Raw genomic sequence first — 72,089 nt, 5'->3', positions numbered from 1 at the left:
GGGATCAAATTGTTGCTCGCCACCCGACACTGGAAGCATAAGTTGCTGAGGCCGTTGAGTTGGAGGCTCGGTTGCAGTAGAGCGAGCAAGAGGTGGTGACCCTCAGCAAAGAGGCCGCCCTCTTAAGGGTACAATTTCAATAGTCCAAGGCAAAATGGACCGAGGTCCAAAATGTCGTTCTTGGTGTTGCCGATCGTGTGGCTGCCTCTACTGAAAGACTGAATAATTTGGAGGCAGCCTTGAACTCCAAAGTTGAAGAGGTTGTTGCTGCTGAGGAGAAGCATGCCCATATGGAAGAGAAGTATAGGAAGGTCATGGAGCATAATAAAGTTTATAACTCCACTATCTGTGACCTTGACGTCAGCCTTCAAGCCGCTAGTCTGAGCGGAATAACCTTTCAACCGAGGTTGACCAGCTTAAAGAAGAGCTTCAGTGTCGAGCGACTTCCCTCATTGTTGAAAAAATATATTCTATGTACATCATGAGGAGAAAAACCTTGAAAGAGGCCAAATCAGGCTTCATTGACTTTGCTGCTGAGACTGCCAATGCCAGTGAACTGAAGTCAACTGCCCGAAGGGGTCTCCCGGTCCAACCTGATGCGACTGACTCTTCTGGTTCCGGCTCCGAGTTCTCGATAACTAAGAAGGAACTTGAAGGAGATGATGATGAAGGTCAAGATCTTGAGCCGGCGGTAGATCCACCTACTTCTCCCAGGGACGTAGATGTTTCTCTTCCCTAAGTTCTGGGGATGCACTAGCTTAGCTTTTGCTTTCTTTCCTTTTTGTTTTCCACTTCATACTTTTGTACTTGTGTTGCTTGTCATGTTTGTTATATAAAAGTACTTTCTTGTTTAAGTATTGTGCAAATTTTTCTCTTTGCATCGCGTTTTGCAAAGTTTCAGGTGTGTTTTTCCCCGATAGTATTTGGATCGTGGGCATGAATTATTTTGGAACCAACCTTTACTGTAAAGGTTTCATAAGAGATGGCCCTCTTATATTTACGGTGCTCTTGAAGAGCATGTCTCTTGTTCATTCCAGCACTAACAATTGAAGTACTTGATTAAATTTCAAATGATAAAATTAATTCATCGTTCGAAAAAAACAAGATAAAAATAAAAGGACATTACTTTATTCCTTTCATTTTCAAAAGTACATAAGCATTCGTTGTACCAAAAACGAAATTGCCACGAATTTATAAAACTTGTTTCTACGGGGTTGGCCGCGCAGTCCCCGGTCCCGATGATACATCTTTGTTCCTGGATTTTGTAGTCCAAGTGTATGTGGCAGTCATGTCACGGTATTGTCACGATCCGAATTTTCCACCCTCGGGAGTCGTGATAGCGCCTACTAGTGAAAGCTAGGCAAGCCGACAATTTGAATCATTTACCTTTTTTCCATTTTATCCTTTAACAATTAATAACCAACATTAGATAAACATCTAAATTTAATAAGCGGAAGACTAAAATGTAATATTTTAATAAAGATGCCAATATCAATATCATGTTGCGGGGGACAACAATTAGTAACAGAAACCAACAGTTAAATGTAAAGAACACCATAACTCAGTTATCAATAGAAATCAGGAAAACCAAAAACAAGTGCACGACATTACCCTTCATGTTTTTACTCTCGTCCTCACCATAAAATTAATAAAATCGGCACGGCATCACCCTTCGTGCTTTTAACACAAATAATCATGGCACAGAATGATCCTTCGCGCATTAACACTCATATAAAGGCATGGAATGGTACATCGTACGGCCCGGCATCACCCTTCATACATTAACACTCTCTCACAAATATCATGCACAGCATCACCCTTCGTGCTTTAACACTCTCTCACCAAAACAATATACGGCATCACCCTTCGTGCTTTAACACTCTTTCTCACCCAAACAACAATCACAAGCAATAAGGTCAAGAAAATCAACAAATTTACGATAAAATCTCGGCAAGGGAACAATAGTGCAACAATCATATCCCGGCAAGGGAAACAATATCAAAACAACAACATCACGTCAAGGGAGATAACATTGAAACAACAACATCTCGGCAAGGGAGACAATATTACAATCCTCTTTTCTTTTTCACATTAACTTCACAACTCATTCACAATTTGAGCCAATACTCTATAAGGTTCAATTACCAATTATACTTCCTCCAATCATTTTACAACTTGAGCCAATGCTCTTCAATGTTCAAATACCAATATTTCTTCCACAAGCCTTGCTCAACAATAGAAATCATCACATAAGATATGAACAATACAAACGGAGTCACATTAATCATAGTATAAGACTCACGGGCATGCTTGATACCAACGTATAGATACTCGTCACCATGCCTATACGTCGTACTCAATAACCAACACATAGCAAATAGGACACAACTCCTAATCCCTCAAGCTAAGGTTAGATCAAACACTTACCTCGATGCCATGAACACAATTCAAGCCTCAACTATCGCTTTACCTCTTGATTCCACCACCAATTTGCTTGTATCTAGCCACAAGTTACTTAACTATATCAATAAATGCTAAATGAATCAATTCTAATGCATGAAAATAGGTTTTCTAAGGTTTTTCCCAAAAAGTCAAAATTCGACCCCGGGCCCACATGGTCAAAACCGGAGGTTCGAACCAAAACCCGATTACCTATTCACCCACGAACCCAAATATATAATTTGTTTTAAAATCGGACCTCAAATCGAGGTCTAAATTCCCAAAATTTGAAAAACCTAAGTTCTACCCAAAACACCCAATTTCCCCATGAAAATCCCTGATTTTGAGTTGAAATCATATGAAAAGATGTTAAAGATTAATGAAAATGAGTTAGAAATGACTTACAATCAATTTGTAAGAGTACTTGTCTTTGAAAAATCGCCCAAAGGTGTTTAGGTTTTGAAAAGGGTTGAAAATGCGTCTGTTATGATTTAGCAGGTTGCATATGTTGCAACTGCGAACCCTTAAGGAACCTTTTATCTTTACATTTGCGGTCATATGTTCGCAATTGCGAACTCGCATTTGCGAAGGGGGTGTCGCATTTGCGACGGCTGGGGATATCTGGGGGTAATCGCATTTGCGAAGAATTTCTCGCAATTGCGAGGAAGGCTGGCCAGGGAATACTTCGCAATTGCGAAGTGACCCTCGCAATTCCCACGCCTAATAGGCTCGCAATTGTGACAACTGACCTCGCAATTGCGAGATCAGGGCCTGCAACACATACCAGCTGAAAACATGCAACTTCCTAAGTTCAATTCCACTCCGTGGCCTATCCAAAACTCACTTGAGCCCTCGGGGCTTCAAACCAATCATGCACACTAACCTAAAAACAACATACGGACTTGCTCGTGCAATCAAATCATCAAAATAACATCAACAACTATGAATTAAACCCCAAATTCATGAAATCATTCAAGAACACCAAAATTTCCAATTTCTCAACTTTAAGTCCGTTTTATACCAAACCAATACCGATCTTTACCAAATCTTACAGATTCAACCTAATTAATATTTCAAACTTGTATCGGGCTCCGAAACCAAAATATCGGCCCAATACCATCAATTTCAAACATATTTCACTTCTAAAACTCATATATATTCCAGAAAATAATTTTCTTTAAAAATTTATTTCTCGGGATTCGATTCTGGGCATATGCCCAAGTCCCATATTTTCCTACGGACCCTCCGGGACCGTCAAATCACGGGTCCGGGTCTGTTTACCCAAAATGTTGACCGAAGTCAATTAAAATCCATTTTAAAAGCAAAATTTACCATTTTTCACAGATTTTCACATAATGGCTTTCTGAATACGCGCCCGGACTGCGCATGCAAATCAAGGTAAGGAAAAAAAAGGTTTTAAGGCCTCAGAACACAGAATGTATTTATAAAACAAGTGATGACCTTTTGGGTCATCACATTCTCCACCTCTAAAACAACCATTCGTCCTCGAACGGACATAAGAAGGAAGTACTTGAGTCGGAGAAGAGATGGGGATAAGGGCTCCGCATATCAGACTCGGACTCCCAGGTCGATGCCTCAACAGGCTGACCTCTCCACTAAACACGAACAGAAGGGAAACTCTTCAATCTCAACTAACGAACCTGCCTGTCTAGAATAGCTACCAGCTCCTCCTCACAGGACAAGTCCTTGTCCAACTAGACAGTGCTGAAATTTAACACGTGGGATGGATCGCCATGTTACTTCCAGAGCATGGGCACATGAAACACTAGATGTACGGCCGATAAGCTTGGCGGCAATGCAAGTCTGTAAGCCACCTCTCCCACTCGATCAAGAATCTCAAACGAGCCAATGAACCTAGGGCTAAGCTTTCCCCTCTTCCCAAATCTCATCACGCCATTCATAGGCGACACCCGAAGCAACACCCGCTCACTAACCATGAATGCCAAATCACAAACCTTACGGTCAACATAACTCTTTTACCTGGACTGAGCTCTACGAAGCCTATCCTGAATGATCCTGACCTTGTCCAAGGCATCCTATACTAGATCCATACCCAACAACCGAGCCTCTCCCAGCTCAAACCATCCAATCGGCGACCGACACAGCCTACCATATAAAGCCTCATAAGGAGCCATCTGGATGCTCGACTGGTAGTTGTTGTTGTAGGAAAACTCTGCTAAAGGCAAAAACTAATCCCACGAGCCCCCAAAGTCAATGACACAAGCTCAGAGCATATCCTCCAAAATCTAAATAGTACGCTCGGACTGACTGCCTGTCTGAGGATGAAATACTGTGCTCAACTCAACCCGTATGCCTAATTCAGGCTGAACTGCTCTCTAGAAATGTAAGGTAAACTGCGTACCTCGGTCCAAAATAATAGACATGAGCACACCATGGAGACGAACAATCTCCCGGATATAGATCTCAGCTAACCTCTCAGAAGAATAGGAGACTGCCCCAGGAAAGAAATGTGCTGACTTGGTCAGCCTATCAACAATAACCCACACTATATCAAACTTCCTCTGAGTCCGTGGGAGTCCAACAATGAAGTCCATAGTGATACGCTCCCACTTCCACTCAGGAATCTCAATCTTCTGGAACAAACCACCAGGTCTCTGATGCTTGTACTTTACCTGATGACAATTCAAACACCGAGCCACATATGCAACAATATCCTTCTTCATCCTCCTCCACCAATAATGCTGCAAAAAATCCTGATACATCTTAGTGGTGCCCGGATGAATAGAGTATCGGGAACTATGGGCCTCTACTAAAATCAACTTCCGGAGCCCATCCACATTAGGCACACAAACTCGACCTTGCAGCCTTAAAACTCCATCATCTCCTAATGTAACCTGCTTGGCACCACCGTGCTGCACAGTGTCCCTAAGGACACACAAATGAGGATCATCATACTGCCGATCTCGGATACGCTCCAATAAAGAAGAACGAGCGATTGTGCAAGCTAACACACGGCTGGGCTCAGAAACATCCAACCTTACGAACTGATTGGCCAAAGCCTGAACATCCAAAGCAAGAGGTCTTTCACTGACCGAAATATACGCAAGACTGCCCATACTGGGTGACTTCTTACTCAAAGCATCGGCCACCACATTGGCCTTTTCCGGATGACATAAGATGGTGATATCATAGTCTTTCAACAGCTCCAACCACCTTCTCTGCCTCAAATTTAGCTCCTTATGCTTGAACAAGTACTGTAGACTCTTGTGATCCGTGAACACCTTACATGACACGCCATATAGATAATGCATCCAAATCTTCAATGCATGAACAATGGCTACTAACTCCAAATCATGAACTGGATAATTCTTCTCATGAATCTTCAACTGTCGTGAAAGCATAAGCAATGACCTTGCCATCCTGCATCAACACCGCACCAAGTCCAATACGATATACATCACAATAAACTATATATGGCCCTGAATTTGTGGGCAAAACCAACACTGGCGTCGTAGTCAAAACAGTCTTGAGCTTCCGAAAACTCACCTCACACTCGTCCGACCACCTAAACTGGGCACCCTTCTGGGTCAACCTGGTCATCGGGGCTGCAATAGATGAAAACCCCTCCACAAACCGACGATAATAGCCTGCAAACCCAAGAAACTCCGGATCTCTGCAGCTGATGCGGGTCTAGGCTAGTCCTTGACTGCCTCTATCTTTTTTGGATCTATATGAATACCCTTTGCTGAAACAATATGACCCAAGAAAGCAACTGAACTCAACCAGAACTCACACTTCAAAAACTTAGCATACAACTGACTATTTCTCAAAGTCTGAAGAACTACTCTCAGATGTTGCTCATGCTCCTCCCGGCTGTGGGAATAGATCAAAATATCATCAATGAAAACTATCACGAACGAATCCAAGTAAGGCTTGAACACTCGGTTTATCAAATCCATAAAAGCTACTGGGGCATTTGTCAACCCGAATGACATCACCAAGAACTCATAATGCCAGTAAGGAGTGCGGAAAGCTGTCGTAGGGACATCGGATGCCCTAATCCTCAACTGATGGTAGCCAGATCTCAAGTCAATCTTTGAAAATACCTTGGCACCCTGAAGATGATCAAACAATTCATCAATCCTTGGCAATGGATACTTATTCTTGATTGTAACCTTGTTCAACTGCCGGTAATCTATACACATCCTCACCGATCCGTCCTTCTTCTTAACAAACAACACTGACGCACCTCAAGGTGATACACTAGGCCTAATGAAGCCCTTATCAAGCAAGTCTTGCAAGTGCTCCTTCAACTCTTTCAACTCAGGAGGGGCCATACGATACGGCAGGATAGAAATGGGTTGGGTGCTCGAGGCCAAATCAATGAAGAAGTTAATATCCCTGTTGGGTGGAATCCCTGGCAGGTCTGAAGGAAATACCTAAGGAAACTCACAAACAATAGGCACATAATCCATAGAAGGAACCTCAGTGCTAGAATCATGAACATATGCCAAATAGGCCAAACACCCCTTCTCGACCATACACCGAGCCTTCATATATGAGATAACACTACAGGTAGAATGAACAGGAGTCCCTGTCCACTCTAAAAGAGGCAACCCCGGTAAGGCTAAGGTCACAGTCATGGCATGACAGTCCAAGATAGTGTGGTAAGGTGATAACTAGTCCATCCCCAATATGACATCAAAATCAACCATGTCCAGAAGTAACAAATCTACTCGAGTCTCAAGACCCCCTATCACAACTATACATAAATGATGGACACGATCTACCACAATAGAATCACTTATCGGTGTAGACACATATACAGGAGCAATCAGAGAATCACTAGGCATGACCAGATACGGTGCAAAATAAGATGACACATAGGAGTACGTAGATCCTGGATCAAATAGAACTCAAGCATCTCTACTACAAACCAGAATAGCACCTGTGATAACTACATTAGAAGCCTCAACCTCAGGCCTGGCTGGAAGAGCATAACATTGGGGCTGGGCCCCACCACTCTGAACTACATCTCTGGGACGACCTGTTGCAGGCTGGCTTCCACCTCTAGCAGCCTGACCTCCAACTCTAGTACCTCTACCTCCACCTCTAGCACCTCTACCTCCACCTCTAGCTGGCTGAGCAGGCTGTGGAACACTCGGTGACTGAACCATAGCACGGGAACCCTGATGCTAAGAGATGCTCGATGCTCAAGGGCAAAATCTAGCAATATGCCCCATATCACCACAAGTATAATAAGCCCTCAACTGTTGAGACTGCTGACCTTGACGACCTGACTGACCACCCCAAAAACTCTGGAGCGGTGGTGCACTGATAGGAGCTGACGGTGCACTGTAGGACTGCTGATCAGAATACTGCATATGAGAGACACATCCACCTGAAGCACCGTGAGAAACCTGAAGTGCTGACTGAAAAGGCCTAGGAGGATGGCCTCTACCATACGAATCCTTGCCTCCAGACGAGGCACTACTGAATCTGCCTGAATGATAAGGCCTCTTGTCATACCCCTAACCACCCCTCTGTGATAGAACCATCTCAACCCTCCTGGCCACATTGGTCGCATTCTAAAAGGAAATCTCGCTCCCCGTCTCCTTATCCATCTAAAGTCAAATAGGTTGAATGAGTCCCTTAATGAACCTCCTCACTCTCTCTCTCTCTCTCAGTGGGAAGTATAAGAAGAGCATGACGGGCCAAATCAATAAACATAGTCTCGTACTGAGTAACAGTCATAGAACCCTGCTGGAAATGCTCAAACTGCCTCCAATAGATCTCTCTCTAAGTGATAGGAAGAAACTTCTCTAGAAATAGCTGAGAAAACTGATCCCAAGTCAAAGCTGGTGACCCAACTGGTCTAGCCAAACAATAATATTTCCACCAAGTCTTGGCGGATCCAGACAAGCGAAAAGTAGAAAAGTCGACCCCCATGTTCCTAAGAACCTCATAACAACTGTCCAAATAATATTGGGGATCCTCAGAAGATGCACCGCTAAAAGTGGTAGTGAAGAGTTTGGTAAACCTGTCCAATCTCCACAAGGCATCAGCAGACATAGCTGCTCCATCACCGGTTTGAGCTACCACACCCGGCTGAACTGCTCCAATTGGCTCAGCTGCTGGAGTCTAAAACTAGGGAGCTATCTGCTCCGGAGTGCAGGTAGTAGGAGTTTGGGATCCTCCTCTAGCCTGAGAGACGGCTGGTGATATAGGAAGCAAGCCTGCCCGGGTGACACTCTCCATAAGGCCCACTAGACGGACCAGGGCATCCTGGAGTACTAGTGTAGCAATGAACCCTTTTGGGACCTGAGTTAGGCCCACCGAAACTGCCTGGGCCGGAACCTCATCATCAAACTCAACCTGAGGCTCCGCCACTGGTGCTGCTGCTCTGGGCTGAGCTTTGCCCCTACCTCGAACACTAGCACGGCCTCGGCCTCGCCCGCGTGTTCTCGTCATCTACGAAAGAACAGAGTAGAAATTTAATTAGCACTGAAAATCCAAATCGCACGATAGGAAAGAATAGATGTGAAATTTTTACTAACTTTGTAGCATCTGGGGGATAAATACAGACGTCTCTGTACCGATCTCTCAGACTCTGCTAAGCTTGTCCGTGAATTGTGAGACACATGTAACCTAGAGCTCGGATACCAACTAGTCACGATCCGAATTTTCCACCCTCGGGAGTCGTGATGGCACATACTAGTGAAAGCTAGGCAAGCCGACTATTTGAATTATTTACCTTTTTCCATTTTAATCCTTTAACAATTAATAACCAACATTAGATAAACAGCGGAATTTAATAAGCGGAAGACTGAAATGTAATATTTTAATAAAGATGTCAATACCAATTCATACATAAACTACCCAGAATTGGTGTCACAATTTCACAAATGGTCTAAGAATACTACAAATAAAGGTCCGAAAGATAAATACAATATTATCTCGGGAATACATAAATGAAATAGGATGAAAGGATAGAAGGAGATGCCAAGGACTGTGGATGCCTGCAGGACTACCTCGGATCTCCGAATGGACTGAAGGCAGCAACCCAAAGCTAAGGTCCGTAAGCTCCAATACTGGGATTTGCACACAGTGCAGAGTGTAGTATCAGCACAACCGACCTCATGTGCTAGTAAGTGCCTAGCCTAACCTCGGCGAAGTAGTGACGAGGCTAGGACCAGACTACCAAATAAACCTATGAAGTTAAATCATATACAGCGAAAAATAAAAGCAAAATTTGACAACTAAAGACAGGAAAGGGAAATCATGCTGCGGGGGACAACAATTAGCAACAGAAACCAATAGTTAAATGTAAAGAACACCGTAACTCAGTTATCAATAGAAATCAGAAAAACCAAAAACAAGTACACGTCATCACCCTTCGTGCTTTTACTCTCGTCCTCACCATAAAATTAATAAAATTGGCACGGCATCACCCTTCGTGCTTTTAACTCACATAATCATGGCACGGAATGATCCTTCGCGCATTAATACTCATATATAGGCACAAAATGGTACATCGTACAGCACGACATCACCCTTCATGCATTAACATTCTCTCACAAATATCATGCATGACATCACCCTTCGTGCTTTAACACTCTCTTACCAAAACAATACACGGCATCACCCTTCGTGCTTTAACACTCTTCCTCACCCAAACAACAATCACAAGTAATAAGGGCAAGGAAATCAACAAATTCACAATAAAATCCCGGCAAGGGAACAATAGTGCAACAATCATATCCCGGCAAGGGAAAAAATATCAAAACAATAACATCCCGGCAAGGGAGATAACATTAAAACAACAACATCCCGGCAAGGGAGACAATATTATAATCATCTTTTCTTTTTCACATTTACTTCACAACCCAATTCATAATTTGAGCCAATGCTCTATAAGGTTCAATTACCAATTATACTTCCTCCAATCATTTTACAACTTGAGCCAACACTCTTCAATGTTTAAATACCAGTATTTCTTCCACATGCCTTGCTCAACAATAGAAATCATCACATAAGACATGAACAATACAAACAGAGTCACATTAATCATAGTATAAGACTCACGGGCATGCTTGACACCAACGTATAGATACTCGTCACCATGCCTATACGTCGTACTCAACAACCAACACATAGCAAATAGGACACAACTCTTAATCCCTCAAGCTAAGGTTAGACCAAACACTTACCTCGATGTCATGAACACAATTCAAGCCTCAACTATCGCTTTACCTCTTGATTCCACCACCAATTCACTTATATCTAGCCACAAGTTACTTAACTATATCAATAAATGCTAAATAAATCAATTCTAATGCATGAAAATAGGTTTTCTAAGGTTTTTCCCAAAAAGTCAAAAATCGACCCCGGGCCCACATGGTCAAAACCTGAGGTTCGAACCAAAACCCGATTATTCATTCACCCACGAACCCAAATATATAATTTGTTTTGGAATCGGACCTCAAATCAAGGTCCAAATCCCCAAAATTTAAAAAACCTAAGTTTTACCCAAAACACTCAATTTCTCCCATGAAAATCATTGATTTTGAGTTGAAATCATCTAAAAAGATGTTAAAGATTAATAAAAACGAGTTAGAAATGACTTACAATCGATTTGGAAGAGTACTTGTCTTTGAAAAATCGCCCAAAGGTGTTTAGGTTTTGAAAAGGGTTGAAAAATGATTGAAAATGCGTCTAAGTTATGATATAGCAGGTTGCAGATGTGGCAATTGCGACCAGGGTTCGCAATAAGGAACCTTCTATCTTCGCATTTGTGGTCATATATTCACAATTGCGAACTCGTATTTGCGAAGGGGTGTCGCATTTGCGACGGCTGGGGACATCTGGGGGTAATCGCATTTGCGAAGAATTTCTCGCAATTGTGAGGAAAGCTGGCCAGGGCATACCTCCCAATTGCAAAGTGACCCTCGCAATTCCCAAGCCTAATAGGCTCATAATTGCGACACCTGACCTCGCGATTGCGAGATCAGGGCCGGCAACACATACCAGCTGAAAATCTGCAACTTCCTAAGTTCAATTCCACTCTGTGGCATATCCAAAACTCACCCGAGCCCTCGGGGCTCCAAACCAATCATGCACACTAACCTAAAAACATCATACAGACTTGCTCGTGCAATCAAATCATCAAAATAACATCAACAACTATGAATTAAACCCCAAATTCATGAAATCATTCAAGAACACCAAAATTTCCAATTTTCTCTACTTTAAGTCCGTTTTATACCAAACCAATACCGATCTTTACCAAATCTTACAGATTCAACCTCATTATTATTTCAAACTTGTACCAAGCTCCGAAACCAAAATACGGCCCCGCTACCATCAATTTCAAATATATTTCATTTCCAAAAACTCATATATATTCCAGAAAATAATTTTCTTTAAAAATTCATTTATCAGGATTTGATTTAGGGCATACGCCCAAGTCCCATATTTTCCAACGGACCCTCCAGGATCGTCAAATTACGGGTCTGGGTCTGTTTACCCAAAATATTGACCGAAGTCAACTTAAATTCATTTTAAAAGCAAAATTCACCATTTTTCACATAATGGCTTTCGGAATACACGCCCGGACTGCGCATGCAAATTAAGGTGAGGTAAAAAGGAGGTTTTAAGGCCTAGGAACATAGAATGTGTTTCTAAAACAAGTGATGACCTTTTGGGTCATCACATGTATTCTCATATCATTCCCCACCAGTGTTCGAATGCGAACAATGCGAATTTGAACACTGGAAGTCTTGTTCCTTTGACGATCCCACTAGTGAATGGTTAGATAATCTTTGGCCCGATAGCAAGCTTCATTTATCGTTAGGAACTTTTCTTTAGAACCAAAGACTTTCTAACCACCCCCAGTGGCTTGCACTCGTGAGTGGTCGGATAACCTTTGGCTCGATAGAAAACTTTACTTCCCAATAGGAACTTTGCTACCGAGAAGATTATCTAACTATCTCATACTAGTTCATTGCTTCCATGTCTTGTCATTTGAAGGTCTTACTTCTACTGACGGTGCTTTCTCCGTAGTATGATTTTTGTTGTTGCATAGTTAAAAACCTTGCTAGAAAAACTCAATTGGAACAAAAACTGGACTAAGGGAAAAAGAGTACAGCACATACTTTCAGTATAGACGGTGCTCATCAGCAATAGTGTCTTTTGAGGTGTTCTACATTCCAGTTGTTTGGAAATTTTACTCCATCTTGATTTTCCAATTCGTATGATCTTTTCCTGATGACAACTAAAACCCGGTAGGGGCCTTCCCACATTAGACCCAGCTTTTCTATGTTGAGCTCTCGGGTATTTTGAGTCACTTTCGTTAAAACCAAGTCTCCCACTTTGAAATAACATAAATTGGTTCTTCGATTGTAATATCTTTCCATTCTTTGTTTTTGGGCAGCCATCCTTATATGCGCCAAGTCCTTGCATTGTCGAGCAGCTCCAATCTGACCAATAATGGTTTGTTATTTGCTTCTTCATCCGCCTGGAAAAATCTCATTGTAGGTTCTCCTATTTCCACCAGGATAGGGGTGATAGAAAGGTGTCTCCCCCGTGTTTGATTTAGTCATTGTTCGGTATGCCCACAACACTTCCGGTAGCTCTTCGGGCCATTTACTTTGGCTGCTTCCAACCTTTTTTGAGATTTTGAATAATCACTTTGTTTGTAGATTCCGCTTGGCCGTTTGCGCTCGGGTGGTATGGAGATGATATGATTCTTTTGATTTTCAAGTCTTCTAGGAATTTTGTGACCTTTGCGCCTATAAATTATGGCCCATTGTCGCATGTTATCTCTTTTGGTATTCCGAACCTGTAAATTATGTTCTCCACAGGAAATTGACTACTTCGCGCTCCCCGATTTTCTGGTACAGACCTGCTTCAATCCACTTAGAAAAGTAGTCAGTTAAAATCAAAAGAAATCTTACCTTACCGGGAGCCAATGGCAGGGGACCGACTATGTCCATCCCCCATTTCATAAATATCCAGGGCAACATAACTGAGTGCAATAGCTCTGCCGGTTGATGCACCAATGACGCGTGGCGTTGACACTTATCGCATTTCTAAACATAAGTCTTAGTGCCTTGTTCCATCCGAGGCCAGTAGTATCGTGCCCTAATTAACTTTAATAACAATGAATTCGTGGCCCGAGTGATTTGCATAGATTCCTTCGTGAACTTCTCTCATGATGTAATTAGCTTGGGAGGCTCTTAAACATCGGGCCAACGGGTCGTGGAAAGATTTTCTATACAATTGACCTCCCTTGAAGCAGTATCGGGCTGCTTTAGTGCGCAGCTCTCGGAATGCCTTGGGATATTGGGTAGTTTTCCGTGCTCGAGATAATCAATGATCTCATTCCTCCAGTCCCAGACCAAATTAGCCGCGTTTACTTCATAATAGTCGTCCATAACCAATACCGAATGCATAAGTTGTACGACCGTACCAGAGTCTAATCCCTTCATTTCTGTGGACGAGCCCAGATTGCCCAGTGTGTCTGCTTTTGCATTTTCCTTCCTAGGATATAAGTTATCGACCATTCCCTGAACCGTGCAAGTAGAGCTTGGACATTCACTACATACTATTTCGTGCATTCCTCTTTATTGTCGAAGATTCTGTAGACCTGGGAATCACATTTGATTTCTATGACCTCGGAGTCCAATCCCCGGGACAACTCGAGTCCTGCAATCAAGGCCTCATACTCCGCTTCGTTGTTAGTCAAGGAAATAGTTTTTATGGCCTGCCTCAGGATTCTCCTGAAGGCATGATTAATACTACACCGAGCCTGGACCCTTTTATGTTGGAAGCTCTGCCCGTGACCCATCATCTCTTCTTTAGTGGCCAAGTCAGCAGTCTAGGTCTGAAATCGGCCAAAGTTTGCGATTGATCGTAGTCCTAGGTTTATACTCTAAGTCAAATTCACTCATTTCAACTGCCCACTTGGCCAGTCGACCTGATAGTTCAGGTTTGTGAAGGATATTCCGTAGGGTAAAGGTTATCATCACGGCTATCGGATGACATTGGAAATAAGGCCTAAGCTTTTGAGCAACGACTACGAGAGTAGGGCTAGTTTTTCGAGGTGTGGGTAGTGAGTTCCCGTTCTCGTTAAAATTTTACTAATGTAATAAATAGCAGATTGTGTACCTTCATCTTCATGGACTAAAACGGCACTTACCGCTACCTCTGAGACCGCTAAGTAAATTACCAAGTGTTCACCTTCCTACGATTTTGATAGTAATGAAGGGCTCGATAAATACCTTTTCAAATCTTTCAGAGCCTTTTGGCATTCCAAAGTCCATACAAAGTTGTTCTTCTTCTTCAGAATTGAGAAAAAGCGATGACACTTTTCTGAAGATCAGGAAATGAATCTGCTTAAAGCAGTCAGTCTTCCTATTAACCTCTGAACCTCTTTCACATTTGACAACTGGTCAGCAATGTCTTCAATGACTTTAATTTTATCAGCAATGACTTTGATCCCCCTTTGTGACACCAAGAACCTTAAGAACTTGCCGTAGCCGACTCTGAATGCATATGTTTTAGGGTTAAGCTTCATGTTGTGCTTTCTTAGGATGTCAAAGGTTTCTTGGAGGTATTTTAGATGATCACCTACGTTCAAAGACTTAACCAACATATCATCTATGTAAACTTCCATTGTTTCCCTATTCGTTTTTCAAACATTTTGTTCATCAACTCATGCCCCGCCGTCGCATCAATCATTTGATCAACATTTGGCAATGGGAATAAGTCTTTTTGGCACGCCTTATTCATATCCTTATAATCTACGCACATGTGAAATTTATTATTCTTTTATGGAACTACTACTATATTAGCTAGCTAGTCAGGATATTTACCTCCCCGATATCAAGCAATCGAGTTACCTCTTCTGTGACAAATTTGTTCCTGACCTCGAAATAGGGCATTTCTTCTACCTTACCGGAGGGATGTTAGGATTCATGCTTAACTTATGCATGGCCACCTCTAGCGGGATACCTGTCATAAGCGCGTGCGACCACGCAAAACAATCAACGTTAAATTTAAGAAATTCTATGAATCTAACCTAAGCTCGAGGTTTAGTCCTGTCCCCAAATGGAACTTCCTCTCCAAGAATTTCTCAAACAATGCGACTTGCTCGAGTTCTTCCGCTGTGGATTTGGTTATGTATGTTTCTTGTGGTACATCTAAATATATTGGTACCTGATACGATTTCGATGACTCCTCCCCCTGTTGACTTCGTTCGGCTCGGGAGCAGGCGTCGGTTCCTGTAATTGCTATGCCGCATGCTCCTTCCCTTTGCTACTAGAAACTAAGATCGTGTTTATCTCCCTTGTTGCCGGTTGGTCTCCTCTTGTTTGTTTAATTCCCTCCCGGAGTTGGGAATTTTAGAAGTTGGTGATATGTTGGCAGAACAACTTTCATCTTATATAGCCATGGTCTTCCCAAAACAATATTGTAGCCCATATCGCCATCTACTACTTCAAAAAGGGTCGTCTTTATTACCCCTTCGACATTTGTGGGCAGCGGAATTTCCCCTCAGGTTGTCACGCTTGCTAAATTGAACCCGCTGAGGAGCTTTGTGGATGGAACAATGCTTTCTGACAGCATGGCTTGTTCTAGCACTCTCCATTGGATAATATTGGTTGAACTCTCTAGGTCCACCAAAACACGTTTAATTTTAAACTCTAAAACATGAAGAGAAATTGCCAGGGCATCATTATGCGGTAGTAGGAGTCCATCTGCGTCTTCCTCCATGAAGGTGATGTCGTCATCGACGACTTCTCGGAGTCTCTTACTATGGGTCACATATACCTTTGTTTTTTTTGCTGCCGAAAAGGTTACACCATTAATCTCGTTCCCCCATAAAATCATGTTGATTGTTAGATGATGGGGATCTTCTCCTTCTTTTAAGGGTTCCGCGTTATCCTAATTACGTCCGTAGTTGTTCTTAGTCCGGTCGCTTAAGAATTCTCTAAGATGGCTATTTTTCAGCAATGTCACCACCTCCTCGTGCAGATGTCGGTAATCCCCAGTCCGATGGCCGTTGGTCCCATGGTACTCGCACTATAGATTAGGATCCCTCTGACTGGGTTAGATCTCATCAGCCTTGGAATTGTGCTTCCTTAATATTTCTCATAGCCAATACTAGTTCCACTACACTAACGTTGAAATTGTATTCGGACAGCCTAGGGTAGGTAGAGTCCCAGGGGCCCAATACCTCTTTGTCTTGCAACGATCTATTATTCGCTATCTGCCAGCCGAAAACCTCTGTCGTGTCCTTTGGCCGCAGGGCAAAAATCGACCTCTGGAAGACCGTCGGTCTGCGTCAAAATCATCCTTCTACTTTTACTTATTCTTCTTTCGATCCTGACCCTTGGTTTATGTCGAGAAACCGAGTTGGTCATCCTTAATTCTTATCTTCGACTCGTAGTGGTTGTGAACATCTACCCATGCTGTCGCCTGGAACTTGAGCAAACTTTCTTTCAATTTTTAGGAAGCGTCAGAACTCCTTATATTCAGCCCTTTAGTAAATGCCTCCGCTACCCATTCGTTCAGCACGACCGGTAGCAGCATCATCTCCTTCCAAAACCTGGTCACAAATTCCTGCAACAATTCAGACTCTACTTGTGCAATTCTGAATATGTCAGCCTTTCGAGCATGTACCTTCCTGGCCCCGGCATGGGCCTTGATAAAAGAATCCACGAGCATCTCGAAGGAATCTATTGAGTGCTTAGGTAAAAGTGAGTACTATGTCAGGGCCCCTTTCGTGAGGGTCTCCCCGAACTTCTTCAACAAGACTGATTCAATCTCGCATGGCGCTAAGTCGTTTCCTTTCTCTGCCATTGTATAGATGGTGATGTGCTCCTAAGGATCCAAAGTCCCATAATATTTTGGCATGTCCATCATTTTGAACCGCTTCGGGATCAACTCCGGTGCCATGATTGGTTTGAACGGCAACTGGTGTATTTCTTTGAGTCCAGTCCTTTCAACATTGATGGTGCACCCGGGATTTGGTCCATTCGGGCAATTATTTCCCTCATGGACCGCATGAGTTCAGTTTGAAGGGACCATTCTCATTATTGTTACCGAATCCGTCGTCGTTCCCCCCAGCCCTGTCGAAGCCGACCTCACCCCTCGAAGTGTTGTTATCAACCCTTTGTGCTGTTTGGTTTGGGGGAGCATAGGGAGGAACTGGACCTCTTCCATTCGCCTTGTTGGAAGCACCCAACAACGCTTGCTTCAACTCCGTCATGAATTGATATTGTCATGAGAGATGGCCCATAATAGCTCTTTGTTGCTCCGTTAAGATTCTCATTATTTCCACAACGCGCTCGTCTTCAACATCATTAGGAGTTGCCTCTTGAACGTGTTATGGATACTGTCTGCCATGAATCAGCGTGGCTACGCCCTCCTTGTTTCAAGTATCGCTGATCGAATCTTCGTGTTGAGGCTAATTTTCTTGGGCCTCAACATTGTGTAATGTTGACATCGTCATCTGCCATTTTTTATGATTTTCGCTAAGAAACAAATAATTTAAACATGTTAGTAATAGATGCAAGGATCAATCCAATTACGCAATTGTCTAAGCCCCATGGTGGGCACCAAACTGTTTACCCGTAAAATAGTACAGTTGAATTTATATGTGGTTTATAGACAAGCTAATCGATTTGATCCCAAAATGATAAATAAATTAAACAAAAATACAAGACTTAGCGTAGAAATCGAGATAAGATAGCAGATAGCTTGGTTCCGGGAGCAGAGCTTCTGTAGGCAATAATAATACTAATAAACAAGAAATAAAGTGTTATTGAGCTTAGAATAATGTATAACATAAGTTTGTAAAATTCGTGCTCTTACAATGGTTGATGAATCCCTATTTATATTGGCACCTAAAGAACAAGGTCCTAGGATCAAGCCCCTCTTAAATGATAATTATAGGGGCCATTGAAGAATGTGTAACGGCATGTTATGAATGCCATAATCCTCTATAGCGGGCTGTGTAATTAAAATTACAAAATATTCTTCATTGAATGCTATCGGGTGGCAGACATTCGTTTGTCTTCATTAGGAATCTTCCCTTCGGGGGCTCTCCTGTGCTAACCGAAGCTGCTGCCTCTGATCTTGGTTTTCACATGTCTCACTTTCTATCTATCTCCAATTCCACGTGTCGCTTCTATTATACAAATATTTAATATGAACCGATTTTACCCTATACAGTACTATAGCTAATGACAAAGAAGATTTAGGTACTTTCTTTCTTCTATGCAAATCTATCTCCCATTACTTAATTCTTTTGGTGTTACGTTTATTATCATTTGAAAAAATATACTCCACTCTTTTATGCTAGAAAACTGGTATGAGTGTACGCATATTGCATACTTTGTAGAGTATAATAATAAAATGTTCGATGCTTTCTAAACTCCCCCATTTGATCGTGCAGAGACCATAAGTGCCAATGAGGCAGCTGGATGTTAACATGAATAAAATAGTCATAATACAAAAAAATAAAAAGGCGAAATGGCTTCCTAGCCACTTAAACTTGTCGGTTTTTTTAAAGCCGATACATAAACTTATAACTTTCCTATTTGAACACTCGAACTCGTTTTTTCCATAACTAATAAAACACATTTGACCATTGACCATGCTCATGTAGCGTTAGTTGGTCCTAATCAGCAGCCCGCGTGAGGAATACGACGCACAGGAGCGTGAAAACCCCATTCCCAACGCCCAACAGTACAAAATACCCCCTTCCTCCATTTTTAAAAATCTAAAGCTCCATTTCCAATTTTTTTTTTCATTTTTTAGACCGTGAAAATGGTGGAAAGTTGTATATTTTGTCATTGTAGAGTTGAAGCTAAGTTTTGAACTTCCCCATATCTTCCCCTTCCAAGTTCGTTGATTGAAATCCTTCAAAATCTTTCCTCACTAAGAAAGAAGTTGTTTTTTCTGTCCTTTAGCATAAGAGTAGAAGGAAGCCTAGAGGCAAGGGTCCAACTCTTCCTGAAATTGTGCTTAGTCTCGCTACCTCTTTAGTTGCCGGATGTTCAAGGTGATGGTAACAACCCTGTGGAGGAACTCAGCAATCTGCTCGAAGTCCTTCTCAACCAATCCCCTTGATGTCATTGCAGGAGTACCTGTAAATGAGAACTTCAGTTAGTTAAAAATGTCTAATGAAGGACCTTAACATTATGCATAGAAGAAGAGATTCTGGGGGATTTCAAGTTTCAATAAGGAGGGCCTTCAGATTCTCTCTGAAATTCCAAGTAAGGTTGGCTTCTGCTTTTGTATAGAAATATATTCATTGAACTAAAACATTTAGAAAATTACGAAACTGAACCACGACAAACCTCCAAACAGCAACCTCAGCTTTTGATTGAGGAAGAAAATTGATCAGGTGGAGTGTTGTGTGGTGAAGGGAAGAAAAATGAGCAGAGATAGGCGTAGCACAGATAAACGTTCTTCTGTTGCTAGGGGTGTTGGAATTAGCTTGAAATGGTTGATGAAGAAGAACGCTAAAGCAATCAAAGAGAATGAGTTGCTGCTTGACTTTTCGCGCCCGTACGTGTAAGACATCCATTGGTCATTTGCTGACTGGATGGACACGTATGTGTATGTGTAATACACGCGCACATGGTCAATGGTCAGATGTGTTTATTAGTTATGGAAAAAACGAGTTCGAGTGTTTAAATGAAAAAATTATAAGTTTATGTATCGGCTTTAAAAAACCCGACAAGTTTAAGTGGTTAGGAAGCCATTTCGCCAAATAAAAAAAAGGAATATATGAAAATTAGTCGTTAGTATGTGAAAAATTTATAGAAACTGGTGGAAGATTATGAGTCACGACATTAATGCATACATGGTGAAATAAAAAAAGAGAAATGAAAGAAAGAACGAGGACAAAAACAAAAACTAACTGTTAGAAAATGAATGTTAATTTTGTACTTTTTTAGGAATGCTTCAATAATATTTATTTTATAACTTCCCATATATGTTGATAAAATATTTATTTTATAAATTTACTAGTGTTACTAATATTTTTAGTTGGCGCAATAAGTTCACTAGTTACTTCATAAACATCGTAACTAGCAAAGTGAACCAAAGGACAGCTTGTGGTTTTGGTCCTTGTGGCCAGCCGATAAAATTTAAAAAGGTTTATTAGGGTTTTATTATTTGGTTTCAGCCTCCCCTCACAATCTCCCCGTTCCTCCTCTTCAGTCTCAGGTTCTCCGACGACGAGCGCCATACTACGAGTTGCAGTGGTTCAATCTACGATAGTCGTCTGTGAGAGAATCACCGGCAGGTCCAAAGGTTAAATAATTTCTTCTTCTTCTTCAATAAGTCAAATGTGCAATTGATATTAAATTATTGTTTGTTTTTATAGATGTTAGAGATTGCAAGTAGGTGACAGCGAGGTTTCAAATGAAACCACAGGTAACATATCCACAAATGGAACTGATTTAAAGAAATGGAATTATTAGATCTGTTGAGTGGGTAAATTTTTAAAAGTTTACTGATTCTAAAGGGACAGTAAATTCAAAATGTAAGTATTATGATAAGCTGTAACTTCTCACTCAAGAGATAATGATACGTTAAAGTGTGTGAACTTTCCCCATAAGGTGAAACTAGTTTAAGCAAAAATAGGCTTTCAACCAATTCCAGGTGGTCAATAGGATGAGGGAGCATTTATCTCTTGGAAATTTGATCAACAACTATGTAGGAGGGCTTTAGATTTAGGATGATAATTGTTGACTAGTTTTGTTAAAAAGGAAGATTTTAGAAACATCGTGAAAGTCTTTTTTTTTTTTTTTTTGGTAATGAGGTTCCACTTTCTTTATTGTTGTAGATTCTCTTCTTTAGTGTAAATATGAGATTTTCCATCATTATTAAACTTATGCACCTCGTTTAGGAAAAAAAACTTGGGGCTCAATATTATTGGATTGAATAGTTTACCCAGCTCCTTGCTGTTCGAAGAAACCCTCCATTTCAATTGGTATTTTTTCATGAAAAGCTGAAATCCAGTATTCCACCAAGACTTCGAATAACGATTTCGAAGTCAAGTTGATTCTATTTGTCCTTTTCTCATAGAAAGTTGATCAAACAATTCCCAATCATAATCCTTGTGGATCGGATCATCCAAAAAGAAACTCGAGATATTTGAGATTTTTCTCTTTGAATAAAATCTCAATTCCTTGCTTGCTTTAAATTAGTGGAAAAATGTTTACTGATGTAATGTTGTCTAGGTTTTTTCTTGTTTGGCCTACAATAATTTTCTACTCTACTGATGTAGCTTTCGTCATATAATCTCATGTTTCAGCTGATTGATAAAATTCATCCCATGGAAGCTAAATTCTTTCGGTTTCTCAAGATTGTTGGAGTGGGTTTCAAGGCTAGAGCAGAATCCGAGGGTCGTCTCTTGTACCTCAAGCTCGGCTACAGTCATGAGGTTGAACTGAGTGTGCCCCCTGCAGTTCGCGTGTTCTGTTTCAAACCCAATGTGATTTGCTGCACTGGGATTGACAAGTATAGGGTACATCAGTTTGCTGCTTCTGTAAGGAGCTGTAAGCCCCCTGAAGTTTACAAAGGCAAAGGTATAATGTACATTGATGAAGTGATAAAAAAGAAGCAGGGAAAGAAATCAAAGTGAGAAACCTTGGTTCATTGTTTGTTTCTTGGGTTTTCTTCTCTTTTCTAATGCTAGAAAATGTCTGTTGGAGAGCATCCTTATTGTAATTTTGTCTCTGGCTGCAATAATCCTTTAAAAAAATTAAGTAGTTGAATATCTTCTACCATAGTTGCAGAATTTGCTAAATAGTAGTAATGAACAAAGATCAAATTGTTCACCTGAGGAACATCATTAACAAGGTCCAGGGATATGAAATTTTCGATTTCTCAAGTTACAGTTATTCCCAGAAGTCCCCAAAAGCATCTTGTTGATTGATCGACTCTATCAAATTCCAATGTACCATTTTTGGTCTGTTGTAGAAGCCAATTGGTAAACAATTTAAAAATAGTAATTTAAATAACGTGTGATAGTTTATAAAATATAAATAAATTACATGAGTATAAGTTTTTACAAAGTTCATGTGTTTTTAATTGTTCCCAGACTGGACTTTTGCAAATGTATTGGCCTGACTGGCTAGCGAAAAAAAATCGACTGATTACACGAAGGGAAGAAGTTGTACTTTAGCAATTGCAATTTCGTCATCAATCATCTTAATTATTAAGCATTCCCTTCCAATTTCATCAAAGCACCATGTCTTTCGCCTTGCAATGCCCTATCACAACCATTCTGAAACGCTAAAAATTCCTTTAATAGTTAAAAAATCACATAAGAACGAGAAGTAAAGAATGTATAAAAGTAAGAGGAATAAAGGTGGAGATGGTTGGTTAAGGCTTTAGGTTTATATCTATTTTTTCATTCCTTTTCAAATAATGTTTTTCATTGCTTATAAGTGATATGCCGACATCCAATTAGTTTGAAGTGGACTCTTGCAAGTCAAACTGGTTAAATTAACAAGAAAATACTTCATATAATACTGAGAGGAAAAAACACATGTAACTTAATTAACAATTAGAACGTTACATAGAAATTAGAAAGTGTAGTGTTAAATTTTGATTTTTATGTCGGTTCTGCTTGTTCTTGTAAACATGTGTACACCTATTGTGAGTGTGAGCACTTACAAATTGTAATCATGCTATATTACTTATTGATATGAGATCATTTTCAAAGTATTTAAAAAAATATTGAGTGGACCTATATTTTTTTAAGGCATTGGTGTGAATTCTTAATTCTTTATATATATATATATACTCGGTAAAAAACAAAGTTTTTAATCATTGCTTATTTATTAGACTCGCCAAGCATTTTAGTAGTAGTCACCCCCCCCCCCCCCGCCCCACCCCCCAAAAAAAAAAACCCAAAATCAATTCTCACAAAAACCGTAAAACCAATTATTTGAAGATACAACACAATACTCAATGTTTATTATTATTCTTTTAAAATGTAAAACCAAAAGTAATCATTTCAAGATAAAAACATAAAATACGTTAAATTACAGGAATACCCTTCTGTTCAACCCATGGCTAGAACAGCCTCGTGTCTCAAACTGGAAGAACCCCATTGGTCCAAATTTCCTAGTATGAAAACGATCAAATCAGGCCCTCTCTGTAGACACACCATCAATTCCGCTCCTCTCACATACAATACAATTACTTTAATAGAACCCCAATTTCTTAATGGGGTTCTTCTCTAATCAAGATTTGAATCTTTGATTATCTTATAGGCCTCAGTAGCTTTTTGTGATTTAATTTGGGCTCTCAAACCAATCTTTCATTGGATTGAGTAATGTGGATGAATTGATAAAAAGAGCTGATAATGGGAAGTTTTTTTCGTGGTTTTGTGTTGCCATCTCTGCTCTTATCAGGTAAAGATTTAAACTTTATCTCCTTTACTAATTTTTTATTCCAGATTCTTGGTAAAAGTACCTAAGTGCTGTGTTATCTTGAAATGACACTCAAATATAGTTGGATGATTTTGACTAAACATTGATTCATATTTCACAATCTTGAAATTATCTCAACGTACTAATTACTCTATAGCTCTAATAATTAGTTGGAAGATGTTGACTTTGGTGAAGACTGTGATCTGTCACCTAGAAATCTTGAACAGTATTTGAAGTAACGGCCACGTTAGGCTTGCGCAATTCAAGTTTACCACGGTCTGTGTATTTGCGGTTTGGAAGTTTAGATTACACGAGCAGCATTAGAGCATATTGTGTAGCACTTTCGGACAGCATGTAATGTTCGAGAACTTACAGAATATTCAGGTCATGTATCTTAGAAAAGAAGTTGCTAAGGGGTTTACGAATGCAGCTGTTCAGGGGTAGGAGAAGAACGGGGGTTTACTGTATGTAGCCTTCCCGTTGCATTTAAGAGGCTATATCCATGTCTCACGCCCGTTATCTATGGGTAAACAAAGGAGCAACACTACCATTTCCCCACGGCTTGCCTCCTTAGAAGTGAAATCACGAAAGAGTTAGCGAATCTTTAGAATGTAAAGACATGAATTGTTCAAAAAGCTACGAATTGAATTTATCGAACGTTTGCTTAGTAGTAATAAATAGGATTAGTACTGACCTTAAGACCTGGTCAATCAGTCACCGTAGAGTGTTAGTATTCTCCTAAAGCCTGCATCTTTTTTTTGATGGGTAAATAATATATTATATAAATATTTGCACTAAGCCAGTGCAACAGGCGTACTTACAGGTTGTGCAAATCAGCAATTGCGTCTAAAATATCATCTACATCTGGTACAGAAACTAGTTTGCACCTAAAAGAGATCAACAAAATGCATTTAAGTTTAAGGCACTGTATATTTCTTCTTTTGCCTTAAAAAATTCTACTATTTCTTTCAAGCCAGACAGACCACTAGATAACTTGAGGAACAATGTTCCAGGTCTTTTGAGCTTTCTTGCATAGACCCTCCTTGGTCCAGCACTTCAGCATTTTTGAATTGGAGTTAGGCATGGTCCAAGACATACCAAATATTGAAAAGAACATGTTTCATAATTGGCTTGTAACCCTGCAATGCAAAAAAAGGTGGGTAACTTCTTAAGGCCTAAAGCCCTGCATCTTAAGGCCTCAAATTCTTAAATTTTGGGCATATTGATCAGACTAGATGTATCGCAAGCATATCTTCTGTACAAAGTAAACAGTTTCTGTAGTTCTACTACTCCAAAACTTGGCGTGCATTTAAGGCCTCAAATTCTGAAATATTTGGAACCTTGTCTTGCAACTTCAATAAGAAAATTGAGGCTACTATAACAAATTCATGCATTTTGTAGAGTGAGCTATGTGATAAAATATTTAGGCGTGGTACTTTTTCAGCCACTAGGTAGTTTTATGAATCACGAGTAATATAACCGGAATAAAATTACAGTAATTCCGTCATCCGGAACATTTATATACGCTAAGTATTTTAAATCATGTAAAAATTAACCGATGTTTTTAATCAACTCAATTCTTTAGATCCTATAAGTAGAACATTTCTGCAGTCTTAAAAGGCTAGGTGATCTCTTCCCATCTACCTAATCTTTGTGGGTAGATGTACCCAGTAACTGTGCGGGTGAGAGGTAGCAGTTACGCGGAGAATAGTCAAGGTGCACGTAAGCTGACCTCGACGCCACTGTCATAGAAAAATGAACCTTTGTGCAATGTACAAACACACCAATTGTTTCAATTCATACATTATTTTATGTTTTCAACCAACATGGAATAAGTATCTATTGGTACTTGATCTTCAATTGAGTTGTAGGCTTCCATTGTGGTATGGTACAAGTATAGTGATTGCCGATCCCCTTGTCAGGGTCCCTAGATCAGGTTTTGTGAATTGTGGTGGCCTGGAAATATCTGGAATAAATAGAGGGATTGCAAATTCAGGCCCTTAAAGGCCTGGAATTGGGGCATAATTATTGTAGTCGTATGATTCATAAAGCTGGCTCCAAGTAGTTTGGAGTTGAGGCATAGTTATTTTTATATCTCATTCTATGCTTGGCATTTTTCTTTTCTATTTTTTCCTTTGGCCTAAAAGTAATGTCAAATTAATCCATGATTGAAGTTAGTAGAAAGAGGAAACTCTGGATAGCAGCAAGGCATAATATATCATGATTTAGTAAAACTTGTGAATACAAGGAGTAATTGCCCAACTGAATTTTCGCCACCAAGGATCAAGACAAGAAGGAAGAGAGATTGGCAAGGGTAGTTAAATATTGATGACTGTGGTCAATTATGATGAAGGGTTTGAAAAGAGCTACCTAAATGTAATTGAAACATAGTATTGGGTCTGTGTCACTTTCAGAGTTCTTTCCTGTTTTTGCTATTGAATGAGTAAACTATTTTTGTCGGGCAAAAATGGGCGAAGCCCATATGCAACAGGTATACAGTAGTAAAGGTTTTTGGTTCTTGATTATTTTAGTATTTGAGAACTGCTGGTCCTCCATGTTGTAATTATCTACTATTACCCTCTAATGAAATTTTATTTTTCTATAAAAGTTATCTCATTTTTGTTTTCAATTTCATATTAATAAGTCTGACATAATATAGAGTAAAGTCACCGATTAGAAAACCGTCAGTCTTCGTAGTTTTGGTTTAACATATGTCCCTTTTGTGGGCATTCTTCTGTAACTTAACTGACAAAGGTTCTTCTGTGACTGAACCTATCTTATCTCTGCCGTCTCTATGCAGCCGGTTTACTCAATTGGAGTTTGATTTCTCTTGTCAATTTGGTATCTTCTCTTCTTCTGCGATTTACTGCACCAAAAAGAGGTAAAGTTGCTTTTGCAAGATTTGCTTTTCCTAATTTTAGCCTTGATTAAGGATGCATTTCAAAGATGAAATTTCCTTCTCTTCATGCTATCTCTATTTTTTTGATAATTGGTCAGTGTTTTTTGGCAAAATCTGGATGAGTCATTATGTTCACTTTCTGCACAAGCACCTGATCCTTCTGAAGGATGGCCAAATTGGATAATGGTGCAGAAGTATATGACATCTAAACCAATTATCTGAATGTGCATTTGTTATTAAATACATCGAAACAGCATTAACAATATGAATCTCTCTCTCTCTCTCTCCCCCCTCCCTCTCTGTGCCCCCCCCCTCTCCCCCTTTTTACACATATTTTATTACTCATAAATGTTTTTGATTTATGTAGGATTCCGTTTCAAAGGGAGAGTTCTGTTGTGGTTTGTTTTTCTATTTTCAGTTCTTACTATTCTGCTGGAAGTGGTTTTTCTTATTGTATCGGCTATTTTGGGTGCGGAACGGGCATTAGCTGATGCCTGGTGGATGAAACTTATTGGATTGATGAAGTGAGATTTCATTCCTTCTTCTTGCTACCTTTTCTTTCCCCTAGTGTTAGTAACTCACTCTTCCTTTTCTGATATTCACACAACATTCTGGATAAGGACGTATGAAGAACATTGTCGTATATGCTTTTGCAGAGTGAAGTCATGGAGGTCGCCCTCAGTAATTTATCTCTTGGTTCTGCAACTATTATCTGCTGGCGTTACTTTATTTGAAATCTATGGTAACAGATTTCGCTTGGCTCAGCTGCAGGATTCCCAATGGGAACATCTCTTATCAGTTCTGGAACAAATTGGTAAGTTCAAGTCAAATATAACTCCACCTAATTGAATGCTAATCATCTTCTCACGAGTTAAGCATATTAAATAGGAAACTTTTCTGCAAAGTTGCTCGGACACGGGTGCAGGTGTCCGACACGGGTGCGGATCTAGAGGTCGGATCCTTCGAGATGTAAATTCTAAGATTCGGGGATACAGATCCTAGTATGGATACAAGTGTAGGGATCTAGCTAAAATTAATTCAAAAAAAATAAAAATAAAAATATCTCTAAATTTGTAAGAAATTTAGTGGAATACTTACGTATAGCTTGTAAAGTGTGAATTTCTTTTTTATTCTCAAGTTGTAAATAAGTAAAGAATTGATGTAGTAGATAAGGTATGTTATTTTCTTCAAATTTATCATAGTTTTGGTTCTGATTTTGGGAATCAAATTATATCTTGTATCAATTTTTCCGTCCGATGTGGTCAAAGTACCCAAAAGTGTTTGACCAAATCCGGTACGGATCCCATACCCACACCCATACTAGTGTCGTGTCGACATGGGTGCGACATCTAAACTGAAGTGTCGGAGCAACTTAGCTTTTCTGCATATAGTTATTAACTTGAAAAGTTGAATATGTATCATTTAATATGAAGAGCTGGGTGATCTGGATTTGTGCTTGTTTAAGCTTTTATAAAAGTTAAAAAAGAAGTTTAGACTAGGGATGTTCAAACATCAAAATATATTAACTAAGCTTTTGTTATCTTCTCTTTGTGCTGGATCCTGGATGTTGTATATTTGTCCTGCTGGTACCAAAGCTCAGAGTTCTTTGTGTCGATGTGTAGTCCTGAAACCAGTCGAACCAAATCTGTGTCCTGAATAATGCCTCTATTTGTTTTGAGATTCGCTAAAGATTACCATATATTTTGCAAATAAGAGGTGTGATGTTGATATTTCCTTATTGACCACTCCCTTTACTCCAAAGCCACAAAGGTAACCTACTTGAGTAGCTTGGAAGATAGCGAGTTCCCTTGTTTAATTTTTGTGTTGCTATCAAAAATACAAATAGAGAATTATTTACCATATTGAAATATCTAACTGTGGATACATAGTGATAGATCTACTCCATTTGTTTTACTAAGATATATTATTTCATTAATCTGGGAAATTCCCGTGCACAAGCCGTATACCAAGAAGTACAGAACCTACACAATTTAATATGGTTCTCTCCCAATTTCATCCAATCTTCCAAACAGACAGGAACTTCATGGGTGCACCATAAACTAAGTATAAGAGGCTATTTCTCAGATACACAAATCATTTTCAGACCCCTCACAAGCTCTCTGACTTCTCGCTAGAAGAATGTGACAGTCCAACTGGTTCAAGAGGTCAAAGGAAGGGGAAGTTCCCAGGGACTTAAGTTTTAGAATGAATATTCTGGAGTGGGAGGTGGCGGAATTCCAAAGTTTGGTTTGATTGCTCTATGAACAAAGTTCTTTGCATGACAACTGGGATTCTTGGAGGTAGGGGTGGGGAGTACTGTTCTGTTTTGAAAAGTCTTATTATAATAAGCTCTAGATTAGGGACGAATCAACCTTTCCAAGCCACATCTATGATTGGATCCCCAGAGGCCAGAGCGCAAAGAAAGTTGTGTTTCTCCACTTGGGTTAGCAAGACGCAATTCTGACAGCTAAAAATTTGAGGAAGAGGAGGATTACACATGTCAATTGGTGTTTCATGTGTAAGAGTTTGGGCGAAGACGTGGATCACCTCTCTTTACATTGTCAGGTAGTAAAAAGAGGTACGTTTAAAATTCTACTTGTTTTATTAAGTTAAAAATATTGACCAAAACACACCAAATTGTTAATCCTACTATGAGGGAGAACAACATCATCTTCTTTGCAGTGAGATTCAAGTCATATACATTGAGAGATGCTCATCAAATGCTGAAGAATGGTACGAGTGGACAAAACGAGGAAGGAATCTAATTAGAAGAACAACATTCAGCAGGAGGACAATGGTGTGGTTGTGCGAAAACTTAAAGGAAGCATCAAAGATGAAAGGAAACTATGTGAAAAGATGGAAAATCAAGAATCATTTCTCAAAAATATTCTTCGCCAGGAACTACAACCAGCACGGGCGTTATATAACCATCATTAGGGTCCAAGGCAGGGGGAGGTCTATTATTATAGTTCCAGAGGTGTCATAATGCAGGATGGTTTGATATTGCAACAAAAATTGAAAGGTTCATTAATAGCGGGGTACGGAGGAATGTCATTAATGCTCCCAAAATCATTGAGGAAGGTCTTCTTTACTCAAACACTGTCAGAAACCATAAATGGGCAAGCAGAGAAATGAATGAAGTAGTGGTCCAACAAGAAGAGGACACTATATGCATCTCTGGTGATTCAACACACAATGAATTACTCGGAAGATGCTTGGTGGGGTTCATCCTAGAAGAAAGCTCTGAAATTTGCAACTTTGTCAGAAGTTCATAGATGGTCATCTAACTCCTGGAAACAAGCACATGGAACCAGTATCTATGAGATGGATCATAATTGATTTCTCTTCGAATTGCACTCGAAACTAATAGCTGACCATGTATTGGAAAGTGACTAATATTGGAAGAAACACAAAGTTAAGCTACAATGGTGGAATCCGATGGTGGGGTCAATTCCAAGAAATAAGAAGATGAACCATGTATGGATTAGGCTAGTAGGGCTTCCATTACATTTATGGTCCCAAAAAGTGTTCAAAGAACTAAGGGAGTTTTGTGGTGGCTGGATCCAAATGGAGGAGGAGACGGAACTGAAAAACCACTTGAAATGGGCAAGAATAAAAGTTAGAGGAGATGGCTCTGCAGTCCTAAAAGCAGTGAAGATAAAATTTGAAGGGGTAGTCTTCGAAATCTAAATCTGGTGCGAAGCTCCGGTGAGATCGTACGCCGAGGAGAACGAAGAAGAACACCGTTTGAACCAGCGGTTAAAAGAGGGCATGCAGATGGCAGGGGGAGGGGCTCAAGGTTATAAAAGTGTGATGGGGCACGTGGGGTGTTCAAATCAGGTACAACTAATCTCTAAAAAAGCATTGTCACGTGACTCTTTAGTGGTTAATAACAAAGCTGCCCAAAAGCATAATATAAAGGAATTGGGCCCAGATTTTTTTGCCAAATTAATATTTGAGGAGAAGGCTTCAAAATGGCCCAATGTAAAGCCCAGGCCAGATCCCCTTAATGAAGAAATAAAAGTGATACATCTCAAACAGTCTGTGGGAAACCAATTAATAACACACACAGTTGAACCCAGAAATCTCGACAAACCAGAAGCAGAGGAAGAAAAGAGAGAGGACGATAGAGATAAACAAAGTCTACAAGAAGATACTGTGGGGGATAATGCCATGTCGATTATTACGGAACATGAAGAGAAGGGAGTAGACACGAAAGACTACAACAGCATGCACATGCAATCAAAGGAATCAGAGATGTTTGTGGACTGGGCAATTGAGGAAGCTGTGCCGCTGAATCATCAAAGCTTAGAGGCAGAAGAGGACCTAGAATTTGAGGCATCCATCTGGGTGCACCAGAACATTATAAGATTAAGCAAAGAATTTGGGGTGGATTTTAATGTGCGCGAGAAAGAAGCACTGGAATTTTTCATGAAAATTGATAACAGAAGGCAAGCAAATAAAGGGAAAGAAGTTACACAGATGGTTCAGACTCCAAAGAAGAAAAGAATCAAAGAATTGAAAAGTTTAGAGATTGGGAGCAGTTTCAAGAGCAATGGAACTAGAAGCAGGGGGGCTACATTACCAATCATAGCCAATGTTAGCGTACATCATATCTTGGAATTTCAAGGGACTTGATAAAATTAAAAAGAGGAGAGTGATTAATAGTCTGATTCTCAGGTGGAAGACAGAGATTGTTTGCTTCCAAGAATCAAAATTAGAAGGGGATATCCGGGAGAAAGTAAAAGAATTATGGGGTAATAGATGGGTGAAATTTGCACAATTAGAGGCTAGTGGGACTAGAGGGGGGTATTGTAGTAATGTGGGATGAGAGAATATGGAAGGGGGAAGTATCACTTGCAAATTTTCAGGCAAAACTCAGGATTACTCATGGCGCCTTTCAGTAGTGTATGCTCCTAATGACAGAAGAAAGAGGGAGGAAGTGTGGTGGGAACTGGCAAGTGCAAGAGGTCTTTTTGATGGACCATGGGTGGTATGTGGGGACTTCAACACTGTAAGGTTCCCATCAGAGAAGAAGAATTGTTCCAGATTCACAAGAGCTATGACTGAGTTTTCAAATTTCATTGAAGACATGGAGCTGATAGACATCCAATTATCAGGGAGTGAGTACACGTGGAGAAAAGGTGGCAGACATGTAATAACAGCCAGACTGGATAGATTCTTGATCTCTACTGAATGGAATGAAGACTTTAGAAACATAAAGCAATCTGTGCTTCATAGAGTGACTTCAGACCATTCCCCACTGATGCTTCAATGTGGCAGTTGGGATCCAGTCAAATCATATTTTAAGTTTGAGAATTGGTGGCTGCAGACAGTAGGGTTCAAAGGAAGAGTGCAAGAATGGTGGAACTCTTTCACATACGAATGAAGGCCTGATTTCATTCTAGTGTTTAAACTTAAAGCACTGAAGGCAAAGTTTAAAGAATGGAGCAAAACTCTACAAGGCAACTTAGCATTGCAAAAAGCAAATATTCTCAGTCAACTTGCAGAGATGGAAGATACATGACCAAAGAAGCTTGACAGAGGAGGAAATATTCACAAGAACTTCATTGACCATGGAGTTTGAGGAGATTGCAAGCCATGAAGAAGTAGCATGGAGGCAGAGATCCAGGGCCCTCTGGTTAAAAGAGGAAGATAGGAACACAAAATTCTTCCACAGAACAGCTAATCCTCACAGGAGATGTAACAACATTGACCAGTTGATTGTGGAAGGGGAATCTATTCAGAATCCTGAAGATATCAAGAGGTAGGTGTTTAGTTTCTACCAAAAGCTTTACAAAGAATAAGAAGAATGGAGGCCACTAGGTACCATCAGAAACAACCAGATGACTACACCAGAAGATAATTTAATGTTATAGAGTCCATTTGAAGAGCAGGAGATATAGGATAGTCTGAAGGCATGTGCTGGAGATAAAGTACCTGGCCCATATGGATTCTCAATGGCCTTTTTCATCAACTGCTGGGATGTGGTTAAAAAGGAAGTGGTAGGTGTTGTTCAGAACTTTCATGAACAAGGAATGTTTGAAAGGAGCCTCAATGCTACTTTTGTGGCTTTGATTCCTAAGAAGGTGGCGGCAAAAGAATTGAGAGATTACAGGCCTATTAGTTTGATAGGCAGTATATACAAGATCATCTCCAAATTATTAACTGAGAGGCTCAAGAAAGTGGTCAACAAATTGATAGATACTCAACGGATGGCATTCATGAGAGGAAGACAAATCATGGATGCAGTCCTAATCGCCAATGAATGCATTGATTCTAGGAAAACAAGCAAGGAACTTGGGTTACTTTGCAAGCTGGACATAGAGAAAGCATATAATCATCTGAACTGGAACTTTCTTCTGGAAACTCTAAGAAAAATGGGCTTTGGAGGAAGATGGATAAACTGGAAAAAATTCTGCATATCTACTGTGAGATTTTCAGTACTCATCAATGGAGCACTAGTTGGTTTCTTCCCTTCTCAGAGGGGTTTGAGACAAGGGAATCCCCTCTCTCCTTTCCTATTCATCATTGCTATGGAAGGACTAAATGATATGCTAAAAAGAGCTCAAACAAACAATTGGATCAAGGGCTTCAAAGTGAACTCGAGGGTTGATAGCAACATGATGATCTCCCATTTGCAGTATGCTGATGACACTCTGGTATTTTGTGAAGCTGATAAAGAACAACTGAAAATGCTAAGGGTGATCTTCATTCTCTTTGAAGCCACCTCTAAACTACACATTAACTGACATAAAAACTTCATTTATCCGGTTAATGAGGTATTGGAGATTCAAAGACTTGCTGATATTCTTAGTGGAAAGGTAGGTGAATTACCTACTGTTTATTTGGGGATGCAGAGTAAGTCTAAAGGAATTTGGAATGGTGTGCTGGAAAAGTGTGAAAAGAAGCTAGCAAACCGGAAGAATCGTTATCTATCTATAGGAGAAAGGCCAATCTTGATTAACTCTGTTCTTGATGCTATGCCAACCTATATGATGTCTCTATTTCCAATGCCAATTAATGTAGCGAAGAGAATAGATGCATTAAGAAGAAATTTCCTATTGGAAGGCAACAGTGACAAGAAGAAGTTCCACATGGTCAAATGGAACTCTCTTACTACTAGCAAGAAGACATGGGATTAGGAATCAAAGATCTGAGAATTTAGAACCAGAGTCTGATGATGAAGTGACTATGGAGATTTGCGGCAGAGGAGCAAACACTGTGGAGAGAGGTAGTTAGGGAGAAATATGGAATGGAAGGAAAATGGACAACCAAACCAGTGAGAAGTCCATCTGGTGTCAGTGTATGGAAGTCCATTAGGAACTTGTGGCCAAAAGTGATTGACAAGACAAAGTTCAAAGTTGGGAATGATAGGAAGATTTCCTTGTGGGAAGACAACTGGCTAGACCAAGGCCCTTTGAAGCTACTCTTTCCTGACATATATACCTTGAATCAACAACAATAAGCAACTTTAGACAAGGCATGGACTAATCAACATTGATACCTTACATTCAGAAGACTTCTAAATGATTGGGAAATTGACAGAGTAATTGAGTTTTACAAGACCCTGGAGCTATTCACTGGAACCAACTCTAATTAAGATCTCATCATATGGCAAGGGAACATGCAGGGAAATAATCTGTTAAGTCCGCATATAAGGAATTCAACCTGTCAAACAACCAGGTTGGTTGTTGGCCATGGAAGATGATATGGAAATTGAAAATCCCCTATAAGGTTGCTTGCTTTTCATGGCTACTAGCAAAGGAAGCGGTTCTAACTCAAGATAATCTAAGTAAAAGAGGATTTCACTTGTGTTCTAAATGTTGCTTGTGTGGAGAGGAGGCAGAGACAATTAGTCATCTCTTTTTGCATTGCAAATTCACTATACAAATATGGAGAATTTTTATTAGCTTAAGGGGAATTGTATGGGCAATGCCAGGAAGAACTCTTGATGTTCTAGCATGCTGGAATAAAGAGGGCAATCTTTCTAGCTATAAAGAGAGATGAAGCATTGTCCCAACTTGTATTTGGTGGACAATCTGGGAAGAGAGAAATCAGAGTTGTTTTGAAGACAAGTCCAGTAACATCCAGAAGACAAAGATGAAGTGTCTAGTTCTTTTCTATTTTTGGTGTAAAGGAAAATCTTTAGAGGATCATGAATTCATTTTTGATGTTCTAGATTCCTTGTGAGAAGACCAAGGATCATAGGTGCTTTACTTTCTTTTTTTGGGCTCTCCTATGTAATTATGGGTGTCTTCACAAATTTAATGACGACTATATATCAATATACAAATATGTTACCTTCCCAAAAAAAAAAAGGAGGCACTATTTAACTAGGCTTTTAGAAGATGGAGGAGACGACAGAGGGTGTGGGATAGTGCTCCCCTGGCACTCATGTTGGTTGTATGGAAAGGAAGAAATAGGAGGGTTTTAGAAGGGACATAATGATTTTGTACATTTAAGGAATACCCTCTTATTCCTTATTTCTTTTTGTGCACCCTGAGGTTCCAACTGTGTATAGAAGCTTGTATGTCTTTCGTAGAGAATCATATTTCTTTTTAGGTTCTTTACTTTTTTGGTATACCTCTGTAGAAGGAAGTTTTATTCCCATCATAAATTTGAATTATTTTACCTAATTACAAATAAGGACACAACACAATATAATGAAATTGGTTAGATATTTTTTGTGGTCTTACATTTATCTCCTTGAACTTGGTACATTGTGTCTATGGCTCCATTGGGAGTTGTATCTTCACTACATAACAGCTAAAGATGATGCACGATTAGGAATGTGATTTCTCACTGCAAGCATTTTAAAGACAAAGTTAAATAACGAATAAATACTGATGGAGCTGATCTTTTTACTATCTAAGTTTTATTGGCTACTCATATTCTGAACATATTTATTCCAGTATGGTACTTATTGTATGTAAGAGTGTGTGTGTGTGTGCGCGTGTGTGATTTCATTAGCAATATAATCATTGTTTATTGTGTTACTTGTAAAATATCATTCATCTTATTATGGTTGATATTGCTGAGCTCGTTGTTTACTTTGTTTTTCGGGTGTAAGCAGGATTTCCTGTCTGGATTTTTTTTTTTTTTTTTGCAATTTGATTTTTTCCTTTTTTTTGTTATGAATACTAGGGCTGTTGGGTTTGCTTTGATTAATAGCTGCGGTATGTGTTTGTAAGGTTCTCTACTTTTTGGTGTACTATATGGGCTGTTTTCTTGCCCCTTTTAATGAAATTTATTGCTTGATAAAAGAAAATAGCTTCAGTATGTTGAGCTTCAATTATTTTGCATTTACCGTAAGATAAAATTATGTCTCTTTCAAAAGCTGACTTTATTCATCTTATGTTTGGCATGGAAGGTTCCTGTCTTAGAGTGAGTTCTTGCTTATTTCTGCCTGCTCTTCAATTGATTGTGGGAATTAGCAATCCCTCTTGGCTTTCTCTACCGTTCTTTATTTGTAGCTGTGTGGGCCTAGTTGATTTGTCTTTAACAAGCAACTTTTTAGGTTTATTCAGGTAATTATATCGCTGATCCTTTTCTGTTTTTTTCTGTATTAAAATCCTTTGTCCTTTTGCTGCTAAATCCTAAGTTTTATTTTTCTTCTATTGATGAATTTAGGTGGTGGAAGTTTCTTTGGCTATATGCTGGTTTCAACATTTGTCTGCTTTATTTTTATCAGCTCCCTATCGCATTTCCACAGATGTTCTATGTAGTAGCTGATTATATTGGTCTATACAAGATATCAACAAACTCTGGTTGGCAAGAAATCTGTTCTGGCCTCTCTCTTTTGGCATTCTACTATTTGGTACGCTCACATCTTCTGCAGTAAAGTCAATTTTGGAATTAGCTAACACTACCTTCGTAATTGATATTCTCTTTGAACAAACTGTTTCTTCAGATACTTATGATATTGAAGCATTGAGTTCCCTTTTATCTGCATTCCTAGTGCTATATACATGAGGAGGAGCTTGACTGACCTTAGCCTACTGCTTTTAAAAGTGAAAAGCGCAAAAAAAAAAAGGACAATGTTTATAGGGCTTGAAAAGAAAAGCAAGAAGTGAAGCGCATGCTCCTTCGAAGTGAAGCACAAAATTTAAGGAAAATTAGAAAATACCAGACACATGAATTTTGTTCCATAATAATCTTAGTTGCAATTAACATGATTAATTTCAGCATAAGATATACACTAATGCCGATATTAAACCAATTCTTGTTTAAAAAAACCGACTGTTTCGTTTGGATCACTTTGGGTGTCATTTTTGATGTGCACATTCTCTGAAATACATTGCGTCACCTGTGAAGCTATAGGCCCTCAGTTTGTGCCAAAGTGATGAAGTGGTCACTTTTAATAACACTGCGTAGGCTGCACCTGTTGTAATCACTAGCAATTGTCATTTCTTTGATGTGCTTTATTCCTTGCGCTACCCAATATAAATCGGTGCGCTGCTGACTTTTTTGAAAGACAAGGATTTTACAGAGTAATAAATGGCTAAATGCTAACAAGGAACTGAGCATATGATCTTGTTATCAAGAATTTGTGTGTTATTTATGGTGGAATGAAGAGTCCAAAGGCCCAATTATAGTATTTATCATAGAGTACTACAAGTTACATAACCATTACAAGACACAAGATGAATTAAAATATTGAAATCTCCCAGCCCCATCCCAAGACCAACTATCCATTGGTCTAACCATTTGCTATTTCTCGTAAAGTCTTCAATTTATCACGGATCAAATATTAAGATAGAACGGGCTGATGAATGCTTTTGATACACGGGGAATTGTCACGAGCTTACACAACTGAGTTCTTCTACTTCCATTTTTTTGGCGTATTATGTACTGTCTTCTTCTCTTTTGTTCTATTAAATATACCATTCTACTTCCTTCTCTTTCTTATTCGATGTATATTACTATCCACACCATTTCATTTGTTAGCTTGTATATAGATGAGACTTCCAGCAAAACTACTTATCTCCGACTGTTTTTTCAGCTGGCTGAAACCTGTTAGCTTTTTTACTCAACAGTTCTTGCAACCACTTTTTGCTTGTACTTAACAATGACAGTTCGATATTTGTCATCAATATCAAGTCGCAAACATTGCAGCAGGAACCTCTTGATGGGAGTACTCAACCTAATGTTTTTCTAAGAGTATTTTGGCCTCATCATAGATTTACATGTTAGTAAAAATATAGAGAACTTTTAATATAATTATTATTATTACTATTATTTATATATATTTAACTTATTTCACTTTTATTTTTATTTGGTATGATGATGACATGAGTTGAGCTTAAATGGAGAAATATGGTCAGTGAGGATTCATATAGCTGACCCCAACTTGTTTGGGATTGAGGCGTAGTTGTAAGGTAGTGACACTCAGGCCCAGGATTTTTTCCTACTTTAGTTCCAGATTTGGGTATGTGCACCATCTTATTGAAAGGATTAAACTATTGGGGAGAGGACACTTATCAAGGAAAAAAGAACTACTGTGGAGGTGACATTCTATGAATTTCATGATGCCTCAGCACAACTTAAGACTTAATCCGCAAACCTTTACAAAGACCTGAAGATGAAGCCGTTGCTTGTAGTATTCTCACTGAGTTGCTACCTCAATGCCTCATGTTGTTTTCAGCAAGCTGGTCATTGTAACATCTATTGAAAAGCTTGAAGGCAGACTCTGATGTGTTCGTCTAGCTTTGCATCTCCTTTGGACGTTCTTGTTCTTGTGCTGACAGTCATATTAATAAAATTTGTAGGAGATAGAGAACCTAAGTCTGAAGAGAGATCGAATCAGTTGGCTTAGCTCTGAACATGCTCTATGATAACCTAAGCTTTCTAGCTCTCACTTCTTGCTTCCTCTCTAATATATATATTCTCCTCGTCTACTGAGAATTCTTCAGATGAAGGTCTATTTTAACATTAATGTTTTCATAGTTTTGCTAAACATCTGAAGCTTTTAAAATCCCTGATTTTTGTGTAAATTAGTTTCTGAAATAGTACTTGGCGGCGAGGTCAAAGTTGAATAAATCTGCAGAGAATGAGAGCTATTGTCACCATGCTGTAGCAGTTTTCTTCATCTCTTCATCTTCCTGTATTTCATCTTCAAGTTGAACCTGTTTCTTTTCCTATTTTTGTTCAAGCCTTCTCCCTATTTCCCTTTGATAGATGATCTGCACATTCTTAAGGATCTACTACTCCAGGCGCTCTTGTTTCATGGAACTGTCCAGAACTTTGGTACTGCACTAGTTTCTTTTGAAAGATTCAATGGGAAGAACTTTGTAGTTGGCCTAATCTGTGATTGATCCAGCTGTGAAAAGTTTGCATTAGAATAATTTGTTTATTTCCATTTCATGTGTACTTTATTAGCGTAATTGTAAATGCTGTTATTTAAAACAAGTGCACTTTCTAGCTGATTCTCAACAGTCCGGGTAGTTGGAGTGGATAACGACCTGATTTTATTGACGATATGCAGATCTCTTTGGTTAAGGATGATTTGGAGGAAATGTATTTCATCATGACCATGAGCGAAGGGAACTTAACTGAGCGGCTTCTTCCCTTGCGGCATTCCTTTTTTGTTCGCGAAAACAGGTCAGTGCTACTGTATTAATATTTCTTGATCTATCTGATGCCACTTATTTGATTACCTTATTTAGTAGTTCACTACACCAATTTGCATACACAGTTACCTTAAAAAGTGCCATTTGCATCTTTTTTCTTCTTCTTTTGGTTGGAGAAGGGTCTGTTTGAATACAAGATGATCCTATGTTGTACATGGCTGATGCCACACAGAAAAATTCTCGAGTTACAATAAAGTCCGTATCAAATTTGCTCGAGTATGAGCAGTAGTGTTGCCAAAGTTTGACATCCCACTTGTTAAGACTGGTGACAATGGAAATCTTGTTTTTCTTCCCTAGAAAATTTCGAAAGATCATACTTTGACAGTCTGGACTACATTTTCTGTTTCTGGTTGTGAATCCTTGCTGCGGAATGCTTTCTTTGCTGATGATTATGGGAGAGTTTCTTTTACATTTAAAGGTTTCCCATTATTTGAAATTCTTGAGGGATACATTTAAAGAAGTCTTGCTTAAAGCTTATAAATTCTTATGTGATTGCAGATCTGGTGTGAGGCATACTAATGTTTTATTGAGGAGAACAGTTTTCCGAATTTTCACTATCAACTTTTTCACGTACGGCTTCCCGGTACATGTCCTTAAACGACAATGAATTGTGATCTGTCCTTTTATGTCTTTGCTTTTTCCTCTTTGATTTCCTTAAGTGCCATGTCCAAAAAGATGTAATTTGTCTGCTCCAAATCAGATTGCCACACACATCACATTCTTGTGACTTTTAAGCCAGATAACATGAAAATGTCTGGAGATCTGAGCTTTATAATGATATAATCTAACCAATCAACCAGCTTAAAACATTTGATTGAGAGATCATATAAATTGTTACATAGAACAATAAGATATCTTCTTCACTAGTTTCATTTGCATTTCCTTTGTTCTTTGGTTTTGATTCGTTCTTGAACATAGCATATTATTTAGAAAAATTCAATTTGTTACTACCAACATTAAAATATTCCATCTTTTGATCATTATAAGGTAAATCTTATTAAAGAAATTCAGTGCCTAGCTAGTACTGAGATAAAGTACAAAGATATGCTGGAAATTTCAAATAATATATTACAAACACATGCCACGTCTTATTTTACCTTATCAAAAGAAAAACTACTTCTAGTGAAGCTCGTCTTTTCAACGAATTCAGAAGGTTTTAATCAATGTTTTCCCTCGGAAAACAAATCCTCAGATTCATTCTGAAATGTAAGGTCACTCTCTTCAAATTAATATAACTCATTCTGTTAGAAATTAACCTTTAAGTAACATATCACGTGATGACTTGATGGGTGATTTCAGTTGCAAAATTCAAATGCTATAGTAGATTAGTAGTGCGTTGTTTTATCTGTAATGCCATGTAATGCCACATTATTCATTCCAATTGAAAGTTAATCTCCTCACTTCTCCCATCAATGATACGGAAAATATTGTCCATATTGGCTTTAGTCCTATTCTTTTGGGGTCCCAATAGGACGGAGGTGCAAGGTTTTCTTAGTCCTTTCTTCACTAACTTTCTGAAAATTTTATATGTATTATACTATTTTGTAACTTTCCTAATTTCATCTTTCATTGTATTGGATCCCCATAACAAATCTTATTCACCATCTTCTCATATATGCTAAAACTTTTGATGGAAAATGTGACAGGTCTCATTGTTTGCCCTTTCTTTTTGGAGCTTCCATTTTGCAAGTATATGTGCGTTTGGACTGCTTGCATATATTGGCTACATCTTGTATGCTTTTCCATCCTTGTTTCGTCTACATCGATTGAATGGGTTGCTTCTAGTCTTCATTCTTTTGTGGGCAGTTAGCACGTATGTATTTAATGTGGGCTTCGTTTTCCTCAACTGGAAGCTCGGGAAGGTATTCTTGTACTTTGCTGTTAGTTTCCAGTCATGTCATATTGGTTAGTTCTTGCAAGTTAATGAGTTCATTTTGTTGTGAACTTTCAGGACATGGAGATCTGGGAGATGGTTGGGTTGTGGCATTATCCTATTCCTGGCTTCTTCCTGCTCGCACAGTTTTTCCTTGGAATCCTTGTTGCAGTTGGTAATCTCGTAAATAACTCTGTTTTTCTGTGCATGTCAGATGAAGAAAACCAATCATCAAGTGACAGCTTCAGTGAAGAAGGTACATATAGCTATTTTAATCTCAATCAGAAAATAGAACTGTGTCCTCGTATTTACTCAGTCAGACTTCGATACTCTCCCCTATACTAGTTGAGTAAGCTAAGCTAGCGTGGTAGTTTTATGCTAATTGGGCATTGTTGTATATATAGCTCTTTGTGGTAGGAGTAAAGAAGGGTTGGGACTTCCTTAATATGAACATTGAAATACTGGTGTCCAGATAAAATATATGCTTTATGCTGCTTTATTGATTTGAAAAAGAGAATGATACAGTTCCAAGTTATGGATGACGATTCAGCCAGCATGTACAATTTATTTGAGGATGACTTCCATTTTCTGGGTTGACTTGCCGTCATTGTGGGTCTAGTGTTGTGATGTTAAAATAACTTACTTACGTATCTTGGAGAATAAGGTGGCATGCGCTTAGTGCTAGGATTATGGAAGTTCTGAAATATTGATATGCATATGGATATTGGTGGGTGTATATGTAGTCCTCTTATTAGCAGAATGGTGGCAGATTGCTAAAGTAATTCTTTCACTTGTTTGGGTCGTGCTCTAGGATTTACATCATAAATCGGACCTTCATTAATATTACTATTTGTATGTGTCCAAAATTAGTGTGACACACCGACCATGCAGAACTATAGTGTCTTTTGATTGGCTAAAAGCAAACTTACACTTGCCACCACAAAGTAATTCTATTTCTATTATTGTCTGGAGTGTTAATTTTATTGATTCACCGTCTAAATGGGTGAGATCGTGATTACTTATTCTCTTCTGTTATTTCAGTGAATGTTGAATGCGGTGAGTTTCATTGTTTTCTATACATTAATCATCTGGAAGAGTCACATAGATTGAGTGCCATGTATCTGGCTATTTTGGCTGCTTTTTTGGTTAGCTACACACTTGGTTTGATGCTTTGAACTTTCTGTAGTGTAATCTGGTCATATCTTCATTAGAAGATGCAGAAGTTGTTTGTTTGCTGTCGAAAGCATGTAAAGGATTCATAATTTTCTGGCCTTTCCTTGATTTATTATTGATCAGGAATTCTTTTGATTCATGAAATGGGCACAAGAAGAATATATAAGATAATTTCTGCTCTATAATGTTTGTGCCTTTCGCTTAGATTTTTCATTTTCCCCTACACTTCAGTGACATACCTGTGTGTTCTCTTCTTCTATTGCAGTGAAAGAAGAGACCAAAGTGTTGATTGTGGCAACAGTTGCCTGGGGATTACGGAAATGTTCTCGGGCTATTATGCTAGTATTAATATTCCTTATTGCAACAAAACCTGGATTCATCCATGCTGTGTATAGTAAGTAGTATCAGACAGTCTGGTTTGACTATTGATGCATCTCATATAGTGTAATGGAACAAAAAGGAGTTTGAACTAGATGCATATGTGGTGCATGATCTGGTGCAAGGTCATAATTGATTGTTTCTATTGTTTCAGTGGTATTCTTTTTTGTTTATCTTCTGAGCCACGATATCAATGAAAAGATGCGCCAGTCTTTAATCCTTCTATGCGAGGCTCATTTTGCCATCCTGTATATTCTTCAGCTTAATCTGATCTCTAAAACACTGGAACGTGAAAGCTCATTGAGTATGGTGATCCTATCTCAGTTGGGTATGTATTCTTTTGATTTGCATGGTCTTGATTTCCTCTACAGGATGAATCGTTAACTCATTTCTCTTTGCTCTTGCACCTTTTCTTTCTTAATTGAATTTGCTTTTTCTTCATTCTTTGATGCATCCTTCCAAACTCCTGTAGGTCTCCTCCAAAGTGATAGCTATTGGGACTTCCTCGAAATAGCGGTGCTTGCATGCTTCTGTGCAGTTCATAACCATGGCTTTGATGTGTTATTCTCATTTTCAGCCATTGTACAGCATACACCCTGTCCTCCTGTGGGATTTAGCATTTTAAAAGCTGGGTTGAACAAATCAGTCCTGTTGTCTGTTTATGCCTCTTCCAGCAGTAGAGACCATGATCATGATCATTCACATGGTATGATTTTCTCTCCGCTAATTCGTTTATGGTTGTGTGTTTTTAATGTGCAAGGAAGAAATTAAATCATCGGTCACTGCATATTCAATTCAGATGTGCTTTCTCATGGTCTAGTAACCTTCTGATGAATACTTGTGTGCAGCAGATAGATGTCATTGGAAGACAAATTGACTGATTTTCTTTTGGAACTTCAAGTAATACTCCCTCTGTCCCAAATTATGTGTCATGCTTTACTTGTTAGTCTGTCTCGAAAAGAATATCATACTTCCTTATTTAGAAACAATCTAACTTAAAACTTCCTACTTTACCCTGAATGAGATGATTTGTAGCCACACAAATATCTATGACTCATTGTAGATCATAAATTTCAAAAGTTTTTCCTTCTTTCTTGAACTCCGTGCCGAATCAAACACCGCCACGTAAAATGCGACGGAAGGAGTAGCAATGTATACTCATGAAATTATCTTGTTTAGTGTTGGGATATTGTCATTGTATGAATTCTGATGTATTAAAACGTAATTGGTCCTACACTACCGTCTCATCCTAATGTTGTTGATTTCCTTGCAGAAAAAAGGATAGCTTCATACCTCAGTGCCATAGGGAAGAAATTTTTGTCTGTATATAGATCATTTGGAACCTATATAGCTTTTGTGACCATTCTTATCACTGTGTATCTGGTGAAACCCAACTACATATCTTTTGGGTACATCTTCCTTCTTCTCCTCTGGATCATTGGAAGACAACTAGTCGAGAAGACAAAAAGACGCCTATGGTATCCATTAAAACTCTATGGAATTTTAGTGTTTGTTCTCATCTATAGTTTGAGCATTTTCCCAACTTTTGAGGCCTGGATGTCCAGAAATTTTGATATTCAGTTGTACCTTGGCTATGACCATGAAGCATCACTATTGGAAAATGTATGGCAGTCTCTTGCAATTGTAATTGTAATGCAAATGTATAGCTATGAAAGGCGACAAAGCAAATACATCCATTCGGAAGATCCTGGTCCATCACAATTTGGAATATTTGGTTTCGTCAGACGGTTTCTCATTTGGCACAGTCAAAAAATTTTGTTCGTTGCACTGTTTTATGCGTCTTTATCTCCAATAAGTGCATTTGGGCTTTTCTATCTTCTGGGTCTTGTCCTCTGTTCAACCCTGCCAAAAGCTTCCCGAATACCATCCAAGCTGTTCTTGATTTACACTGGACTTATAGTGGCCACTGAATATCTGTTTCAGATGTGGGGTAAAGAGGCTGGGATGTTTCCTGGTCAAAAGCATTATGCTTTATCTCTTATCTTGGGCCTTGAGGTATATAGACCAAGCTTTTGGGGACTTGAAGCAGGTTTGAGGGCTAAAGTGCTGGTGATTGCTGCATGTACACTTCAGTATAATGTTTTCCATTGGTTGGAAAAGATGCCAACTTCTCTTTTAAATGGCACTAGATCTGGGGAACCTTGTCCACTGTTTGTCTCAGAAGAAGATATATTGCCTTTAGTTTCCGATGGGGAAAACAAGCCAGCTGCAAACTCCAGTGGATTGTCTACACAAGGGATGCGGGCAACAAGCAAGTCATGGCCATACTTTGGCCAGAATATCCATCAATCATCTCATGACGTGTCCTCTACAACAGGAGTCTCTGATGATAGCAGTAGAAGAAAATATTCTTTTGGTTCCATCTGGGGAAGCAGAAAGGAGAGTCATAAATGGAATAAGAAGCTTGTTCTTGCACTGAGAAAAGAAAGACTTGAAATGCAGAAGGCTACCTTGAAAATTTATTTGAAGTTTTGGGTGGAGAATATGTTCAACCTCTTTGGGCTTGAGATCAATATGGTTGGACTGCTTCTCGCCAGCTTTGCTTTACTTAATGCTGTCTCCTTGCTCTACATTGCTTTGCTAGCTGCTTGTGTTCTTCTGAGACGACGAATCATTCGTAAAGTTTGGCCGATTTTTGTATTTTTGTTTACTTTGATTCTTCTGCTGGAGTACTTTGCCATGTGGAAGAGCTTGATGCCTTTAAATAAGCACCTACCAAATCAGTCCGTGCATTGTCATGATTGCTGGAGCAGCTCGGATGCATATTTTGATTATTGTAAAAAGTGTTGGCTTGGTATGATTCTTTCAGTAGTATTTGGCATTGCATTTTTCAGCCACATCTGATTTTTCTTTTACCTCCATGCATTATCCCTATGTTCTAAAATGTTCCTGTTTTTTTTTTCTAATGATAAGGTAGCAATAAAGTTATTGATGTATGGGAATAAACCTGCATACAAGTACCAAAAAGTAGAGAACCTACAAAGAAATACGATTCCTTATAAAAGACACCGAATAATCTTCTATACACATTGGAACCTCATTGGTGTACCAAAAAAACTAAGAAAAACACATTACGTAGGAGATTCTCTCCTTTTTGGTATTCTATTTGTATACGGGATAGTTTCCCATTATTAATAAAATTATTTACCTTATCGAGAAAAAAAATTCCAGAACCTATCCATTTTGGATTTGAATTTCACTAACTTGGAGAACAAATAGTTGAGATGAACAAACAGTTGAACAAATTATTGACATGTTTACTGGAACAAAATATCCTTTTTTTTTGCGTATTGTTTTAACTATCTACTTTCAGATCTAACGCCTGTAGCTGGTAGTTCTGGATGTTTTGCCGAAAACCTTTTTGTCGTACTTGCTGAGCTGCTTTTGACTTTTCCTTGTGACAGGGCTTACTGTTGATGACCCTCGAATGCTGATCAGTTATTATGTGGTCTTCATGCTTGCATGTTTCAAGCTCCATGCTGATCGCACATCCAGTTTATCAGGGTCATTTACGTACCGTCAGATGGTCTCACAGCGCAAGAATTCTTTTGTGTGGCGAGATCTATCATTTGAAACCAAAAGCATGTGGACCTTTCTGGACTACTTGAGGCTGTACTGCTATTGTCATCTTCTGGATCTTGTACTTGCTTTGATTCTGATAACAGGTACCCTCGAGTATGATATTCTGCATCTTGGATATCTTGGCTTTGCTCTGATCTTCTTTCGAATGAGGCTTACGATTTTGAAAAAGAAAAATAAGATATTCAAGTATCTTCGCATTTACAATTTTGCTGTTATAGTTCTCTCTCTGGCCTACCAGTCTCCATTTATTGGTGATTTCAATGCGGGAAAATGTGAAACAATAGATTACATTTATGAGATGATTGGATTCTACAAATATGATTATGGCTTTCGAATTACCTCGAGATCAGCTTTGGTCGAGATCATTATTTTTGTGCTTGTCGCACTGCAATCATACATGTTCTCTTCCCCAGAATTTGATTATGTGTTCCGTTATCTTGAGGCGGAACAAATTGGTGCTGTTGTACGCGAGCAAGAGAAGAAAGCTGCCTGGAAGACTGCGCAGTTACAGCACATTCGTGAATCTGAGGAGAAGAAACGCCAGCGAAATTTGCAAGTGGAGAAGATGAAATCAGAGATGCTCAACCTACAAATACAGCTTCATAGTACTGAAGCAAATTCTGCTGCCACTCGTGGTGACACTTCTCCTGCTAGTGAGGGTTTAAGGAGGAGGAAGAATCTTTCACATCCGAACTTAGGGGAAAGACACCCAGATAAACTGGAGATAAATGTTAATTCAGACCCTGTGTTTTCTCATGATTTCCCTGAATCTCCAAGTAGTGCTAGGGCAGAAAGCCCATTGGCGACAGAACTAATGAATCACCCGATGGTAGCTTCTATATGTGAGATAAGTGAAATTGAAGAAGATGCAGGTCATAATACTTTGAACCCGGATAAAGAAAACAAAAGAAAAGGCCAATCCAAGGATAACCCTTTGGTTTCTGCAGTACAGTTGATTGGTGATGGTGTTTCTCAAGTACAGTCCATCGGAAATCAGGCTGTAAGCAATATTGTGAGCTTTCTGAACATTCCACAAGATGATTCTGATTCTAATGGGACCTCAACTGCTGGGGATGGAATATCTTATGAGAGAGAGGGTGAAAATGCTACACACACTCATCTGGATCGTTCTTCTTCTCTGCAATCTGATAGGAGTAGAACGTCTGAAACAGCAAGTTTGCAAATTGGGAGAATCTTCCATCACATATGGTCCCAGATGCGTTCAAATAATGATGTTGTATGCTATTGTTGCTTTCTTCTCGTCTTCCTTTGGAATTTCAGTTTGCTTTCTATGGTGTACCTGGCAGCTCTCTTTCTATATGCTCTTTGTGTGAATACTGGGCCAAGTTACATCTTTTGGGTCGTCATGCTAATCTACACAGAGATATACATTTTAGTCCAGTATCTTTATCAAATAGTTATTCAGCACTGTGGTTTCAGCATCCAGTCAACTACTCTTCAAGAGTTGGGTTTTCCTACAAAACGGATAACATCTGCTTTTGTAATAAGCTCGCTGCCGTTATTTCTGGTCTACTTGTTTACCCTCTTACAGAGCTCTATAACAGCAAAAGATGGTGAATGGTTTTCTCTAGGATACAGTAATTGGAAAAGGAGACTCTTGGACCCAAAGGAGGACCTCGTGGCATCTGGGTGGAGTGAGAAGGCGAACAAGCTCTTCCTTCCCATAAAAAATATGGTGAAAATGGTGATTAGAGGCTGTTGTAGGTATTGGAAATCACTAACACAGGAGGCAGAATCGCCACCGTACTTTGTCCAGTTGTCCATGGATGTCCACGTGTGGCCAGAGGATGGAATCCAACCGGAGAGGATTGAATCTGGAATAAATCAATTGCTAAGGCTTATGCATGATGATAGATGCAAAAACCAAAACCCCAGCCATTGTTCTTGTTCTAGTAGGGTCCAAATTCAAAGCATTGAAAAGAGTAGTGAAAATCCATACATCGCATTGGCTGTTTTCGAGGTGGTTTATGCCTGCCCATCGACAGAATGTACACCTGAACAGTTCAAGTCACTCACTCCAGCTGCTGACATAGCAAAAGAGATTCGTGGAGCACAAAGCATGGGTCTTGTTGAAGAAGTTGGATTTCCATACCCTATACTCTCCATCATAGGTGGGGGTAGAAGGGAAGTTGATCTTTATGCTTATATTTTTGGTGCTGATTTGAGTGTGTTCTTCTTGGTTGCTATTTTCTACCAATCTGTTATAAAAAACAAAAGCGAGTTTTTGGATGTTTCCCAACTTGAGGATCAGTTTCCCAAGGAGTTTGTATTTATGTTGATGGTAAGCATTCTTACATTTGTCTATTTCATGCGTTGCAGAAAAAAGATTATTAAAGATATTATCAGTGTTGTGGAGAAAACCAGATGGGAATAGCCTTTCTTTAATCATGGAGAAAAGTTGTTTGACTGAACTGGTCAAAGCTTCCAATACTGACCAACTCATAAAGAATGTAGATCAGCTGTCCTCTATTTTTTTTTTTGCAGTATTTGTTTAGGTTTTATATACATATATTGGCAGAACTGCAATTCTGAAGGAATAGGCTAGTGATTCTTGTACTCCATTTTGATTAGCAGGATACTGTGTAGAAAGCTGCTATACACTGGCTGAAATAGTAATAAAGCATAATAATCGGCCGTCTCTGATTCTCTTCTATGACCTTTCTGCAGGCAATATTCTTCTTGATTGTGGTTGATCGCGTCATATACCTCTGTTCATTTGCCACAGGAAAAGTGATCTTTTACATTTTCAATCTCATTCTTTTTACATATGTCATCACGGAGTATGCTTGGAATATAGATGCACAGCAAAGTGCTGCTGGTTTAGCCCTCCGTGCAATATATCTAACTAAAGCAATATCTCTGGCATTGCAAGCCATACAAATTCAGTATGGTGTTCCACACAAGAGCACATTGTATCGCCAATTCCTCACCAGTAAAGTTACTCAAATCAATTATCTAGGCTACCGGCTATATCGTGCTCTCCCTTTCCTGTATGAATTGCGGTGTGTACTGGACTGGTCTTGCACTAAAACTTCATTGACAATGTATGACTGGCTGAAGGTGAGATCATCTATCAGCAATTCCTCCCCCCCTCCTCCCTCCCCCCCCCCCCACCAAACAAAAAAAAAAAGATTTAAAAAAGCTGGTTTAGCAAGTCTGTTTACGACAAGCCCTAATTAGATAACTGTCTATCTTGAGTTCTTGACTCGGTGTAAAGATGTCCAACTCATCTCTGCTTTGTTTAGCACCTAGAAGCAATAAAATTTTAAAGAAGTCCTTTTTCCCTGTTTTGGTTCTTCGAGTTAGAGAGCCGAGGGTCTATTTGAAACATCCTCTCTCCCTTCCCTGGGTAGGGATAAGGTCTGCATACACACTACCCTCCCCAAACCCCACTTGTGGGATTCCACTGTTTTTTTTGTTGTTGTTGGTTCTTCGACTTAGAAGGGTGAGCACATTTATCTTTAAAAAGAAGTGAGAAGGTGAGCATGGGGAAAAAATGAGGAAGACCCTTTCCTTTTCTAATCATAAATGTTTAAATTTCCTTCAAAACTCAAACAGAATCAATTTTTTTTTGAGAAGGTATAGTTATTTCATAAATAAACTAGCACAAAGGGAGTGCTGTTACATCTGTACAATGTTTCTAGAAATCATAAGACAGCAAAATATACCCCATCTAATCCTGAAGGGCTTCTAACGTCTGTAGAACTGATTCAGCATCATTTAAGTGTTCCAATTTACACCATGAATAAAACAAAAGCATACAGACAGCTAAAAATAGGGCACAATGAAAGAAAAAGATTTATATAGGTGATATCTACTAGTTGGGAATAGGTTTTAGTCTTGCTAGAGAACGTCTAATATTATTATTATCCTTACTATTATTTATATATATTTAACTTATTTTTATTTGGTATGATGATGACATGAGTTGAGCTTAAATGGAGAAGTGAGGATTCATGTAGCCGACCTCAACTTGATTGGGACTGAGCCATAGTTGTTGTTGTTGTTAGATGGAGTTTATTTCTTTCAGTCCATATAGTGATCCACCACCTCAACTTGTTCTGCCTTAGCCCTTTTCTGTACTAAATCTTAGTGTTCATCTATTGATCTAGGCATAACCCATTAGCCCATTTGCATTGAAAGAGAAGTGCCACAGTTGGATAGTAACTGGACAATGCAAAAACAGATGGCATATGTTCTCTGACTCTTTCCCACATTTGCTACTTATGAACATGCCTCTTTTTGTAGACTCTCGTGCATAACGCACACTTCTATACTCACTATCCAAGTAAAGAAAGCTACCTTATAAGGGACTATGTAATTTTCTTCCATTGCCAAGGGCCTTGTGGGTTCTCCTCCCTTGTAAGATCTCTGTGATATGAACTTATTGAAAACACGTCCCTGCTGTTAAGTAACCATCTAATTCAGTCCGCCGTGTTGGTAAATTGTTGGAATGTGCTCAAGTGGTTGAAAAATTCTGCACCCCTGTTAACTTCCAGTCGTTGAGATTTCTTCTGAAGTTGATATTCCATGTCCGATTCACTCTATTTGTTGCCAGAGATGCTGTATTATTGACAGCTCATAAGAATAAATCTGGAAACATAGACATCAAAGGCACATTTCCGACCTAAACGTCCTTCCAGAAGGATATGTTCTCCCCATTACTAGCCTCTCACCCTATTTTAGACCTAAAGCAAGGCCAACAAACTTCTCATCTTACTTTCTCTATCAGTTTGTCCTTTATTCCCTTCTCAGTTGGTTCTTTATGTCTACTTGTGGGCCCTTGGAAATACTTATAGGATTTATTTTTTTCACGTATGCTTGAATTCCATGATTAATCTGGGGTTGGTTACTTTTACCTGCTTATGTCTCACCTTATTGATGCTACTTCGATTGTTGAGGATTTTCTTCATGAGACTGATGTTTTGGCACTTTTTCTAGTTGGAAGACATAAATGCAAGCTTGTACCTTGTCAAATGTGATGCTGTTCTGAACAGAGCTACACATAAACCAGGAGACAAGCAGACTAAGATGACCAAATTCTGTAACGGAATATGTTTGTTCTTCATATTGATTTGTGTAATATGGGCTCCCATGCTGGTAAGTGTTTGTGAACTGTTCCTCAGATCTATGTGCTATACAATTGGCAACTCAAGATTTTCTTTCAGATAAAAGGAGCAAGTATTATCTATATCTTCATAGCCCTTCAATATTACCGAACAACTAGTAGAATTTGTCTTACTCAAAAGAATAAATTTCTTTTTGTTCTTTTCTCCCTCGTGCTGACACTGGGGCAGTTCCTGCATATGCTTTCCGTCCATCCTACTCACTGAGAAGAAGATTTTTTCACTGCGTCGAAAAGTTTCCCAACTACTTTGCTTTTTCTTGAATCTCTTCTTTTGTGTCTTGAAAATCAGGAGTTCCAATAGTATTCTATAGAATATTCATAATTATTTATCATGACAATTAGCAATATTAATTATTAGGAAACTTTTACTTTTGTATGTTAACAACCATTTTTAATAAGGGTGTGTTTGGAAAGACACCTTGGAATTGGATTCGGGTGTAAATACACGGTTTTGGCGTGTTTGTCTGGCCAAGTAATTACTTGGTCAGTATCGAAGTGTAATTGAGGGGGAGTTCTCTCTCTCTCTCTCTCTCTCTCCCTCTCTCTCTTTTTGAATTATCTGTAAGAAGGGAGTTCCTCTCTTCCTTTCTCATGCTCCTTTTTTCACATGGTATTAGAGCCTCTAAAATTTTGATAAAAGACTTATGTAGCTTCCGCCTGTTGTGGCAGCCCACCTGGACAAAAGTTTCTTTCTTTTCTGTTTTTACTATCTGAACCTCTTTTTGAGTGATTGTTCTGGCAATAACATGCCCCTTTCTAGTGACCATTTGGGCGGAATTATTTCTCTACCATTCTGGCGGCATTACGTCTCCTTTGAATGTCCATCTGGGGACTGCCTCTTTTGGTCATTCCTGTGAAAACTTTTCCAGCAACTTTTTGTGTCACCATTCTTGTCAGCTACTCCAATGATACCCTTGAGATTTCAGTAACTTTTCCTCTTTCTAGCGATTAAGAATAGTTCCTTCCATGCGCTTTTACTAATTTCATTGTCCAATTGCCTATGAATTTCTGGAGGACATAGTTCCAATTGCGTTTTCTCTGTTCCGGCAACACTATTCAGGCTACTGTTTACTAATTCACTAGCTTTTTAGAATTTTTTTTTCGCAAAATAATAGAACTTAAATTCGTTTCTCCACCATAAGCTTGAGGGGTTGTGTTGAAAATTAAGAGAATCATAAAAATTAGTGTGTATGATGTTCTTAATTGTTGTGTTATTGGTGAAAGTTGAAAAAGAATCATTAAGAATATTATGTGGAGTGCTCTTAATAGTTGTTTTATAATACTTAGAAATCTCAGTGATTAGGAAACTTTCCTTATTTTATATAACTCCCCACTTACCCACTCACCCTTCCCCTAATTGCTTAGGGCCTCGCTCTCTTGGCTTGAAATATAAGTTTGACTTCAATCGATGGTGGATTACTTTTTTGCTTTGAAAGGTCGGGACATCTCATATATGACATAAAGGAAGCAAGCTGTTTTTAAACTGTTCTTTTTTTTTTCCCCGGGAGCTCTAACTTGAAATGTATAACATGCTCATACTCATCCATTAGGGGAGGAGCCCTCTTGTGTGTTGCTAACAACCAATTTCATAAGAGTTCTCATCTTTTCTTTTTCTCTTTTTACATTAGGCTGTGTTGGTTTTAGACATATAGTTCCTTCCTGATGTTTTTTTTTGAATTGGTAACTATTGTATATATAATAAAAATCAGTACATAGGTTGCACTGAAAACCAAATTTACATAGAGAGAATTTATAGATATTCTAATTTGAGACCTAGCAGGATCCTAAGTATGTCTATGATTGTCAATGTATCTTCTGTGTACATCTGTTTGCACCAAAAACAAAATAGAAGAATACAATTGAGTTTGATCTTCTGCAGTGAATTGCTTCTGTCTTCAAAACATCTAGTATTCCTTTCCCTCCAGACTGTCCACCAAATACATGCCGGAACGGTCCTCCATCTATCTCTGCTCGTTGCTTCAGCTCCAGCTTCCTCCCAGCTATAAATGACATCTTTAATCCTGTATGGCATTGACCAAGAAATACCCCTAAGACTAATAAAGATTTTCCATAGTTGGTCTGTAATCTTGCAGTGTAGAAACAAATGGTTGACAGTTTCTGCATTTTCCCCACACAGAAAACATCTTGAACACAGAGAAATTCCCCTTTTTATGAGATTATCCTGGGTTAAAACCGCCTCCTTTGCTAGTAGCCAAGTGAAGCAGGCTACCTTGTATGGAATCTTTGTTTTCCATATATGTTTCCAAGGCCATGTGTCTACCTGTTGATTATCATGATTCAAAATCTTATATGCATCCTTCACACGGTAAATCCCTTTGTTGTGCCTCTTCCACCATATTGAATCCAAACCTTCCTGTAGTCCTGTGAATGCTTCCAGCTCTTTGTAGAGATCAGTTAATCTTGTTATCTCCCAGTCATTCAGCTGTCTTCTTAGAGCTATTTCCCATCCTTGACAACTCCTCATATCAGCGACTGTCTTATGCTGGTTTTGTGCTAAACCGAACATATCTGGGTATCTTTCCTTTAAGCTTCCCATTCCTAGCCAGTTATCATTCCAAAATGATGTGTTCCTTCCGTTGTTCACTCTTATAGAGGAGTGATTCTTCATTATTGGCCAAAGTTCTCTGATGGATTTCCACACACTTACTCCATATGATGTACTGACTTTTTTTGACACCCAGTTGTTTTCTTCACCATACTTTGCTTTGATCACTTTGGCCCATAAAGATTGGGGTTCTTTAGAGTACTTCCATAATCATTTAATTCTAAGAGCCTTGCTTTGGTTCTTCAAATTCCTTATCCCTAATCCACCTTGTTTTTTATCCATTGTTAGTGTCTTCCACTTGACTAAATGGAAGACCTTTTTCTCCTTATTGCCTTGCCAGAGGAATGTTCTTCGGAGTTTGTCCAATCTCTGTAAAATGGCTGCTGGAATTGGGAACAAAGACATCATGTAAGTAGGTAGAGAGTCTAATACTGAGTTGATTAGAACTAGCCTACCCCCAATGATAGGTACTGCGATTTCCATCTTGACAACTTCTTCTCACACTTTTCTATGACTGAATTCCAGATTTCTTTTGATTTGGATCTTGCACCAAGAGGCATCCCAAGGTAAACAGTTGGTAGGGACCCAACTTCTCCTCCCAATATCTGAGTCAGTTGCCCCATGTTATTAACTTCATTAATGGGAAAAATATTGCTCTTTCTCCAGTTAATGTGTAAACCTGATACTCCTTCAAATAAAACCAAAATGATCCTTAAGAATCTAAGTTGGTCTTTTCCAGCATCACAGAAGACTAGAGTATCATCAGCATATTGGAGATGTGTGATCTCTAGATTATTAGCCCCACTCCTATTTACCTCAAAGCCTTTAACCCATCCACTGACTTTAGTCGTTTTGATCATGTTGTTCAATCCTTCCATGGCTATGATGAATAGAAATGGAGATAAAGGATCACCTTGTCTGAGACCTCTGTGTGAGTGAAAATAACCTTTAGGACTTCCATTTATAAGAATGGAGAATTTCACAGTAGATATGCAAAATTTCATCCATCTAATCCATTTTTGCCCAAAACCCATTTGTTCTAACATTCTTAGTAGGAAGCTCCAGTTCACATGATCATAGGCCTTCTCGATATCCAATTTGCATAAGATTCCAGGTTCTTTCTTTTTTATTCTTGAATCCACAGCTTCATTGGCAATCATGACTGCATCAATTATTTGTCTTCCTTTGATGAACGCCATTTGTTGAGCATCAACAAGTTTCCCAACCACCCTCTTAAGTCTTTCAGTTAAGACTTTTGAGAGCAGTTTGTAGAAGCTCCCTATCAGACTGATCGGTCTGAAATCTCTCAATTCTTTCGCACCTGTCTTCTTTGGAATCAATGCTATATATGTTGCATTGAAGCTTTTCTCGAACATCTCCTGTGAATGGAAGTTGTTAAAAGCCGCCATGATATCTTCCTTCAAAATGTCCCAACACTTTCTGAAAAAACCCATTGTGTATCCATCTGGACCTAGAGCCTTGTCACTTGCACACATCTTCAAACTGCTCAGCACTTCTTGTTCCTCAAAGTTACTCCGTAAAGACTCCCTTCCGATTCAGAAATGCTTGGACTATTTTCGAAATTGACTGTTGGTCTCCACTGTTCAGGTTCTGTGTATAGCTCCTTGTAGAAATCAATAATCTCGTTCTCTATTCTTTCTGGATCCTCAATTACTTCACGTCGAATCATTATTTGGTCAATGTTGTTGTTTCTCTTGCGTGCATTTGCAGTCCGATGGAAAAATTTTGTATTCCTATCCCCTTCTTTGAGCCACAAAGCTCTTGATTTTTGTCTCCATGCAAATTCTTCATTCTTGAGTTGCACCTCAATCTCCATTAGAGTGGCTGCTTTTCTGACTGATTCCTCCTCTGTCAACGCTCTTAGTTGTTGCGTTGTCTCAAAATCTGCTAGTTGACTTAGCAATTTTGATTTCTGCAGTCCCAAATTGCCTTCGTAACTTCTGCTCCAACCTTTTAGCTTGCCCTTGAGAGCTTTTAACTTGCAAGCTAAAATGTAATCAGGTCTTCCTGAGAATTCAAAAGATCCCCACCACTCTCTAATTCTGTCCTCAAAACCTTCCACATTCAGCCACCAATTTTCAAACTTAAAGTATGATTTAGCTTGTTCCCACGCACCGCAGTCTAGAGCCACAGGTGAATGGTCCGAAATCAGCCTTTGTTGGATAGTTTGCTTGATGTTTCTGAACCTTACATCCCATTCTTCTGAAATGAGAAATCTATCAATTCTTGAAGCCGCTGTATGATTGTCCCCTTTGAACCAAGTATAGTTTCCTCCTTCAAGTCGAAGATCTATCAGCTCCATATCTTCTATAAAATCCGAAAACTCCACCATCGCTCTGGACCTCCTTGAGCATTCCCGTTTTTCAGAAGGGTACCTTGTAACGTTAAAATCGCCACAAACCGCCCAAGGACCTTCCATCAATCCCCTCACTGCACCAATTTCATTCCATACTTTTTTCCTTTCTATTCTACAATTTGGAGCATACACTCCTGTTATGTGACATTGAAAATTCTGTAGAAGAGCGTCAAACTTGCACGTCAAAGTGTATGCACTAGTGTGTAACACCTCCCCTTTCCATACTCTGCAATCCCATAACATCAAAATCCCCCCTCTCGTGCCGCTAGCTTCTAAACTTGCATACCTAACCCATCTACCACCCCATATTTGCCTGACTATTTCCTCGATATCCCCCTCGACTTTTGTTTCTTGCATGCAAATAATGTCTGCCCTCCAATTCTGCACTTGACTTTTTATTATCTCCCTTTTCTTCTTATCATTTAGACCCCTTACATTCCAGGAAATTACTTTGATCCTCATATAGAAATAATTGATAGATCTCTTCCCCTACTCCTTTTCCCGTCACTCTTGAATTTGACATCGAAAGAAGTCAAACCTTTTAATTCCAGTGATCCTTTGAATCTTTGTTTCTTCACCTCCAACTCTGTCTCCACCCTTCTAACCTGTCTGCAGCTGTCAATTTGCATTAACAATTCCAGTGCTTCTTCTTCATGTCCTTGGAAATCTACTCCAAACATTTTCCCCAATTTGATCATATTTTGATGGACCCATATTGTTGCATCCATGTCTTTATCCAATAATGGATTGTGTTGCTGAACTGCTAAAGGATTCACCTCCTCAATTTCCCACTCTTGAATAGGGCTAAATTGCTTTAGATGTTCCAAAGTATTTCCCACGTGATCATTCCCCATCTTTGAGTTTATGCTTTGTTCCCCTTCCTTCTGTTCCAATCTTGCTAAATCTACTCCACCTTCTAGCTGACTGCAACTGGTAATTGTTTCCTTTTGCATACTTTCACGATTCACATTAAAGGTTTGATCCCCTGGAGGTGACTCTTTTGCCCCCGATTGAGAATGGCCTCCCATTTCCTCGATATAAGGCTTCAGCCCAGTATCATCAGAGATCTCACACGAGAGGTCATTAAAAATGACTTGTGCAGCCATATCGGGGCCATAGGATCTCAGCTTGACTTTTGACACTTTACTGCTTTGATTCATCGAAGTTGAACCTTGTGTAAATTGTCCACTTGCTTTTCCTTTACCAGTGTTTAGCTCATACCGTGTGTTTCTTTCAGCCCAGATTGGGATGAAGAATTTGGTACCATCTTTTTCAATCCCCACCTCATTGGGAGTCTTTCTGCCATCACCAACAATTTTGATTCTCGCCCACTTAAGATGGTTTTTGAGATCAGTTTCTTCTTCTGTAGCTAACCAACCCCCACAGAGATCTCCTATTTCTTTGAAGATCTTTTGTGACCATAGATGTAAAGGAATCCCCATGGCTCTAATCCAGCATGTTTCCTCAATTTGTGAGTTTGGAATGCAACCAGCTGTATGATTCCACCAATCCAGATGAAGCTTGTATTTTTTCCATCTCCATTCTCCTTGCACAATCTGCTCTGTCATGAATCTGTTTGGAAACTCAAAAAGAAACATGTTTCCTGTCATTTCATATATGTTTACTCCGGATGCTTTGTTCCATGAAGCACTAGCCCATCGCCTTATATCTGCTAAAGTGGGTCTCTCATTGATTTCTTTCCCTAAAGACCCGATAATGCATCTTTTTAGTAGGCCTGTGTCCTCTCCTCCAGTAGGTTCCAAAACAGTGATATCGCCATTGTTCGTGCTGACCCTTGCCTCTCGAAGAGTATTGGATTGCCATTTACTCTCCTTAACTGCTTGGGCATAAGAGAAATTTTCCACAGTATTTCTGGGTGGTACTATGGGATTCAACTTGGTGGATATGAATCTCTCTATCTTAGCTGTTATGTCTTTCCAGCCAGAATTCAAAGTTAACTCTGGGATTATAATCACTGACCTCCCTTCTCTCTTCAGTGACAGAATACTCATATATCTTCCATGTGCGTTAAATTTCCTAGTACAGAAATGTTCTGTCATTTGCTCCTTGTACTTCCATCTCATCACTCGATTGTTTTGATCAGTCGACGCTTCTTTAAGTGCAAAGCATATCCATTCCATTGCCTTACTACCCATGGATGATCTTCTCATCATGTTGCGGCTTCTCTCCACCCATTCAAACCAAGTATCTTTGTTGGAGTTCCATCTGGTGATGTCAAAAGATTTGAATCCTGCGTTGAAGTATATCCTGTTGTCTCCCATATTGTACTAAACAGCTGCTCAGGTTATGGAATTTTAGGGGTTGTTTGGACGTTATCACCGTGAGCTATAGAGCTTGAAAAAAAAGAACAGAAAAACCAGAATTCTGGACAGAGAGATTCCCCGCCACCGGAAAAACTAAAAGTTGTCGAAATTCAGAAAAAGTTGTATGGGTGTGCTCGGAATTTCCCAACGATCATGCTGTCCAAAACAAAAATTTTGAAAAGTGGCCGGGATTGAGCTCACGCGCCGGCGCGTGGCGTTTGGCTCGCCGGAAAGTGCCGCGCGTGGCGGCGCGTGAGAGGCTGTTTGTCGGAACTGTTTTCAGAGGGTTGGTCGGAATTGAGTGAGCATGCTCATGGTGTTTATGGATCCTCAAGATTCCTTGTTCTCAGGCTCCTCGGGGAGTGTGCCTGAGAGCTCAAGAAAATAGAGAGAGAAAATCAGTAAGTAGACAGTTCACAGTTCCTTCCTGATGTTCTCCGCCAGTTTGTGGATTAAGAATCTTTAAAGACTGATATTTGTAAATGATAAGTGATGTTTTGGCTTTCTATGTACCTGCATTAATGAGATGTAACGAAAGGAAACAAAGGTGTAAGAAGGATACTCAGAAGAGAATCCATTCAGAACTTTCTTAAATTTTACTATGTTCAACTTTTACTTTTGTATAACTTTTAATCAGTTCTTTGAAATCCATGTTGGGTGATCTTGTATATTGGGAAAATTAAAGCTGTTCTTCGATGCAGATGTACAGCAGTGGTAATCCAACTAACATTGCAAATCCTGTAAAAGATGCGAGAGTTCAGCTTGATATCAGCAGAAGAGTTGGAGGAAGGTTAACCCTCTACCAATCTACTCTTTGTGAAATGATTCCATTTAATCAGCTCAATGATGATTTGAATCTTGATCCGCAAGGCTATCTTTACCCATACAATGTAAATGATATCCAACTTATTTGTTGCCAACCTGATGCAAGTACTCTGTGGCTGGTTCCGGATGTGGTTCAGAGAAGATTCATTCTGTCTCTTAAAGAGATGGATGTTAAATTTTCTTGGGTTCTTACAAGGGACAGGCCTAAGGGAAAGGAGGTAGTGAAATATGAAAGAAGTCTTGCTCCTGCGGATTGTCCAAAGCCATCGGAAGTTAAGAAAGTTCTAAATGGTTCAACCAATAGCTTCCGCGTGTATAATATATATCCAAGATATTTTCGTGTGACTGGTTCAGGGGAAGTTAGGCCTATCGAACAGGAGGTGAGATGGCCTTTAAACGCACTTAAGCTAAATATGTATTCTATGTTATTTGATTTTTCTTGTCATGCGAAGTTAGCTGAATTATACCAAACATATCAACATATTAATTTTGATGGATATTTTAAGTAGTTGGTTAAACCTACCATCCGATTAATGTTTTGCATTTTAACTTCCATTTAGTATTAGCCACCTAAAGATATTTATGTGTCAATAACTGGTTTTTATAGGAAAATGATGTTAGCGCGGATATCATTTTAAATCGGGGAGTCTCTGAGTGGTGGTCCTTCCATGATATCAACTCGCTGGATGTAAAAGGCTGTGGAGGGTTGCGAGGGCCTATGGCCATAATTGTATCAGAGGAAACACCGCGTAAGTAATGGATTATTTTTTCGCATAGGATGAGAAATTAAGTGAAGTGTTGTTGTTCACTAACAATTTGTTTGTGTTTTAGAGGGATTGCTAGGTGAAACTCTCAGCAAATTCAGTATATGGGGTCTCTATATCACATTTGTTTTAGCAGTTGGCCGCTTCATCAGACTGCAGTGCTCCGACTTGCGAATGAGAATCCCATATGAAAATCTTCCTTCATGTGACAGGTAATATTACGTCATGGTCTGATTATTAACATTGTTGTAAAGAAAATCGAGTAAGAGTCCTAGTTAAAGGAAAAATGAGCAATTTTGGTTCCGTGCAGATTGATTGCCATCTGTGAGGATATATATGCTGCAAGAGCAGAGGGTGAGCTTGGAGTGGAGGAAGTCCTATACTGGACACTGGTGAAGATATATAGGTCTCCGCACATGTTGCTCGAGTATACTAAGCCTGATTAGTCCAAGAAGAGTTTGCTCTCAACTGCAGAGTTTGACAACCGATATTTGTCCTAACGGATATGTAGAAGAGACACTAACCAATACCATAGAGTTCATCTCTTTTCCTCGCAGTCAACATGACAAACTTCCCAATGTCTTTTTTTTAGCTTGAAGTTGGGAAGGATCATATGTATTGATTCCTCATGCTGAAACCTCCAAAAATAGATGTTAGAAACATTTGTAAATATAGGTCAGGGTGCAAAATATAGCAACAATTTTGTGTAATATACTTTTTTGGCATAGAAAAGGTTCTCATCTATCTAACTTGCGTCCTTTTCCTTTTTGAGTGATGTTTACTACTAATCTAACATCTCCTTGAGGAGGTTTTTTGTACGATTCATATGTTTCTTGTTTGAAAATCTTTTGTTTTCCTCAGCATATTGGCCACCAGAGTTATAGTATTAATCTCTGGATTACTTTCATGTTTTGTCAATTACTGCGCAGGTTGTAATGCCCTTTGACCAAATGTTGCTGCAACTATTTATTTGAACACTAGAGCATGAATTAGTTTCTAGGTCCAATAACAAAGCCATTTCTCTCCTTCCCAATTCTCTTCCCTAAGTGCAAGAGATCTGAGTGTAAATACTGAAACAGTATTCATGCTAGACGAACCCTCTCTGTTGGAGTTTTGAGCATTTCGGCACTGGGCATTGTGTTATCACTAAACATTGTTCTATTTTTAGTAACAGTTGTTACCTCTTTGTACCTGTTTACCTTGAAAATGGTATTTAGAATTATATTTGATTTGGTGGTTTTAAAAATACGTGATTTATTTCAATAAGTTGTTAGGCAATAGATGCTAAGTTTAAGTAAAGAGAATAAGATATGCGAACCAATATGGTCACAAGGCTGGGCCTCGAGCTGGCTGAATCAGGACCTCGAGGTCTAGATGAGGCTAATAGCAATGAACAATTGATCAAGAATCGATGATAATGAGGGCCTTAAAGATGGCCTTTTGCGGTTAATAACGAGCAATAAATGAAGAACAATAAATGAACAATGAAAGAATAAGCAATAAATGTGTAGAACAATTGTTTAAGCAAAGAGAGCAGAGAATGTTGTCATGTATTCAATATTTTTCCAACCCCCTTACAAGATGACAAGGGTCCCCTTTATATAGGAGGGGGATCCTAACATAGTACATATCTAATAATGATGGGGAAATGCTATTGGTACAGCTGTGTGATGGCTCAGTATGGATTTGTACTATTCTTGCAGACCTGGTCAGTTCTAACCACGTGTCCTTGGGAGCTTTCCCCCATTTCCATGACGATCGTCGATTGTACTGCTCCGAGATCGACCATAGTGAGCCTTTGATGTGCTCCTCGAGGGACACGCCTCGGGATCGCACCTCACGCTCTACTTCGGGCTTCTTCGAGGTTGGGCGTGGAGCAGCATAGTAGCCCTAAAGTCGAACTCCCAATTTTGGCCGTACACAGATAACTTATAAATACTCCAATTCCCTATCTTTCAAACCTTTGCAACATCTTCAGATCTTCAAACCTTCGTTAAAGTTTCCTGTCTTCACCCTTCTTCTGTGTTCACTCCTTCGTCAACTTGCTTTGAAATTTTTGTTACAACCATGGCCAAAACTTCTAAGACAGTACCTCGAAAAGAGGAAGCCCCCTCTTCGTCACGCTCGTCTAAGAGCAAAAAGGTAGTGGCTCCCAGCGTTGAGGAGTGCGTTCTTGGGACCTTCAATATGCCTCTCATTTCAAAATTGATAAACCTGCTTCGGTAGCGGGCCGATGCGAGCCCATGTCTCGGTACATTGGTCTAATAACTAACATAAAGAAGGTGAAAATAGATTGCCGCCGGAGAGAGGCAATACAAGTAGAGATCCCTTCTTTGGAAGAGAATATAACTACACATAAACCCGGTTTCCTCAGTGTGTATACGTATCTTTTTTCCTTAGGTCCTGTAGATTCTTCTTCTCCACCGATAAACCCGGTGATCCTCGATTTTTGTCGAGAATATCGAGTGACGCTTGGTCAGATTTATCCTTCTTTTTGGAGAATCGTTTATTTGCTTAGATATTTCTCGAACATGGTCGAGGGGATGTCGTTCACCCTCAATCATCTTATTAGATGGTATATCCCTCGCCTCTATCGAGGGGGCCTAGTCAAACTGCAACATCGATCTGCCAAAGCATTTTTTGCCAACACTGATGAAGATAAAGACCGGGGATGGATGAGCCGCTTCATTCGAGTCAGGACTTCGGACCTCATCCCTCCTGAGAAGATGCCATTCCCTGAGGAATGGAATATGAGACGCAAGTGTCATTACACCGAGCATGCTTTATCATCTGAATGTCCTCTTTTCCTCTTTCGAACTAATTCCTTTGTTATTTGAATTGATTTTCCTCTAGTTGCGTAGCCACCGTGTGGTTCCCCGACGCGGTCAGGGACCTCCCGAGCTGGGTTAGACTTTTAGACTCCACCTCATTATATGACAAGCGCGTTTGGCGTGATTTGGCCAAAACTCGATGGGAGGCCAAATATCATGGTATGCCTTCACCGTTGTCACTTCTAAATTCCTTATGAATAGATTTCCTGGCGGTATGTTTGACATTTTATGCTTGTGCAGGCCTTGGGGAAGCTGTTTCGATGAGATCGCCTCCTCCTGGCGAAGAGGAGACCCAAAAACCCGCAAAGGATAGAAAGAGAAAGAAAGAGACGCCGGCGGAGTCTCCGACATCAAAGAGAGCTAAGGCTCGAAAGCCCAGGACTGATGCAACGGTCCTAACTTCAGGAACGACTGAGAGTTTTCATGCTGAAGACAATGATGGCTGCCCACTGGTACATAGGGCAAGACGAAGCATTGGTGCTTCGACGGTTGCCGGGCAGAAGACTGCCGATTCAGAGGTGGCCAATGCGGTCCCACCTCGTATTGAGGAGCCCCTCGAGGAGGGTTTGGATGCAGTTCCCGAGCTGATCACTGAACATGTTACAACTTGTGCCGATAAACCCCTGGTTGGCGCATTCGGAGGATATTGCTCTGAGGCCCTTTGAGGGCAAGAAGAAGCCTCGATAGAGGTTAATGTCATAGGCGGCCTTCAATCAGGACCGTCATTTTCCCCAGGGCAAATACAGGATGCCCAGATTAGGGAGACTGCTGATGTGGGGGCACCCCGGGGGAGGATGATGCGTTTTGAGCATTTGGAGATTTTTTTGCTAGTGTTGAAGAGGATGTTGATCTCGATGCTCCAGTAGTTCTTGAGGAGGCCACGAAACTCCAAAAACAGGTGATTTTGACATAACCTTCCTTGAGTTTTGATCTTCGTTTTTCTAATTTCTTTCCTTCGTGCTATAGGTCATGATGGTGTATGACCAGGCCTTCTCCAAGTTAAGAGCTGAACTGACTCAGAGTGAGGAGGAGTTCGAGAAGCTTGCTATGGAGTCGAAAGAGCTAAAAACTCTATACGCCCGAAGGGGGGAGGAACTGAACAACCTTCGAGCAAGCTCGGAAAAAGTGCTCCAAGAGCAGGCCAACTTCATTGAGCAGGTAGTTCGGTATTCGTAAGCTTGATTTTTTTTCATAACTTGGTGTTAATTATCTTGACTCGGCATTTGCAGATTGAGTGAAACGATGCCTTAGAAGAGCATCTTTGGGGAGAGATTGAGGCCAAATATGCCGAGATCCTTGAGCTGAAACAGTACAAGGACAGCATGGCCTTGGAAAGGGATACTCTCCGAGGGGAGCTGGCTTTGACCCAGGGTCTTCTTCAAGGTGCTAAGGAAGAGGCTCATAAATTCCAGGCGCTTCATACTGAGTCAGTTGCCGCGTTATCCATGGCCAAGTCTGAAGCCGATGCACTCTTATCCTCATATCGAGATGACACTGCTGCAGCAAATACTCGAGCCAGGGAGATATCTGAGGAGGCCGAGCTCAAACTGGCTCGCACCCTTGCATATGCTCGATTAGAGGCTCGGAGAGAGGCCTTCGAGGAAGTGCATGCCAAGGGTTTTGATCTCTCTGCCGAGATCGAAGAAACAAAGGCCTTGGAAGAGGAGTCAGCAACTCCGACTACTTCGGGTGAGGGCTCTGCGAGTGGCTCGGGGAGTAGCGAAGATGAAGACTAGGCCACCTTTGCTCTTTTTACTTCTTCTTTTTTTGTACTTGGACTCCACGTGGGAGTTTTGTATATGCACCTTTGTAAATATATTTTTGGAATGCAAAGGGTTTTCTTGTTTAATGTCTTCAAAGTTTTGCCTTTTAGTGTTCATGCCGAAGTCAAGCTTCGAACTTGAATTTAAATTCTTCGAGCTCGGTCTCGGAGTAACATAGACCCTCTAGATCAGGTTGTTCTCGTTTCGATTGCATACCTTCCCTAGGTCGGGTTGGTAAAGACTCGATTTGACTCTTCGATGCCTCGAAGACGGGGTGGTAACGTTATTCTTATGACACGATCGTGAAGTGATCGAAATGGCCCCGTCGGTACATTTCCCAAAAAGTCATAATTGCATCGTGAGGGATGATTGGCTATCAAAGTTAATGAATAGTCGCCGCTCTTTTTATATATACTTGCTTTCCTTTCTTTGAAGGTTTTGCCGCTTTTTGCAACTACCTTTCTCTGTAGAGTTCCTTTTTTGTGCTAGTTCTAGTGTCATATCAGATCAAAGCTTTCGCCTGAGTTTTCATCTTCCCTTTCTTGTGTTGAAGGAGCTATGGCTACCATGCCCAAATCCGCTCACCAAGAAGAGGGAAGCCCCACCTCTGCTTCCCCCCCCCCGGCCGGTGGTACACCGCCGGTGTTTGGTGAGCTAACTTCGAACTATTTTGTCTCAAAGAAAGATTTTACGATAGAGAAAACTCTTGACATTCTGGGCCATCGAGAACATGCATCGAGGTTCATTTGATCAATAGAAGAGAGACACCTCGAGGCTGTGAGGAGAGACTGCGGATGAGGAGAAAAAGGTGAGGCTACAGGTACCCTCCCGGGAAGAGGATATTATGGCCCACGTAGAGGGGTTTCTGAACGTGTACATGTACCCTTTTACGTTGGGTCCTCTCGACCAACTCGTGCTCGAATTCTGTCGAAGATATCAAGTTACTTTGGCTCAAATCCATCCGTCTTTCTAGCGGATTATGCCGATGATGAGATTTTTCGCGGAAAAGGCCGAGCTCGAGTTCACTCTTAGCCATCTCATCAGATTGTATCGGCCTTTAAATTATCAAGGTCTAATTACACTATGATGCCAATCCACCAAGCCCTTTATTTCCAGTGATAAGGAGGACATGGATCGAGGATGGATGAGTCGGTTCGTTCGAGTGAGAACTATTGACATTTTCTTGCGGAGTTCCTGCCGTTTCCCGAGAAATGGAATTTCAAGCGTAAGTGATACATTGTATTTTATTAATTTTGTTCTCGGTGGAGCCAGACTCTGTAAGGGCATTTTCTTTCCTTTTCCGCAACTATCTCGTGGATGCTAAATGAGGTCCCTGATCTTGCGGGCTGGGCCCACAAACTGGCAGCCTCTTCGACTTATGACGAGTGCAATTGGCGAGATATGTCGAAGGGCAAATGGGAGGCTAAGCACCATGGTATGTGCTATGTGGTCTTTCTCTTGAGGAGTACTTTCCCTTTCGCACACTAATTTCTTTGTAGCAGGCATCAGTGAGTTTTCTAAGGTGAGAGTGTCCCCTTTCGAGGAGGAGGAAGGGCCTTCGATTTCTGAAACAAGGAAGGATAATAAAAGGAAAAGGTCCTCGAAAGAAGAGGATTCCCATAGCAAAGCAGGATCCGCCCAGGGGCGCGAGGAGGACATTGCCGCTGATGAAAACCTCATTTTTATCAGTCGTTCTGTGGACATCAATGCACCCGGAGATGATGACTCTATATTGATGGCTCGAACCAGGAGGTCTCCCGAGACTGTTGAGCTTGCTGGGCTCGAGGCCCCTAGTTTCGAGGGAGAGATTCCACAAGCGAGGAAAGGTGAAGGTCCTTCATTGCCTGATTTGGCAGCTGGTTTTTGGACGTCGGGAAGTACTCCGAGGGGAATGGGCTTTGACGTATCTCCGCCCAATCAGAGCACCTCGGGTTACTCTACCGGGCCGATAAGACCGAGCCGGTAGATGCGAAGTTGACCTTCAAGGAAGCTCAACGGCTCTGCTTTAAGATGAGTTTTGAAGTTATTATAACTTTTCCAACTTCACACTTTCTCCTTTTTAACTGAACTTTTCTTTCTCATAGGCCTTCGATAAGCTCAAGTCTGAGCTGCTTCGCTGTGAGGCTAAGTTGCGTAAAGCCTTGAATGGGGAGAAATCTCTTAGGCTTCTTTGTGATAAAAAGACAAGAGAGCTGATATATCTTTGATCAAAGTTGGACCGAAGTCGTGATTACGAAGGCAACCTTGAAAAACAGGTAACTTCTATTTTGAGGGAATACATGTTTCTTCTCCCATCTTCGGAAACTAACGTTTCAGTATCCCAGTTGAAGAGAAAAACAGAGGCGCTGGAGCGCCTTCGGGGCGAAACCAACTAGGTCAATCCTGAATGCAACGACTTAAAGGCACATATAAATGCTCATGTTGCGGCCAAAAAGAATGCCTTGGCTAAGGCCTCCGCCCTCGAGATACAACTTCATAATGCTTGAGACAACAACTTGGTTCGGGTAAGTAGGGTTGCTAAGCTTGAAACAGATCTTTTGAAGATGAAGTCCAAAGTTGTGGATGCTCGAGCCGAAGCCGAAGAGGTACGAGCAAAGGCCAATAAGAAGGTGGACATCTATCTGAAAGATGTTCCCGAAGCTCGTATGAAGTTAAGGGGGGCTTCTAATTGAGAGAGGAGAAGCAATGAATATGCCTGATGCAGATCCCCGAGGGAGACTCTCGAGGAGATTCATGGTAAGGGCTTCAATCTCTCCGAGGAGATAGAGCGGGCCAAGGCAGATGAGTTCGACGCCAAGTTCCTCGTTTCTAATGCTAAAGACAACGAAGAGGAGGCCGATGAGGGAGATGATCCTGAAAGAGCCGATGGAGACATGGTCCCCGAGGGGGCAAGGCTAAGTTCCCGAGGGTAGACTAGGTTTTTCTTTCTTGTTCTTTGTATATGACTCCCTACGAGAATGTTGTAAATGTATCTTTGTACCATTATTTATAATAAAAAAGGAAACCTTTGGTTTTCCCTTCATATGAATTCCCACTTGCTTGTGTCTTTGTTTATGTTTTGAGTGTTGATACTTGTCGATAATTAGTCCGATATGTTGGACTTTTAAGATAGGAACCCTTAGGTTGTGGTGGATGAGTAATTGATAATAGCTGACCGTTCAGGGCTCGGTCCTCGAATCAAGTTTTTACTCAGGCTCATTGACCCCTAGGTTTTCAACTATTGGCCCTTAGGCTGGCTCTTAGGCTCTTACGCATTGGCTCTTAGGCTCTTTAGGCTGTCCCTAAGGCTCTTACGTTTTGGACCTTAGGCTCTTTTTAGATTGGGTCGATGCGACCTCTAATATGGCTATAGTTTTCCCTCATTTTTTCTAAAGACTTTTGGAGTTTTGATTATGCCTTGGCATGTTTTATGTTCGTCCGACTCTTCGATGGCTCAAACGAGAACCTCGATTATGAGTTGATATATGACGATAGCTAAGTACCTCGGGAGGCTCGCTCGAAGGTTGAGTTTTCAAAACCTTTTCATTGAAGGTTAATTGTTTTCGAAGGCTTTTTATTGTTCGGAGCTAATATTATCGAAGCTCCTTTGCTTATGCCGAGGGTAGCCTGACTTTTCGAAGTATTTGGAGGCCTTTAGTTTTATGGCGGCAGTCGGACGTCTTCGAGCCGCATTAATTCGGTCGTAGGCTTTATGTTTGGTCGCAACCTTTAGTCCCCGTGTGTCACCACCTTGGCGTCTATATCGAGGGTATGCCTTTTTAGGGGTCTTATAAGTTCGATTTTTTAAGGTCTTACAGATTTGATGTTGCCTCACTGAGGGCTTACGAGCTCGAAGTTGCCTGCTCGAGGTCTTACGAATTCAAGTTTTCGATGGCTCGATGAACTGACTCTTGATAACAGTCCTCGAGTGTTCGAGGGTTTCTGACCTGTGGGCCGTCTTATGGGAAAGCAGTGAACTTCTTTGAGGCATGAAGTGTTTTGATAATCAAAGGGGCTTCCTCAATTACTTGATATATGCATACATGTTTTTTGCCTTTGGAGGCTCAACTATTCTACATGGACACGGTTCATTTGACCGTTTGGCCCAATACAACATTCTCATATCGAGGTCCTCCTAGGCATAGTTTGGTTTTTTCCAAGAGGTGACCTCACGGGGTGATGCCCCCCCCCCCAATATTTGAGGTTGATCGAAGAGCATCCTTGAATACTTGATGAGTTCTCCTTAGGTAGCATATGAATGTTGCCTCGTTAAAAACCTCGGCGATAAAACCCGTTCGAGATAAAATCTAGTCTAAGGGAAAAAGAGCGCAACACATGCTTTAAAACCCAAGGATTTCGAGCTGGAGGGCACTTTGATTCCTCCTAACGAACACCTGCAAAAAGTTAGAATAAAACATAAATGAAAAGGGAGAGGGTTGTACCTTAGCAATGATGGCGTTCAAGCCTTGATAAATTTCAATTGCTTGCTTCGGGGACGCGGCACGGTCCTTTATTCACTCGTTCGGATGGAGCCAAGAATGCGGTTGTGGTCACTACCTGATTGTCTGATTGTTTACTTGTCTTTTGGCTTCTTTAATGTAGAGGGTGTCGATGCCGATGCCATGTCATGCACCGCAAACATCTCTCTTGCTGCATGATGCTCCCCGTATACTGCCTTTACTCCATCCTTGGTTGGAAATTTCATCGTTTGATGAAGGGTTGATGGCACTTCCCTCATACTATGTATCCACGACCTTCCAAGTAAGGCATTGTATCTCATGTCACCTTCGATGACATAAAACTTGGTATTTTGGATTGTACCGGCCAAGTTGACTGATAAGTGTGATTTCTACATGTTTTATACTCATTCTTACCTGAGCTTTTTGCATTAATTGCCATATATTAGTCCCAAAATGCTTACAAATTACACTTTATTGTAGGTTTGAGTGACAAGATGATAAATAGCAAAGATCGGCTCAAAAAGGAGGGAAATCTGCCAAGTGTCAAAAGACAACTGAAGTGGGGAACAAGATGACCTGCGCGGACCGCACTGATTTGGTGCGCGGCCGCGCAAGAGAGTTCAGAGACCTTGCAAGTTTGAAGTCAAGCCACGCGGTCCGCAATCAATTCCACGTGGTCCGCACTGATGGAAGTTCAGAGACCCAGAAAATCAAGGCAAAAGCCCACGCGGCCGCACATCAAATCAGTGCGGTCCGCGTGGGTAAAAGTTCAGAGAGTTGAGTTTTGGGCAAAATCTACTACGTGGCCGCATCCCATTTCTACGCGGTCCGCGCGTCTTAGCCTATGCGGCCGCGTGACATATCTGTGCGGTCCGCATCCCTCAGTTCCAGAAGCAAGACTTGAAGACTTATTGCCCTCCGTGGTCGCGTGACATTTGTACGCGGTCCGCGCCAGACCCTCAGGGGTATTTTTGTTCAATTTTTCCTGTGTAGTATAAATAGAACATTTTACTTTTTAGCAGTTTTTCAGATCTGTTTTAGAGAGCATAGAGCAGCTGAACTTGGGATTTCATGAATTTAGCCTATTTTGGGTAATCTCTTCTAGTATTAACGTGGATTTGAGTAGATTAACATTGTAGTTAATTGTTATGTCAATTTCATCTATTATTTCTTCAATTTCTGTTCCTGTTATGGCTAGTTGAACCCATTAGCTAGGGTTGTGGCTCAACCCTAGTGTGGGTAATTAATAGGTGTGATTGTTTAGTGCATGAATGATGTTGGGTATTTGTTATTTGAATTAATCTTATGTTTTCATTAAGATTTGGTGGTTGCAAACACTAAGTCTAGCTTAGTGAGTCTTGACTCTTCTTGAGAAAGAGAGTCTATGACCCCAAGATTAATTCTAACAAGGAATTGGGATGGACCCATGAGAATGGTAGTCCCAATTAACGGGTTAAACCTCGAGAGAGTAATTACCCAACTTGAACCATAAGTTGCTTGGGCAAATTGGCCTACCCAATTGGTCTCGAGAGAGTCAATTGGGCAAAATCACTCTCTCTACCGAGAGGTGTGAGAGTGAGTGCAAAAGTGCAATGGTTATAGCATAAGTCCCATAGTCATCATTCTTGCATTAGGAATCTCTACCCGTTAGTTGACCACCTAGGTACATGCCACGGCCCTAGTGCCTTTCTCTATATTGCATACAACTTAGAATCATAATTTTAGCATAACTTAGCTTTACAATTGTAGTTGATAAATTGTAGCTATTAATCAAAAGAAAACCAAAAATGTTAGAAGTCAATTAGGAGCTAAAACATAGTCCTAGACTATACAAACACGCAACTCCAAATTGAAGTTCCCTGTAGAAAATTGACCCCGATACCGCTATTGGGTAAAAGTATTAGCGCCCACTCTTCCTCAGGTCGAGTCCGCTGCGATCATTGACCGGGAGGATGATTTCCCCTTTTGTTGTCTTGCTTGCCATATTGAATCCATTGATGACTTGAGAGGCGGGTATGATCTGGTCGAGCAGTCCGAGCTGCCCCACCACCCTCGACCTGATTATGTTGGCCGAGCTACATGGATCCACGAGCACATGTTTAATTTGAATTTTATCCAAAAGAAAAGAAATTAACAATGCGTCATTGTGAGACTGAGACAAGGTCTCGATGTCCTCTTCGCTGAACGTGAGAGCATCCTCTGGTATATAACTCCGAGTTCGCTTTTCCCTAGTGATGGATATTTTTGTCCGTTTGACAACGGGTCCCTGTGGGGCGTTGACCCCTCCTATGATCATGTGGATGACGTACTATGGTTCTTCAATTGTTCTTTCTGTTCCTCTCTTTCCCGAAATTGGTTTTTAGCTCGATCGCTGAGGAATTCTCGAAGGTGCCCTTCACTGATCAGTCGGGCTACCTCTTCTCGAAACTATCTACAATCCTCGATCCTATGACCGTGAGTGCCATGATATTTACATACCAAGTTAGGGTTCCTCTATGAAGGGTCCGATAGTATGGGTTTTGGCCACCTAGTATCTTTGATTTTACCTATGGTCGATACGATATCTGAGACATCGACTTGAAGTTGTACTCAAATAGACGGGGTGCCTCTA

General features: G+C 40.0%; 2 protein-coding genes across 6 annotated transcripts; both read left to right on the top strand.

Moving 5' to 3' along the window:
- The first annotated feature begins 20,532 nt into the window (after positions 1 to 20,532).
- On the top strand, positions 20,533 to 22,337 carry LOC138877099 (large ribosomal subunit protein uL6m). Of its 2 annotated transcripts, none has more exons than XM_070156618.1 (3): positions 20,533 to 20,740; positions 20,822 to 20,871; positions 21,755 to 22,337. In XM_070156618.1, exons 2-3 carry the CDS (start codon positions 20,860 to 20,862, stop codon positions 22,082 to 22,084), a joined length of 342 nt encoding a protein of 113 aa, XP_070012719.1. In that variant the 5' UTR covers positions 20,533 to 20,740; positions 20,822 to 20,859; the 3' UTR covers positions 22,085 to 22,337. The 2 variants fall into 2 exon arrangements, with proteins under 2 accessions (XP_070012719.1, XP_070012718.1); XM_070156617.1 differs by having other exon boundaries at positions 20,533 to 20,748.
- Positions 22,338 to 23,524: 1,187 nt separating this feature from the next.
- On the top strand, positions 23,525 to 61,216 carry LOC104221276 (piezo-type mechanosensitive ion channel homolog). Of its 4 annotated transcripts, XM_009772302.2 has the most exons (21): positions 23,525 to 23,864; positions 26,683 to 26,763; positions 27,149 to 27,305; positions 27,438 to 27,595; positions 36,155 to 36,311; positions 36,415 to 36,601; positions 39,269 to 39,384; positions 39,912 to 39,996; positions 41,060 to 41,275; positions 41,365 to 41,542; positions 42,725 to 42,853; positions 42,992 to 43,165; positions 43,310 to 43,543; positions 44,111 to 45,652; positions 46,263 to 48,742; positions 49,129 to 49,521; positions 51,403 to 51,561; positions 59,558 to 60,061; positions 60,289 to 60,430; positions 60,513 to 60,657; positions 60,756 to 61,216. In XM_009772302.2, the coding sequence occupies exons 1-21, from the start codon at positions 23,816 to 23,818 to the stop codon at positions 60,889 to 60,891; spliced, it is 7,422 nt and encodes a 2,473-aa protein (XP_009770604.1). In that variant the 5' UTR covers positions 23,525 to 23,815; the 3' UTR covers positions 60,892 to 61,216. The 4 variants fall into 4 exon arrangements, with proteins under 4 accessions (XP_009770604.1, XP_009770606.1, XP_070012612.1 ...); XM_009772304.2 differs by lacking the exon at positions 51,403 to 51,561; XM_070156511.1 differs by lacking the exons at positions 23,525 to 23,864; positions 26,683 to 26,763; positions 36,155 to 36,311 and having other exon boundaries at positions 27,215 to 27,305; positions 36,497 to 36,601.
- Positions 61,217 to 72,089: the final 10,873 nt, after the last annotated feature.

This window comes from Nicotiana sylvestris, chromosome 9, assembly GCF_000393655.2.
Source record: "Nicotiana sylvestris chromosome 9, ASM39365v2, whole genome shotgun sequence".
NCBI classification, from domain to species: Eukaryota; Viridiplantae; Streptophyta; class Magnoliopsida; order Solanales; family Solanaceae; genus Nicotiana; species Nicotiana sylvestris.
This window is presented reverse-complemented; position numbering and strand designations above follow the sequence as displayed.

What these genes read in the sequence shown, in the direction of transcription:
- LOC104221276 (XM_009772302.2), top strand. Translation starts at nt 23,816, where the DNA reads ATGGGAAGTTTTTTTCGTGGTTTTGTGTTGCCATCTCTGCTCTTATCA. An exon ending in AACTTTTTAGGTTTATTCAG is followed by an intron (nt 36,312 to 36,414) that starts GTAATTATATCG and finishes TGATGAATTTAG; the next exon opens with GTGGTGGAAGTTTCTTTGGC. An exon ending in GGTGATCCTATCTCAGTTGG is followed by an intron (nt 43,166 to 43,309) that starts GTATGTATTCTT and finishes AAACTCCTGTAG; the next exon opens with GTCTCCTCCAAAGTGATAGC.